Below are 72,089 nucleotides of genomic sequence, written 5' to 3'. Positions count from 1 at the left end.
AAAGCACAGACTCTGAGTGGAGTCACTACTTTTGTACTCAACATACTTTGTGCCACTTGTATTCATTTCCGATGCAGTTTATGTGTTTCATCGTCAATGAGAAGGTTCAAGGAATACAGAAAACCTGCAGTGGTGCATCGGAATCTTATACTGGTCTCCCAGGAGAAGATCAAAGCACAGGCTCTGAGATGACTCATTCCTCTTGTACTTAAGATGCTTTGTGCATTTTCTATTCATTTCCGATGCAATTTCTGTGTTTCATCGTCAATTTTAGGGTCCAAGGAATACAGAGGACCTGCAGTGGTGCATCGGAATCTAGTACTGGTCTCCCAGGAGAACCTCAAAGCACATACTCTGAGTGGGGTCACTCCTTTTCTACTTAAGATACTTTGTGCCTTTTGTATTCACTCCCGATGCAGTTTCTGCGTTTCATCGGCAATGAGAAGGTTCAAGGAATACAGAAAACCTGCAGTGGTGCATCAGAATCTTATACTGGTCTCCCAGGGGTAGCTCAAAGCACAGACTCTGAGAAGACCCACTCCTCTTGTACTTAAGATGCTTTGTGCCTTTTGTATTCACTTCCGATGCAGTTTCTGCGTTTCATCGGCAATGAGAAGGTTCAAGGAATACAGAAAACCTGCAGTGGTGCATCAGAATCTTATACTGGTCTCCCAGGGGTAGCTCAAAGCACAGACTCTGAGAAGACTCACTCCTCTTGTACTTAATATGCTTTGTGCATTTTGTATTCATTTCCAATGCAATTTCTGTGTTTCATCGACAATGAGAAGGTTCAAGGGATACAGTAAACCTGCAGTGTTGCATCGGAATCTTATACTGGTCTCCCAGGTGAAGCTCAAAGCACAGACTCCGAGTAGAGTCACTCCTTTTGTACTTAAGACGCTTTCTGCCTTTTGTATTCATTTCCGATGCAATTTCTGTGTTTCATCGGCAATGAGAAGGTTCAAGGGATACAGTAAAACGGCAGTGGTGCATCGGAATCTTATACTGGTCTCCCAGGAGAAGATCAAAGCACAGGCTCTGAGATGACTCACTCCTCTTGTACTTAAGATGCTTTGTGCATTTTGTATTCATTTCCGATGCAATTTCTGTGTTTCATCGGCAATGAGAAGGTTCAAGGGATACAGTAAACCTGCAGTGGTGCATCGGAATCTTATACTGGTCTCCCAGGCGAAGATCAAATCACAGGCTCTGAGTGGAGTCACTCCTTTTCTACTTAAGATACTTTGTGCCTTTGGTATTCATTTCCGATGCAATTTCTGTGTTTCATCGGCAATGAGGAGGTTCAAGGAATACAGAAAAACTGCAGTGGTGCATCGGAATCTTATACTCGTCTCCCAGGGGTAGCTCAAAACACAGACTCTGAGAAGACTCACTCCTCTTGTACTTAAGATGCTTTGTGCATTTTGTATTCATTTCCGATGCAATTTCTGTGTTTCATCGTCAATGTTAGGGTCCAAGGAATGCAGAAGACCTGCAGTGGTGCATCGGAATCTAATATTAGTCTCCCTGGAGTACCTCAAAGCACAGACTCTGAGTGGAGTCACTCCTTTTATACTTAAGATACTTTGTGCCTTTTGTATTCATTTCCGATGCAGTTTCTGTGTTTCATCGGCAATGAGAAAATTCAAGGAATACAGAAAACCTGCAGTGGTGCATCGGAATCTTGTACTGGTCTCCCAGGAGTAGCTCAAAGCACAGACTCTGAGAAGACTCACTCCTCTTGTACTTAAGATGCTTTGTGCATTTTATACTCATTTCCGATGCAATTTCTGTGTTTCATCGGCAATGAGAAGTTTCAAGGAATACAGAAAACCTGCAGTGGTTCATTGGAATCTTATACTGGCCTCCCGGGAGAAGCTCAAACCACAGACTCTGAGATGACTCACTCCTCTAGTACTTAAGATGCTTTGTGCATTTTGTATTCATTTCCGATGCAATTTCTGTGTTTCATCGTCACTGTTAGGGTCCAAAGAATACAGAAAACCTGCAGTGGTGCATTGGAATCTAATACTGGTCTCCCAGGAGAACCTCAAAGCACAGTCTCTGAGTGGAGTCACTCCCTTTGTATTTTCGATGCTTTGTGCCTTTTGTATTCATTTCCGATGCAATTTCTGTGTTTCATCGGCAATGAGAAGTTTCAAGGAATACAGAAAGCCTGCAGTGGTGCATCGGAATCTTATACTGGTCTCCCACGAGAACCTCAAATCACAGACTCTGAGTGGAGTCACTGCCTTTGTATTTAAGATGCTTTGTGCCTTTTTTTTCATTTCCGATGCAATTTCTGTGTTTCATCGGCAATGAGAAGGTCAAGGAATGCAGAAAACCTGCAGTGGTGCATCGGAATCTTATACTGGTACCCCAGGAGAAGCTCAATGCACAGACTCTGAGTGGAGTCACTCCTTTTGTACTTAAGATGTTTTGTGCCTTTTGTATTCATTTCCGATAAAATTTCTGTGTTTCATCGGCAATGAGAAGGTTCAAGGAATACAGAAAGCCTGCAGTGGTGCATCGGAATCTTATACTGGTCTCCCAGGAGAAGCTCAAAGCACAGACTCTGAGAAGACTCACTTCTTTTGTACTTAAGATGCTTTGTGCATTTTGTTTCATTTCCGATGCAATTTCTGTGTTTCATCGGCAATGTTGGCGTCCAAGGAATACAGAAAACCTGCAGTGGTGCATCGGAATCTAATACTGGTCTCCAACGAGAACCTCAAAGCACAGATTCTGAGTGGAGTCACTGCCTTTGTATTTAAGATGCTTTGTGCCTTTTTTTTTCATTTCCGATGCAATTTCTGTGTTTCATCGGCAATGAGAAGGTCAAGGAATGCAGAAAACCTGCAGTGGTGCATCAGAATCTTATACAGGTCTCCCAGGAGAACCTCAAAGCACAGACTCTGAGTGGAGTCACTCCTTTTCTACTTAAGATACTTTGCGCCTCTTGTATTCATTTCCGATGCAGTATCTGTGTTTCATCGGCAATGAGAAGGTTCAAGGACTACAGAAAACATGCAGTGGTGCATCGGAATCTTATACTGCTCTCCCAGGAGAGGCTCAAAGCACAGACTCTGCGAAGACTCATTCCTCTTGTACTTAAGCAGCTTTGTGCATTCTGTATTCATTTCCGATGCAATTTCTGTGTTTCATCGTCAATGTTAGGGTCCAAGGAATACAGAAAACCTGCAGTGGTGCGTTGGAATCTAATACTGGTCTCCCAGGAGAACCCCAAAGCACAGTCTCTGAGTGGAGTCACTCCCTTTGAACTTTAGATGCTTAGTGCCTTTTGTATTCATTTCCGATGCAATTTCTGTGTTTCATCGGCAATGAGAAGGTCAAGGAATGCAGAAAACCTGCAGTGGTGCATCGGAATCTTATACTGGTCTCCCAGGAGAACCTCAAAGCACAGACTCTGAGTGGAGTCACTCCTTTTCTACTTAAGATACTTTGCGCCTCTTGTATTCATTTCCGATGCATTTTCTGTGTCTCATCAGCAATGTGAAGGTCCAAGGAATACAGAAAACCTGCAGTGGAGCATCGGAATCTAATACTGGGTCCGAGGAGAAGCTCAAAGCACAGACTCTGAGATGACTCACTCCTCTTGTACTTAAGATGCTTTGTGCCTTTTGTATTCATTTCCGATGCAATTTCAGTGTTTCATCGTCAATGTTAGGGTCCAAGGAATACAGAAAACCTGCAGTGGTGCATCGGAATCTAATACTGGTCTCCCGGGAGAACATCAAAGCACAGAATCTGAGTGGAGTCATTCCTTTTGTACTTAAGATATTTTGTGCCTTTTGTATTCACTTCCAATGCAAATTCTGTGTTCCATCGTCAATGTTAGTGTCCAAGGCATACAGAAAACCTTCAGTGGTGCATCGCAATCTAATACTGGTCTCCCAGGAGAAGCTCAAAGCACAGACTCTGAGTGGTGTCACTCCTATAGTACTTAAGAAGTTTTGTGCCTTTTGTATTCATTTCCGATGCAATTTCTGTGTTTCAACGTCAATGTGAAGGTCCAAGGAATACAGAAATCTTGCAGTGGGGCATCGGAATCTAATACTTGTCTCCCAGGAGAACCTCAAAGCACAGACTCTGAGTGGAGTCACTCATTTTCTACTTAAGATACTTTGTGCCACTTGTATTCATTTCAGATGCAGTTTCTGTGTTTCATCGTCAATGAGAAGGTTCAAGGAATACAGAAAACCTGCAGTGGTGCATCGGAATCTTATACTGGTCTCCCAGGAGAAGATCAAAGCACAGGCTCTGAGATGACTCATTCCTCTTGTACTTCTGATGCTTTGTGCATTTTCTATTCATTTCCGATGCAATTTCTGTGTTTCATCGTCAATTTTAGGGTCCAAGGAGTACAGAGGACCTGCAGTGGTGCATCGGAATCTAGTACTGGTCTCCCAGGAGAACCTCAAAGCACATACTCTGAGTGGGGTCACTCCTTTTCTACTTAAGATACTTTGTGCCTTTTGTATTCACTCCCGATGCAGTTTCTGCGTTTCATCGGCAATGAGAAGGTTCAATGAATACAGAAAACCTGCAGTGGTGCATCAGAATCTTATACTGGTCTCCCAGGGGTAGCTCAAAGCACAGACTCTGAGAAGACTCACTCCTCTTGTACTTAAGATGCTTTGTGCATTTTGTATTAATTTCCAATGCAATTTCTGTGTTTCATCGACAATGAGAAGGTTCAAGGAATACAGAAAACCTGCAGTGGTTCATTGGAATCTTATACTGGCCTCCCGGGAGAAGCTCAAACCACAGGCTCTGAGATGACTCACTCCTCTAGTACTTAAGATGCTTTGTGCATTTTGTATTCATTTCCGATGCAATTTCTGTGTTTCATCGTCAATGTTAGGGTCCAAAGAATACAGAAAACCTGCAGTGGTGCATTGGAATCTAATACTGGTCTCCCAGGAGAACCTCAAAGCACAGTCTCTGAGTGGAGTCACTCCCTTTGTATTTTCGATGCTTTGTGCCTTTTGTATTCATTTCCGATGCAATTTCTGTGTTTCATCGGCAATGAGAAGTTTCAAGGAATACAGAAAGCCTGCAGTGGTGCATCGGAATCTTATACTGGTCTCCCACGAGAACCTCAAATCACAGACTCTGAGTGGAGTCACTGCCTTTGTATTTAAGATGCTTTGTGCCTTTGTTTTCATTTCCGATGCAATTTCTGTGTTTCATCGGCAATGAGAAGGTCAAGGAATGCAGAAAACCTGCAGTGGTGCATCGGAATCTTATACTGGTACCCCAGGAGAAGCTCAATGCACAGACTCTGAGTGGAGTCACTCCTTTTGTACTTAAGATGTTTTGTGCCTTTTGTATTCATTTCCGATAAAATTTCTGTGTTTCATCGGCAATGAGAAGGTTCAAGGAATACAGAAAGCCTGCAGTGGTGCATCGGAATCTTATACTGGTCTCCCAGGAGAAGCTCAAAGCACAGACTCTGAGAAGACTCACTTCTTTTGTACTTAAGATGCTTTGTGCATTTTGTATTCATTTCCGATGCAATTTCTGTGTTTCATCGGCAATGTTGGCGTCCAAGGAATACAGAAAACCTGCAGTGGTGCATCGGAATCTAATACTGGTCTCCAACGAGAACCTCAAAGCACAGATTCTGAGTGGAGTCACTGCCTTTGTATTTAAGATGCTTTGTGCCTTTTTTTTTCATTTCCGATGCAATTTCTGTGTTTCATCGGCAATGAGAAGGTCAAGGAATGCAGAAAACCTGCAGTGGTGCATCGGAATCTTATACAGGTCTCCCAGGAGAACCTCAAAGCACAGACTCTGAGTGGAGTCACTCCTTTTCTACTTAAGATACTTTGCGCCTCTTGTATTCATTTCCGATGCAGTATCTGTGTTTCATCGGCAATGAGAAGGTTCAAGGACTACAGAAAACATGCAGTGGTGCATCGGAATCTTATACTGCTCTCCCAGGAGAGGCTCAAAGCACAGACTCTGAGAAGACTCATTCCTCTTGTACTTAAGCAGCTTTGTGCATTCTGTATTCATTTCCGATGCAATTTCTGTGTTTCATCGTCAATGTTAGGGTCCAAGGAATACAGAAAACCTGCAGTGGTGCGTTGGAATCTAATACTGGTCTCCCAGGAGAACCCCAAAGCACAGTCTCTGAGTGGAGTCACTCCCTTTGAACTTTAGATGCTTAGTGCCTTTTGTATTCATTTCCGATGCAATTTCTGTGTTTCATCGGCAATGAGAAGGTCAAGGAATGCAGAAAACCTGCAGTGGTGCATCGGAATCTTATACTGGTCTCCCAGGAGAACCTCAAAGCACAGACTCTGAGTGGAGTCACTCCTTTTCTACTTAAGATACTTTGCGCCTCTTGTATTCATTTCCGATGCATTTTCTGTGTCTCATCAGCAATGTGAAGGTCCAAGGAATACAGAAAACCTGCAGTGGAGCATCGGAATCTAATACTGGGTCCGAGGAGAAGCTCAAAGCACAGACTCTGAGATGACTCACTCCTCTTGTACTTAAGATGCTTTGTGCCTTTTGTATTCATTTCCGATGCAATTTCAGTGTTTCATCGTCAATGTTAGGGTCCAAGGAATACAGAAAACCTGCAGTGGTGCATCGGAATCTAATACTGGTCTCCCGGGAGAACATCAAAGCACAGAATCTGAGTGGAGTCATTCCTTTTGTACTTAAGATATTTTGTGCCTTTTGTATTCACTTCCAATGCAAATTCTGTGTTCCATCGTCAATGTTAGTGTCCAAGGCATACAGAAAACCTTCAGTGGTGCATCGCAATCTAATACTGGTCTCCCAGGAGAAGCTCAAAGCACAGACTCTGAGTGGTGTCACTCCTATAGTACTTAAGAAGTTTTGTGCCTTTTGTATTCATTTCCGATGCAATTTCTGTGTTTCAACGTCAATGTGAAGGTCCAAGGAATACAGAAATCTTGCAGTGGTGCATCGGAATCTAATACTTGTCTCCCAGGAGAACCTCAAAGCACAGACTCTGAGTGGAGTCACTCATTTTCTACTTAAGATACTTTGTGCCACTTGTATTCATTTCAGATGCAGTTTCTGTGTTTCATCGTCAATGAGAAGGTTCAAGGAATACAGAAAACCTGCAGTGGTGCATCGGAATCTTATACTGGTCTCCCAGGAGAAGATCAAAGCACAGGCTCTGAGATGACTCATTCCTCTTGTACTTCTGATGCTTTGTGCATTTTCTATTCATTTCCGATGCAATTTCTGTGTTTCATCGTCAATTTTAGGGTCCAAGGAGTACAGAGGACCTGCAGTGGTGCATCGGAATCTAGTACTGGTCTCCCAGGAGAACCTCAAAGCACATACTCTGAGTGGGGTCACTCCTTTTCTACTTAAGATACTTTGTGCCTTTTGTATTCACTCCCGATGCAGTTTCTGCGTTTCATCGGCAATGAGAAGGTTCAAGGAATACAGAAAACCTGCAGTGGTGCATCAGAATCTTATACTGGTCTCCCAGGGGTAGCTCAAAGCACAGACTCTGAGAAGACTCACTCCTCTTGTACTTAAGATGCTTTGTGCATTTTGTATTAATTTCCAATGCAATTTCTGTGTTTCATCGACAATGAGAAGGTTCAAGGGATACAGTAAACCTGCAGTGGTGCATCGGAATCTTATACTGGTCTCCCAGGTGAAGCTCAAAGCACAGACTCCGAGTAGAGTCACTCCTTTTGTACTTAACACGCTTTCTGCCTTTTGTATTCATTTCCGATGCAATTTCTGTGTTTCATCGGCAATGAGAAGGTTCAAGGGATACAGTAAAACGGCAGTGGTGCATCGGAATCTTATACTGGTCTCCCAGGAGAAGATCAAAGCACAGGCTCTGAGATGACTCACTCCTCTTGTACTTAAGATGCTTTGTGCATTTTGTATTCATTTCCGATGCAATTTCTGTGTTTCATCGGCAATGAGAAGGATCAAGGGATACAGTAAACCTGCAGTGGTGCATCGGAATCTTATACTGGTCTCCCAGGCGAAGATCAAACACAGGCTCTGAGTGGAGTCACTCCTTTTCTACTTAAGATACTTTGTGCCTTTGGTATTCATTTCCGATGCAATTTCTGTGTTTCATCGGCAATGAGAAGGTTCAAGGTATACAGAAAAACTGCAGTGGTGCATCGGAATCTTATACTCGTCTCCCAGGGGTAGCTCAAAACACAGACTCTGAGAAGACTCACTCCTCTTGTACTTAAGATGCTTTGTGCATTTTGTATTCATTTCCGATGCAATTTCTGTGTTGCATCGTCAATGTTAGGGTCCAAGGAATACAGAAGACCTGCAGTGGTGCATCGGAATCTAATATTAGTCTCCCAGGAGAACCTCAAAGCACATACTCTGAGTGGGGTCACTCCTTTTCTACTTAAGATACTTTGTGCCTTTTGTATTCACTTCCGATGCAGTTTCTGCGTTTCATCGGCAATGAGAAGGTTCAAGGAATACAGAAAACCTGCAGTGGTGCATCAGAACCTTATACTGGTCTCCCAGGGGTAGCTCAAAGCACAGACTCTGAGAAGACTCACTCCTCTTGTACTTAAGATGCTTTGTGCATTTTGTATTCATTTCCAATGCAATTTCTGTGTTTCATCGACAATGAGAAGGTTCAAGGGATACAGTAAACCTGCAGTGGTGCATCGGAATCTTATACTGGTCTCCCAGGTGAAGCTCAAAGCACAGACTCCGAGTAGAGTCACTCCTTTTGTACTTAAGACGCTTTCTGCCTTTTGTATTCATTTCCGATGCAATTTCTATGTTTCATCGGCAATGAGAAGGTTCAAGGGATACAGTAAAACGGCAGTGGTGCATCGGAATCTTATACTGGACTCCCAGGAGAAGATCAAAGCACAGGCTCTGAGATGACTCACTCCTCTTGTACTTAAGATGCTTTGTGCATTTTGTATTCATTTCCGATGCAGTTTCTGTGTTTCATCGGCAATGAGAAAATTCAAGGAATACAGAAAACCTGCAGTGGTGCATCGGAATCTTGTACTGGTCTACCAGGAGTAGCTCAAAGCACAGACTCTGAGAAGACTCACTCCTCTTGTACTCAAGATGCTTTGTGCCTTTTGTGTTCATTTCCGATACAATGTCTGTGTTTCAACGGCAATGAGAAGGTTCAAGGAATGCAGAAAACCTGCAGTGGTGCATTGGAATCTAATACTGGTCTCCCAGGAGAACCTCAAAGCACAGTCTCTGAGTGGAGTCACTCCCTTTGTACTTTAGATGCTTTGTGCCTTTTGTATTCGTTTCCGATGCAATTTCTGTGTTTCATCGGCAATGAGAAGGTTCAAGGAATGCAGAAAACCTGCAGTGGTGCATCGGAATCTTATACTGGTCTCCCTGGAGAACCTCAAAGCACAGACTCTGAGTGGAGTCACTCCTTTTATACTTAAGATAATTAGTGCCTCTTGTATTCATTTCCGATGCAGTTTCTGTGTTTCATCGGCAATGAGAAGGTCCAAGGACTACAGAAAACCTGCAGTGGTGCATCGGAATCTTATACTGGTCTCCCAGGAGAAGCTCAAAGCACAGACTCTGAGAAGACTCACTCCTCTTGTACTTAAGAAGCTTTGTGCATTTTGTACTCATTTCCGATGCAATTTCTGTGTTTCATCGGCAATGAGAAGTTTCAAGGAATACAGAAAACCTGCAGTGGTGCATTGGAATCTTATACTGGTCTCCCGGGAGAAGCTCAAACCACAGACTCTGAGATGACTCACTCCTCTTGTACTTAAGATGCTTTGTGCATTTTGTATTCATTTCCGATGCAATTTCTGTGTTTCATCGTCAATGTTAGGGTCCAAAGAATACAGAAAACCTGCAGTGGTGCATTGGAATCTAATACTGGTCTCCCAGGAGAACCTCAAAGCACAGTCTCTGAGTGGAGTCACTCCCTTTGTATTTTCGATGCTTTGTCCCTTTTGTATTCATTTCCGATGCAATTTCTGTGTTTCATCGGCAATGAGAAGTTTCAAGGAATACAGAAAACCTGCAGTGGTGCATCGGAATCTTATACTGGTCTCCCAGGAGAACCTCAAACCACAGACTCTGAGTGGACTCACTCCCTTTGTACTTTAGATGCTTTGTGCCTTTTGTATTCACTTCCGATGCAGTTTCTGTGTTTCATCGTCAATGAGAAGGTCCAAGGAATACAGAAAACCTGCAGTGGTGCATCGGAATCTAATACTGGTCCCCAGGAGAAGCTCAAATCGCAGACTCTGAGTGGATTCACTCCTTCTGTGCTTAAGATGCTTTGTGCCTTTGGTATTCATTTCCATTGCAATTTCTGTGTTTCATTGTTAATGTGAAGGTCCAAGGAATACAGGAAACCTGCAGTGGTGCATCGGAATCTAATACTGGTCTCCCAAGAGAAGCTCAAAGTACAGACTCTGAGTGGAGTCACTCCTTTTGTACTAAAGACGCCTTGTGTCTTTTGTATTCATTTCCGATGCAATTTCTGTGTTTCATCGTCAATGTGAACGTCCAAGAAATACAGAAAACCATCAGTGGTGCATCGGAATCTAATACAGGTCTCCCAGGAGAAGCTCAAAGCACAGACTGTGAGTGGAGTCACTCCTTTTGTACTTAAGATGCTTTGTGCCTTTTGTATTCATTTCCAATGCAATTTCTTTGTTTCATCGTCAATGTGAAGGTCCAAGGAATACAGAAAACCTGCAGTGGTGCATCGGAATGTAATACTGGTCTCCCAGGAGAAGCTCAAAGCACAGACTCTGAGTGGAGTCACTCCTTTTGTACTAAAGACGCCTTGTGCCTTTCGTATTCATTTCCGATGCAATTTCTGTGTTTCATCGTCAATGTGAACGTCCAAGAAATACAGAAAACCAGCAGTGGTGCATCGGAATCTAATACAGGTCTCCCAGGAGAAGCTCAAAGCACAGACTGCGAGTGGAGTCACTCCTTTTGTACTCTAGATGCTTTGTGCCTTTTGTATTCATTTCCGATGCAATTTCTGTGTTTCATTGTCACTGTGAAGGTTCAAGGGATACAGTAAAACTGCAGTGGTGCATCGGAATTTTATACTGGTCTCCCAGGAGAAGATCAAAGCACAGGCTCTGAGATGACTCACTCCTCTTGTACTTAAGATGCTTTGTGCATTTTGTATTCATTTCCGAAGTAATTTATGTGTTTCATCGGCAATGAGAAGGTTCAAGGGATACAGTAAACCTGCAGTGGTCCATCGGAATCTTATACTGGTCTCCCAGGAGAAGATCAAAGCACAGGCTCTGAGTGGAGTCACTCCTTTCCTACTTAAGATACTTTGTGCCTTTGGTATTCGTTTCCGATGCAGTTTCTGTGTTTCATCGGCAATGAGAAGGTTCAAGGAATACAGAAAACCTGCAGTGGTGCATCGGAATCTTATACTGTTCTCCCAGGGGTAGCTCAAAAGCACAGACACTGAGAAGACTCACTCCTCTTGTACTTAAGACGCTTTCTGCCTTTTGTATTCATTTCCGATGCAATTTCTGTGTTTCATCGTCAATGGTAGGGTCCAAGGAATACAGAAAACCTGCAGTGGTGCATCGAAATCTAATACTGATCTCCCAGGAGAACCTCAAAGCACAGACTCTGAGTGGAGTCACTCCTTTTCTACTTAAGATACTTTGTGCCTTTTGTATTCATTTCCGATGCAGTTTCTGTGTTTCATCGGCAATGAGAAGGTTCAAGGAATACGGAAAAAAAGCAGTGGTGCATCGGAATCTAATATTAGTCTCCCAGGAGAACCTCAAAGCACAGTCTCTGAGTGGAGTCACTCCCTTTGTACATAAGATACTTTGAACCTTTTGTATTCATTTCCGATGCAATTCCTGTGTTTCATCGGCAATGAGAAGGTTCAAGGAATACAGAAAGCCTGCAGTGGTGCATCGGAATCTTATACTGGTCTCCCAGGAGAATCCTAAAGCACAGACTCTGAGAAGACTCACTCCTGTTGTACTTAAGATGCTTTGTGCATTTTGTATTCATTTCCGATGCAATTTCTGTGTTTCATCGGCAATGAGAAGGTTCAAGGAATACAGAAAACCTGCAGTGGTGCATCGGAATCTTATACTGGTCTCCCAGGAGAAGCTCAAAGCACAGACTCTGAGAAGACTCACTCCTCATGTACTTAAGATGCTTTGTGCATTTTGTATTCATTTCCGATGCAATTTCTGTGTTTCATCGGCAATGTTAGGGTCCAAGGAATACAGAAAACCTGCAGTGGTGCATCGGAATCTAATACTGGTCTCCCACGAGACCCTCAAAGCACAGACTCTGAGTGGAGTCACTCCCTTTGTATTTAAGATGCTTTGTGCCTTTTGTATTCATTTCCGATGCAATTTCTGTGTTTCATCGGCAATGAGAAGGTTCAAGGAATGCAGAAAACCTGCAGTGGTGCGTCGGAATCTTATACTGGTCTCCCTGGAGAACCTCAAAGCACAGACTCTGAGTGGAGTCACTCCTTTTATACTTAAGATAATTAGTGCCTCTTGTATTCATTTCCGATGCAGTTTCTGTGTTTCATCGGCAATGAGAAGGTTCAAGGACTACAGAAAACCTGCAGTGGTGCATCGGAATCTTATACTGGTCTCCCAGGAGAAGCTCAAAGCACAGACTCTGAGAAGACTCACTCCTCTTGTACTTAAGAAGCTTTGTGCATTTTGTACTCATTTCCGATGCAATTTCTGTGTTTCATCGGCAATGAGAAGTTTCAAGGAATACAGAAAACCTGCAGTGGTGCATTGGAATCTAATACTGGTCTCCCAGGAGAACCTCAAAGCACAGTGTCTGAGTGGAGTCACTCCCTTTGTATTTTCGATGCTTTGTGCCTTTTGTATTCATTTCCGATGCAATTTCTGTGTTTCATCGGCAATGAGAAGTTTCAAGGAATACAGAAAACCTGCAGTGGTGCATCGGAATCTTATACTGGTCTCCCAGGAGAACCTCAAACCACAGACTCTGAGTGGACTCACTCCCTTTGTACTTTAGATGCTTTGTGCCTTTTGTATTCACTTCCGATGCAGTTTCTGTGTTTCATCGGCAATGAGAAGTTTCAAGGAATACAGAAAACCTGCAGTGGTGCATTGGAATCTAATACTGGTCTCCCAGGAGAACCTCAAAGCACAGTGTCTGAGTGGAGTCACTCCCTTTGTATTTTCGATGCTTTGTGCCTTTTGTATTCATTTCCGATGCAATTTCTGTGTTTCATCGTCAATGAGAAGGTCCAAGGAATACAGAAAACCTGCAGTGGTGCATCGGAATCTAATACTGGTCCCCAGGAGAAGCTCAAATCGCAGACTCTGAGTGGATTCACTCCTTCTGTGCTTAAGATGCTTTGTGCCTTTGGTATTCATTTCCATTGCAATTTCTGTGTTTCATTGTTAATGTGAAGATCCAAGGAATACAGGAAACCTGCAGTGGTGCATCAGAATCTAATACTGGTCTCCCAGGAGAAGCTCAAAATACAGACTCTGAGTGGAGTCACTCCTTTTGTACTAAAGACGCCTTGTGTCTTTTGTATTCATTTCCGATGCAATTTCTGTGTTTCATCGTCAATGTGAACGTCCAAGAAATACAGAAAACCAGCAGTGGTGCATCGGAATCTAATACAGGTCTCCCAGGAGAAGCTCAAAGCACAGACTGTGAGTGGAGTCACTCCTTTTGTACTCAAGATGCTTTGTGCCTTTTGTATTCATTTCCAATGCAATTTCTTTGTTTCATCGTCAATGTGAAGGTCCAAGGAATACAGAAAACCTGCAGTGGTGCATCGGAATGTAATACTGGTCTCCCAGGAGAAGCTCAAAGCACAGACTCTGAGTGGAGTCACTCCTTTTGTACTAAAGACGCCTTGTGCCTTTTGTATTCATTTCCGATGCAATTTCTGTGTTTCATCGTCAATGTGAAAGTCCAAGAAATACAGAAAACCAGCAGTGGTGCATCGGAATCTAATACAGGTCTCCCAGGAGAAGCTCAAAGCACAGACTGTGAGTGGAGTCACTCCTTTTGTACTCTAGATGCTTTGTGCCTTTTGTATTCATTTCCGATGCAATTTCTGTGTTTCATTGTCACTGTGAAGGTTCAAGGGATACAGTAAAACTGCAGTGGTGCATCGGAATTTTATACTGGTCTCCCAGGAGAAGATCAAAGCACAGGCTCTGAGATGACTCACTCCTCTTGTACTTAAGATGCTTTGTGCATTTTGTATTCATTTCCGAAGTAATTTATGTGTTTCATCGGCAATGAGAAGGTTCAAGGGATACAGTAAACCTGCAGTGGTGCATCGGAATCTTATACTGGTCTCCCAGGAGAAGATCAAAGCACAGGCTCTGAGTGGAGTCACTCCTTTTCTACTTAAGATACTTTGTGCCTTTGGTATTCATTTCCGATGCAGTTTCTGTGTTTCATCGGCAATGAGAAGGTTCAAGGAATACAGAAAACCTGCAGTGGTGCATCGGAATCTTATACTGTTCTCCCAGGGGTAGCTCAAAAGCACAGACACTGAGAAGACTCACTCCTCTTGTACTTAAGACGCTTTGTGCCTTTTGTATTCATTTCCGATGCAATTTCTGTGTTTCATCGTCAATGGTAGGGTCCAAGGAATACAGAAAACCTGCAGTGGTTCATCGAAATCTAATACTGATCTCCCAGGAGAACCTCAAAGCACAGACTCTGAGTGGAGTCACTCCTTTTCTACTTAAGATACTTTGTGCCTTTTGTATTCATTTCCGATGCAGTTTCTGTGTTTCATCGGCAATGAGAAGGTTCAAGGAATACAGAAAACCAGCAGTGGTGCATCGGAATCTAATATTAGTCTCCCAGGAGAACCTCAAAGCACAGTCTCTGAGTGGAGTCACTCCCTTTGTACATAAGATGCTTTGAATCTTTTGTATTAATTTCCGATGCAATTCCTGTGTTTCATCGGCAATGAGAAGGTTCAAGGAATACAGAAAGCCTGCAGTGGTGCATCGGAATCTAATACTGGTCTCCCAGGAGAAGCTCAAAGCACAGACTCTGAGAAGACTCACTCCTCTTTTACTTAAGATGCTTTGGCATTTTGTATTCATTTCCGATGCAATTTCTGTGTTTCATCGGCTATGTTAGGGTCCAAGGAATACAGAAAACCTGCAGTGGTGCATCGGAATCTAATACTGGTCTCCCACGAGAACCTCGAAGCACAGACTCTGAGTGGAGTCACTCCCTTTGTATTCAAGATGCTTTGTGCCTTTTTTATTCATTTCCGATGCAGTTTCTGTGTTTCATCGGCAATGAGAAGGTTCAAGGACTACAGAAAACCTGCAGTGGTGCATCGGAATCTGGTCTCCCACGAGAAGCTCAAAGCACAGACTCTGAGAAGACTCACTCCTCTTGTACTTAAGATGCTTTGTGCCTTTTGTATTCATTTCCGATACAATTTCTGTGTTTCATCGGCAATGAGAAGGTTCAAGGAATACAGAAAGCCTGCAGTGGTGCATTGGAATCTAATACTAGTCTCCTAGGAGAACCTCAAAGCACAGACTCTGAGTGGAGTCATTCCCTTTGTATTCAAGATGCTTTGTGCCTTTTGTATTCATTTCCGATGCAGTTTCTGTGTTTCATCGGCAATGAGAAGGTTCAAGGACTACAGAAAACCTGCAGTGGTGCATCGGAATCTGGTCTCCCAGGAGAAGCTCAAAGCACAGACTCTGAGAAGACTCACTCCTCATGTACTTAAGATGCTTTGTGCATTTTGTATTCATTTCCGATACAATTTCTGTGTTTCATCGGCAATGAGAAGGTTCAAGGACTACAGAAAACCTGCAGTGGTGCATCGGAATCTGGTCTCCCGGGAGAACCTCAAAGCACAGACTCTGAGATGACTCTCCCCTCTTGTACTTAAGATGCTTTGAGCATTTTGTATTCATTTCCGATGCAATTTCTGTGTTTCATCCTCAATGCTAGGGTCCAAGGAATACAGAAGACCTGCAGTGGTGCATCGGAATCTAATACTAGTCTCCCAGGAGAAGCCTAAAGCACAGACTCTGAGAAGACTCACTCCTGTTGTACTTAAGATGCTTTGTGCATTTTGTATTCATTTCCGATGCAATTTCTGTGTTTCATCGGCAATGTTAGGGTCCAAGGAATACAGAAAACCTGCAGTGGTGCATCGGAATCTAATACTGGTCTCCCACGAGACCCTCAAAGCACAGACTCTGAGTGGAGTCACTCCCTTTGTATTTAAGATGCATTGTGCCTTTTGTATTCATTTCCGATGCAATTTCTGTGTTTCATCGGCAATGAGAAGGTTCAAGGAATGCAGAAAACCTGCAGTGGTGCATCGGAATCTTATACTGGTCTCCCTGGAGAACCTCAAAGCACAGACTCTGAGATGACTCTCCCCTCTTGTACTTAAGATGCTTTGAGCATTTTGTATTCATTTCCGATGCAATTTCTGTGTTTCATCCTCAATGCTAGGGTCCAAGGAATACAGAAGACCTGCAGTGGTGCATCGGAATCTAATACTAGTCTCCCAGGAGAAGCCTAAAGCACAGACTCTGAGAAGACTCACTCCTGTTGTACTTAAGATGCTTTGTGCATTTTGTATTCATTTCCGATGCAATTTCTGTGTTTCATCGGCAATGTTAGGGTCCAAGGAATACAGAAAACCTGCAGTGGTGCATCGGAATCTAATACTGGTCTCCCACGAGACCCTCAAAGCACAGACTCTGAGTGGAGTCACTCCCTTTGTATTTAAGATGCATTGTGCCTTTTGTATTCATTTCCGATGCAATTTCTGTGTTTCATCGGCAATGAGAAGGTTCAAGGAATGCAGAAAACCTGCAGTGGTGCATCGGAATCTTATACTGGTCTCCCTGGAGAACCTCAAAGCACAGACTCTGAGTGGAGTCACTCCTTTTATACTTAAGATAATTAGTGCCTCTTGTATTCATTTCCGATGCAGTTTCTGTGTTTCATCGGCAATGAGAAGGTTCAAGGACTACAGAAAACCTGCAGTGGTGCATCGGAATCTTATACTGGTCTCCCAGGAGAAGCTCAAAGCACAGACTCTGAGAAGACTCACTCCTCTTGTACTTAAGAAGCTTTGTGCATTTTGTACTCATTTCCGATGCAATTTCTGTGTTTCATCGGCAATGAGAAGTTTCAAGGAATACAGAAAACCTGCAGTGGTGCATTGGAATCTTATACTGGTCTCCCGGGTGAAGCTCAAACCACAGACTCTGAGATGACTCACTCCTCTTGTACTTAAGATGCTTTGTGCATTTTGTATTCATTTCCGATGCAATTTCTGTGTTTCATCGTCAATGTTAGGGTCCAAAGAATACAGAAAACCTGCAGTGGTGCATTGGAATCTAATACTGGTCTCCCAGGAGAACCTCAAAGCACAGTCTCTGAGTGGAGTCACTCCCTTTGTATTTTCGATGCTTTGTGCCTTTTGTATTCATTTCCGATGCAATTTCTGTGTTTCATCGGCAATGAGAAGTTTCAAGGAATACAGAAAACCTGCAGTGGTGCATCGGAATCTTATACTGGTCTCCCAGGAGAAGCTCAAAACACAGACTCTGAGTGGAGTCACTCCTTTTGTACTCAAGACGCTTTGTGCTTTTTGTATTGATTTCCGATGCAATTTCTGTGTTTCATCGTCAATGAGAAGGTCCAAGGAATACAGAAAACCTGCAGTGGTGCATCGGAATCTAATACTGGTCCCCAGGAGAAGCTCAAATCGCAGACTCTGAGTGGATTCACTCCTTCTGTGCTTAAGATGCTTTGTGCCTTTTGTATTCATTTCCAATGCAATTTCTGTGTTTCATTGTCACTGTGAAGGTTCAAGGGATACAGTAAAACTGCAGTGGTGCATCGGAATTTTATACTGGTCTCCCAGGAGAAGATCAAAGCACAGGCTCTGAGATGACTCACTCCTCTTGTACTTAAGATGCTTTGTGCATTTTGTATTCATTTCCGAAGTAATTTATGTGTTTCATCGGCAATGAGAAGGTTCAAGGGATACAGTAAACCTGCAGTGGTGCATCGGAATCTTATACTGGTCTCCCAGGAGAAGATCAAAGCACAGGCTCTGAGTGGAGTCACTCCTTTTCTACTTAAGTTACTTTGTGCCTTTGGTATTCATTTCCGATGCAGTTTCTGTGTTTCATCGGCAATGAGAAGGTTCAAGGAATACAGAAAACCTGCAGTGGTGCATCGGAATCTTATACTGTTCTCCCAGGGGTAGCTCAAAAGCACAGACACTGAGAAGACTCACTCCTCTTGTACTTAAGACGCTTTCTGCCTTTTGTATTCATTTCCGATGCAATTTCTGTGTTTCATCGTCAATGGTAGGGTCCAAGGAATACAGAAAACCTGCAGTGGTGCATCGAAATCTAATACTGATCTCCCAGGAGAACCTCAAAGCACAGACTCTGAGTGGAGTCACTCTTTTTCTACTTAAGATACTTTGTGCCTTTTGTATTCATTTCCGATGCAGTTTCTGTGTTTCATCGGCAATGAGAAGGTTCAAGGAATACAGAAAACCAGCAGTGGTGCATCGGAATCTAATATTAGTCTCCCAGGAGAACCTCAAAGCACAGTCTCTGAGTGGAGTCACTCCCTTTGTACATAAGATGCTTTGAACCTTTTGTATTCATTTCCGATGCAATTCCTGTGTTTCATCGGCAATGAGAAGGTTCAAGGAATACAGAAAGCCTGCAGTGGTGCATCGGAATCTAATACTGGTCTCCCAGGAGAAGCTCAAAGCACAGACTCTGAGAAGACTCACTCCTCTTGTACTTAAGATGCTTTGGCATTTTGTATTCATTTCCGATGCAATTTCTGTGTTTCATCGGCTATGTTAGGGTCCAAGGAATACAGAAAACCTGCAGTGGTGCATCGGAATCTAATACTGGTCTCCCACGAGAACCTCGAAGCACAGACTCTGAGTGGAGTCACTCCCTTTGTATTCAAGGTGCTTTGTGCCTTTTGTATTCATTTCCGATGCAGTTTCTGTGTTTCATCGGCAATGAGAAGGTTCAAGGACTACAGAAAACCTGCAGTGGTGCATCGGAATCTGGTCTCCCAGGAGAAGCTCAAAGCACAGACTCTGAGAAGACTCACTCCTCTTGTACTTAAGATGCTTTGTGCCTTTTGTATTCATTTCCGATACAATTTCTGTGTTTCATCGGCAATGAGAAGGTTCAAGGAATACAGAAAGCCTGCAGTGGTGCATCGGAATCTAATACTAGTCTCCTAGGAGAACCTCAAAGCACAGACTCTGAGTGGAGTCACTCCCTTTGTATTCAAGATGCTTTGTGCCTTTTGTATTCATTTCCGATGCAGTTTCTGTGTTTCATCGGCAACGAGAAGGTTCAAGGACTACAGAAAACCTGCAGTGGTGCATCGGAATCTGGTCTCCCAGGAGAAGCTCAAAGCACAGACTCTGAGAAGACTCACTCCTCTTGTACTTAAGATGCTTTGTGCCTTTTGTATTCATTTCCGATACAATTTCTGTGTTTCATCGGCAATGAGAAGGTTCAAGGACTACAGAAAACCTGCAGTGGTGCATCGGAATCTGGTCTCCCAGGAGAAGCTCAAAGCACAGACTCTGAGATGACTCTCCCCTCTTGTACTTAAGATGCTTTGAGCATTTTGTATTCATTTCCGATGCAATTTCTGTGTTTCATCCTCAATGCTAGGGTCCAAGGAATACAGAAGACCTGCAGTGGTGCATCGGAATCTAATACTAGTCTCCTAGGAGAACCTCAAAGCACAGACTCTGAGTGGAGTCACTACTTTTCTACTTAAGATACTTTGTGCCTTTTGTATTCATTTCCGATGCAGTTTCTGTGTTTCATCGGCAATGAGAAGGTTCAAGGAATACACAAAACCTGCAGTGGTGCATCGGAATCTGGTCTCCCAGGAGAAGCTCAAAGCACAGACTCTGAGAAGACTCACTCCTCTTGTACTTAAGATGCTTTGTGCCTTTTGTATTCATTTCCGAAGTAATTTCTGTGTTTCATCGGCAATGAGAAGGTTCAAGGAATACAGAAAACCTGCAGTGGTGTATCGGAATCTAATAGTGGTCTCCCACGAGAACCTCGAAGCACAGACTCTGAGTGGAGTCACTCCCTTTGCATCCAAGATGCTTTGTGCCTTTTGTATTCATTTCCGATGCAGTTTCTGTGTTTCATCGGCAATGAGAAGGTTCAAGGACTACAGAAAACCTGCAGTGGTGCATCGGAATCTGGTCTCCCAGGAGAAGCTCAAAGCACAGACTCTGAGAAGACTCACTCCTCTTGTACTTAAGATGCTTTGTGCCTTTTGTATTCATTTCCGATACAATTTCTGTGTTTCATCGGCAATGAGAAGGTTCAAGGACTACAGAAAACCTGCAGTGGTGCATCGGAATCTGGTCTCCCAGGAGAAGCTCAAAGCACAGACTCTGAGATGACTCTCCCCTCTTGTACTTAAGATGCTTTGAGCATTTCGTATTCATTTCCGATGCAATTTCTGTGTTTCATCCTCAATGCTAGGGTCCAAGGAATACAGAAGACCTGCAGTGGTGCATCGGAATCTAATACTAGTCTCCTAGGAGAACCTCAAAGCACAGACTCTGAGTGGAGTCACTACTTTTCTACTTAAGATACTTTGTGCCTTTTGTATTCATTTCCGATGCAGTTTCTGTGTTTCATCGGCAATGAGAAGGTTCAAGGAATACACAAAACCTGCAGTGGTGCATCGGAATCTTATACTGGTCTCCCAGGAGTAGCTCAAAGTACAGACTCTGAGAAGACTCACTCCTCTTGTACTTAAGATGCTTTGTGCCTTTTGTATTCATTTCCGATGCAATTTCTGTGTTTCATCGGCAATGAGAAGGTTCAAGGAATACAAAAAACCTGCAGTGGTGCATCGGAATCTGGTCTCCCAGGAGAAGCTCAAAGCACAGACTCTGAGATGACTCTCCCCTCTTGTACTTAAGATGCTTTGAGTATTTTGTATTCATTTCCGATGCAATTTCTGTGTTTCATCCTCAATGCTAGGGTCCAAGGAATACAGAAAACCTGCAGTGGTGCATCGGAATCTAATACTGGTCTCCCAGGAGAACTTCAAAGCACAGTCTCTGAGTGGAGTCACTCCCTTTGTACTTTAGATGCTTTGTGCCTTTTGTATTCATTTCCGATGCAATTTCTGTGTTTCATCGGCAATGAGAAGGTTCAAGGAATACAAAAAACCTGCAGTGGTGCATCGGAATCTTATACTGGTCTCCCAGGAGAAGCTCAAAGCACAGCCTCTGAGAAGACTCACTCCTCTTGTACTTAAGATGCTTTGTGCATTTTGTATTCATTTCCGATGCAATTTCTGTGTTTCATCGGCAATGTTAGCGTCCAAGGAATACAGAAAACCTGCAGTGGTGCATCGGAATCTAATACTGGTCTCCCACGAGAACCTCAAAGCACAGACGCTGAGTGGAGTCACTCCCTTTGTATTTAAGGTGCTTTGTGCCTTTTTTTTATTTCCGATGCAATTTCTGTGTTTCATCGGCAATGAGAAGGTTCAAGGAATCCAGAAAACCTGCAGTGGTGCATCGGAATCTTATACTGGTCTCCCAGGAGAACCTCAAAGCACAGTCTCTGAGTGGAGTCACTCCCTTTGTACTTTAGATGCTTTGTGCCTTTTGTATTCATTTCCGATGCAATTTCTGTGTTTCATCGGCAATGAGAAGGTTCAAGGACTACAGAAAACCTGCAGTGGTGCATCGGAATCTTATACTGGTCTCCCAGTAGAAGCTCAAAGCACAGACTCTGAGAAGACTCACTCCTCTTGTACTTAAGAAGCTTTGTGCATTTTGTGTTCATTTCCGATAAAATTTCTGTGTTTCATCGGCAATGAGAAGGTTCAAGGAATACAGAAAACCTGCAGTGGTGCATCGGAATCTTATACCGGTCTCCCAGGAGAAGCTCAAAGCACAGACTCTGAGATGACTCACTCCTCTTGTACTTAAGATGCTTTGTGCATTTTGTATTCATTTCCGATGCAATTTCTGTGTTTCGTCGTCAATGTTAGGGTCCAAGGAATACAGAAAATCTGCAGTGGTGCATTGGAATCTAATACTGGTCTCCCAGGAGAACCTCAAAGCACAGTCTCTGAGTGGAGTCACTCCCTTTGTACTTTAGTTTCTGTGTGCCTTTTGTATTCATTTCCGATGCAATTTCAGTGTTTCATCGGCAATGAGAAGGTTCAAGGAGTACAGAAAACCTGCAGTGGTGCATCGGAAACATATACTGGTCTCCCAGGAGAAGCTCAAAGCACAGACTCTGAGAAGACTCACTCCTCTTGTACTTAAGATGCTTTGTGCATTTTGTATTCATTTCCGATGCAATTTCTGTGTTTCATCGTCAATGTTAGGGTCCAAGGAATACAAAAAACCTGCAGTGGTGCATCGGAATCTAATACTGGTCTCCCAGGAGAACCTCAAAGCACGGTCTCTGAGTGGAGTCACTCCCTTTGTATTTAAGATGCTTTACGCCTTTTGTATTCATTTCCGATGCAATTTCTGTGTTTCATCGGCAATGAGAAGTTTCAAGGAATACAGAAACCCTGCAGTGGTGCATCGGAATCTAATACTGGTCTTCCAGGAGAAGCTCAAAGCACAGACTCTGAGTGGAGTCACTCCTTTTGTACTCAAGATGCTTTGTGCCTTTTGTATTCATTTCCAATGCAATTTCTTTGTTTCATCGTCAATGTGAAGGTCCAAGGAATACAGAAAACCTGCAGTGGTGCATCGGAATCTAATACTGGTCTCCCAGGAGAAGCTCAAAGCACAGACACTGAGTGGAGTCACTCCTTTTGTACTCAAGACGCTTTGTGCTTTTTGTATTCATTTCCGATGCAATATCTGTGTTTCATCGTCAATGTGAACGTCTAAGAAATACAGAAAACCTGCAGTGGTGCATCGGAATCTGTTACTGGTCTCCAAGTAGAAGCTCAAAACACAGACTCTGAGTGGAGTCATTCCTTTTGTACTCAAGATGCTTTGTGCCTTTTGTATTCATTTCCGATGCAATTTCTGTGTTTGATCGTCAATGTGAAGGTCCAAGGAATACAGAAAACCTGCAGTGGTGCATCGGAATCAAATACTGGTCTCCCAGGAGAAGCTCAAAGCACAGACTCTGAGTGGAGTCACTCCTTTTGTACTCAAGCTGCTTTGTGCCTTTTGTATTCATTTCCAATGCAATTTCTGTGTTTCATCGTCAATGTGAAGGTCCAAGGAATACAGAAAAACTGCAGTGGTGCATCGGAATCAAATACTGCTCTCCCAGGAGAAGTTCAAAGCACAGACTCTGAGTGGAGTCACTCCTTTTGTACTCAAGCTGTTTTGTGCGTTTTGTATTCATTTCCAATGCAATTTCTGTGTTTCATCGTCAATGTGAAGGTCCAAGGAATACAGAAAAACTGCAGTGGTGCATCGGAATCAAATACTGCTCTCCCAGGAGAAGCTCAAAGCACAGACTCTGAGTGGAGTCACTCCTTTTGTACTCAAGCTGTTTTGTGCGTTTTGTATTCATTTCCAATGCAATTTCTGTGTCTCATCGTCAATGTGAAGGTCCAAGGGATACAGAAAACCTGCAGTGGTGCAACGGATTCTGATACTGGTCTCCCAGGACAAGCTGAAAAGAACAGACCATGACAAGAGACAATCCTCTTGAAATTATGTTGCATTTTGCCTTTTGTGTTCATTCCCGATGTAATTTTAGTGTTTCATCGTCAATTTGAAGGTCCAAGGGATACAGAAAATCTCCAGTGGAGCATCGGAATTTAATACTGGTCTCCCAGGGGAAGCTCAAATCACAGACATGAGAAGAGACACTCCTCTTGTACTTAAGTTGCATTGTGCGTTTTGTATTCTTTCCCGATGCAATTTCTGTGTTTATTCGTCAATTTGAAGGTCCAAGGGATCCAGAAAACCTGCAGTGGTGCATCGGAATCTAATAATGGTCTCCCAGGGGAAGCTCAAAGCACAGACTATGAGAAGAGACACTCCTCTTGTATTAAGTTGCATTTTGCCTTTTGTGTTCATTCCTGATGCAATTTCTGTGTTTCATCGTCAATGTGAAGGTACAAGGGATACAGAAAGCTTGCAGTGGTGCATCGGAACTTTATACTGGTCTCCCAGGAGAACCTCAAAGAATAGACTATGAGAAGAGACACTCCGCTTGTACTTAAGTTGCATTTTGTGTTTTGTTTCGACTCCCGATACAATTTCAGTGTTTCATAGTCAATTTGAAGGTCCAAGGGATACAGTAAACCTGCAGTGGTGCAGCGGAATCTAATACCGGTCTCACAGGAGAAGCTCAAATCACAGACTATGATATGACACACTCCTCTTGTACTTAAATTGCATTTTGCCTTTTGTGTTCACTACCGATGCAATTTCTGTGTTTCATCGTCAATTTGAAGGTCCAAGAGATACAAAAACCTGTAGTGGTGCATCGGAATCTAATACTGGTCTCACCGGAGAAGCTCAAATCACCGACTATGATATGACACACTCCTCTTGTACTTAAGTTGCATTGTGCGTTTTGTATTCTTTCCCGATGCAATTTCTGTGTTTCATCGTCAATTTGAAGGTCCAAGGGATACAGAAAACCTGCAGTGCTGCAGCGGAAATTAATACTGGTCTCCCAGGAGAAGCTCAAAGAACAGACTATGAGAAGAGACACTCCTCTTGTACTTAAGTTGCATTTCGCCATTCGTGTTCATTCCCGATGCAATTTCTGTGTTTCATCGTCAATTCGAAGGTGCAAGGGTTACAGAAAACCTGAAGTGTTGCATCGGAATTTAATACTGGTCTCCCAGGAGAAGCTCAAAGAACAGTCTATGAGAAGAGACACTCTTCTAGTACTTAAGTTGCACTTTGCCTTTTTTGTTCATTCCCGATTTAATTTCTGAGTTTCATCGTTAATTTGGTGGTCCATGGGATACAGTAAACCTGCAGTGGTGCATCGGAATCTAATACTGCTCTCCCAGGACAAGCTCAAAGCACAGACTATGATAAGACACACACCTCTAGTACTTAAGTTGCATTTTGCCTTTTGTATTGATTCCCTATGCAATTTCTGTGTTTCATCGTCAATTTGAAGGTCCAACGGATACAGAAAACCAGCAGTGGTGCATCAGAATCTAATACTGGTCTCCCAGGTGATGCTCAAAGGACAGACTATGAGGAGAGTCACTCCTCTTGTTCTTAAGTTGCATTTTGCATTTTGTGTTCAGTCCCGATGCAATTTCTGTGTTTCATCGTCAATTTGAAGGTCCAAGGGATACAGAAAACCTGCAGTGGTGCAGTGGATTCTAATACTGGTCTCCCAGGAGAAGCTCAAAACACAGACCAAGAGAAGAGTCACTCCACTTATACTTATGTTGCATTGTTTATTTTGTATTCATTCAAAATGCAATTTGCGTGTTCCATCATCAATTTATAGGTCCAAGGGATACAGTAAACCTGCAGTGGTGCATCGGAATCTAATACTGGTCTCTTAGGAGAAGCTCAAGGAACATACAATGAAAAGAGTCACTCCTCTTGTACTTAAGGTGCGTTGTGCATTTTGTATTCATTCCCGATGCAATTTCTGTGTTTCATCGTCAATGTGAAGGCCCAACGGATACAGAAAACCTGCAGTGGTGCATCGGAATCTAATACTGGTCTCCCAGGTGAAGCTCAAAGAACACACAATGAGAAGAGTCACTCCTCTTGTTCTTAAGTTGCATTTTTCCTTTTCTGTTCACTCCCGATGCAATTTCTGTGTTTCATCGCTAATTTGAAGGTCAAAGGGATACAGAAATCCTGCAGTGGTGCATCTGAATCTAATACTGGTCTCCCAGGAGCAGCTCAAAGCACAGACCAAGAGAAGAGACACTCCTCTTGTACTTAAGTTGCATTTTGCCATTTGTGTTCATCCCCAATGCAATTTCTGTGTTTCATTTTCAATGTGAAGGTCCAAGGTATACAGATAACTTGCAGTGGTACAAAAGAATCAAATACTGGTCTCCCTGGAGAAGCTAAATGCACAGACCATGAGAAGAGACACTCCTCTTGTACTCAAGTTCCATTTTGTTTTTGTGTTCATTCCCGATGCAACTTCTGTGTTTCATCGTCAATGTGAAGGCCCAAGGGATACAGAAAACCTGCAGTGGTGCAACGGATTCTGATACTGGTCTCCCAGGAGAAGCTCAAAAAACAGACTATGAGAAGACTCACTCCACTTCTACTTAAGTTGCATTGTGCATTTTGTATTCATGCCCGATGCAATTTCTGTGTTTCATCGCCAATTTGAAGGTCCCAGGGATACAGAAAAACCGCAGTGGTGAATCTAAATATAATACTGGTCTTTCAGGAGAAGCTCAAACAAAAGACCATGAGAAGACTCACTCCACTTCTACTTAAGTTGCATTGTACATTTTGTATTCATGCCCGATGCAATTTCTGTGTTTCATCGTCAATTTGAAGGTCCAAGGGATACAGAAAACCTGCAGTGGTGCATCGGAAATTAATAATGGTCTCCCAGGAGAAGCTCAAGGAACAGACTATGGGAAGAGACCATCCTCTTGTACTTAAGTTGCATTTTGCCTTTTGTGTTCATTCCCGATGTAATTTTAGTGTTTCATCGTCAATTTGAAGGTCCAAGGGATACAGAGAACCTGCAGAGGTGCATCGGAATTTAATACTGGTCTCCCAGGAGAAGCTCAAAGAACAGACCATGAGAAGAGGCACTCCGCTTCTACTTAAGTTGCAATTTGCATTTTGTGTTCATTCCCGATGCAATTTCTGTGTTTCATCGTCAATTTGAAGGTCCAAGGGATACAGAAAACCTGCAGTGGTGCATCGGAATGTAATACTGGTCTCCCAGGAGAAGCTTAAAGAACAGACTATGAGAAGAGACGCTCCACTTGTACTAAGTTGCTTTTTGCCCTTTGTGTTCATTCCCGAAGCAATTTCTGTGTTTCATCGTCAATGTGAAGGTCCAAGGGATACAGAAAACCTGCAGTGGTGCAACGGATTCTGATACTGGTCTCCCAGGACAAGCTAAAAGAACAGACCATGACAAGAGACAATCCTCTTTTACTTAAGTTGCATTTTGCCTTTTGTGTTCATTCCCGATGTAATTTCCGTGTTTCATCGTCAATTTGGAGGTCCAAGGGGTACAGAAAACCTGCAGAGGTGCATCGGAATTTAATACTGGTCTCTCAGGAGAAGCTCAAAGAACAGACCATGGGAAGAGACAATCCTCTTGTACTTAAGTTGCATTTTGCCTTTTGTGTTCGTCCCGATATAATTTCTATGTTTCATCGTCAATTTGAAGGTCCAAGAGATACATAAAACCTGCAGTGGTGCATCGGAATGTAATACTGGTCTCCCAGGAGAAGCTCAAAGAACAGACTATGAGAAGAGACACTCCTCTTGTCCTTAAGTTGCATTTTGTGTCCATTCCCGATGAAATTTCTGTGTTTCATCGTCAATGTGAAAGTGCAAGGGATACAGAAAACCTGCAGTGGTGCATCGGAATCTAATACTTGTCTCCCAGGAGAAGCTCAAATCACAGACTATAAGAAGAGTCTCTCCTCTTGTACTTAATTTGCATTGTGCATTTTGTAATCATTCCCTATGCAATTTCTGTGTTTCTTCGTCAATTTGAAGTTCCAACGAATACAGAAAACCTGCAGTGGTGCTTCGAAATCTAATAATGGTCACCCACGTGATGCTCAAAGAACAGACTATGAGAAGAGTCACTCCTCTTGTTCTTAAGTTGCATTTTGCCTTTTCTGTTCACTCCCGATGCAATTTCTGTGTTTCATCGTCAATTTGAAGGTCAAAGGGATACCGAAATCCTGCAGAGGTGCATCTGAATCTAATACTGGTCTCCCAGGAGCAGCTCAAAGAACAGACTATGAGATGAGACACTCCTCTTGTACTTAAGTTGCATTTCGCCATTCGTGTTCATTCCCGATGCAATTTCTGTGTTTCATCGTCAATTCAAAGGTCCAAGGGTTACAGAAAACCTGCGGTGTTGCATCGGAATCTAATACTGGTCTCCCAGGAGAAGCTAAAAAAACAGACTATGAGAAGAGACACTCCTCTTGTACTTAAGATGCTTTGTGCCTTTTGTATTCATCCCCGATGCAATTTCTGTGTTTCATTTTCAATGTGAAGGTCCAAGGTATACAGATAACCTGCAGTGGTACGACAGAATCTAATACTGGTCTCCCTGGAGCAGCTAAATGCACAGACCATGAGAAGAGACACTCCTCTTGTACCTAAGTTCCATTTTGCTTTTGTGTTCATTCCCGATGCAATTTCTGTGTTTCATCGTCAATTTGAAGTTCCAAGGGATACAGAAAACCTGAAGTGTTGCATCGGAATTTAATACTGGTCTCCCAGGAGAAGCTCAAAGAACAGGCTATGAGAAGAGACACTCTTCTTGTACTTAAGTTGCCTTTTGCCTTTTTTGTTCATTCCCGATGGAATTTCTGAGTTTCATCGTTAATTTGGTGGTCCATGGGATAGAGTAAACCTGCAGTGGTGCATCGGAATCTAATACTGCTCTCCCAGGACCAGCTCAAAGCACAGACTATGATAAGACACACACCTCTAGTACTTAAGTTGCATTTTGCCTTTTGTGTTGATTCCCTATGCAATTTCTGTGTTTCATCGTCAATTTGAAGGTCCAACGGATACAGAGAACCTGCAGTGGTGCATCAGAATCTAATACTGGTCTCCCAGGTGAAGCTCAAAGCACAGACCAAGAGAAGAGTCACTCCACTTATACTTATGTTGCATTGTTTATTTTGTATTCATTCAAAATGCAATTTGCGTGTTCCATCATCAATTTCAAGGTCCAAGGGATACAGTAAACCTGCAGTGGTGCATCGGAATCTAATACTGGTCTCTTAGGAGAAGCTCAAAGAACAAACAATGAAAAGAGTCACTCCTCTTGTACTTAAGGTGCGTTGTGCATTTTGTATTCATTCCCGATGCAATTTCTGTGTTTCATCGTCAATGTGAAGGCCCAACGGATACAGAAAACCTGCAGTGGTGCATCGGAATCTAATACTGGTCTCCCAGTAGAAGCTCAAAGAACACACAATGAGAAGAGTCACTCCTCTTGTTCTTAAGTTACATTTTTCCTTTTCTGTTCACTCCCGATGCAATTTCTGTGTTTCATCGCCAACTTCAAGGTCAAAGGGATACAGAAATCCTGCAGTGGTGCATCTGAATCTAATACTGGTCTCCCAGGAGCAGCTCAAAGCACAGACTATGCGAAGAGACACTCCACTTGTACTAAGTTGCATTTTGCCCTTTGTGTTCATTCCCGAAGCAATTTCTGTGTTTCATCGTCAATTTGGAGGTCCAAGGGATACAGAAAACCTGCAGAGGTGCATCGGAATTTAATACTGGTCTCCCAGGAGAAGCTCAAATCACAGACTATGAGAAGAGTCTCTCTTCTTGTACTTAAGTTGCATTGTGCATTTTGTAATCATTCCCTATGCAATTTCTGTGTTTCTTCGTCAATTTGAAGGTCCTACGGATACAGAAAACCTGCAGTGGTGCTTCGGAATCTAATACTGGTCTCCCAGGAAAAGCTCAGAGAGCAGACTATGAGAAGAGACACTTCTCTCGTACTTAAGTACCATTTTGCGTTTTGTGTCCATTCCCGATACAATTTCTGTGTTTCATCGTCAATGTGAAGGTCCAAGGGATACAGTAAACCTGCAGTGGTGCAGCGGAATCTAATACTGGTCTCACAGGAGAAGCTCAAATCACAGACTATGATATGACACACTCCTCTTGTACTTAAGTTGCATTTTGCCTTATGTGTTCATCCCCGATGCAATTTCTGTGTTTCATTTTCAATGTGAACTTCCAAGGTATACAGATAACCTGCAGTGGTACAACAGAATCTAATACTGGTCTCCCTGGAGCAGCTAAATGCACAGACCATGAGAAGAGACACTCCTCTTGTACTTAAGTTCCATTTTGCTTTTGTGTTCATTCCCGATGCAATTTCTGTGTTTCATCGTCAATTTGAAGTTCCAAGGGATACAGAAAACCTGAAGTGTTGCATCGGAATTTAATACTGGTCTCTCAGGAGAAGCGCAAAGAACAGGCTATGAGAAGAGACACTCATCTTGTACTTAAGTTGCATTTTGCCTTTTTTGTTCATTCCCGATTTAATTTCTGAGTTTCATCGTTAATTTGGTGGTCCATGGGATACAGTAAACCTGCAGTGGTGCATCGGAATCTAATACTGCTCTCCCAGGACAAGCTCAAAGCACAGACTATGATAAGACACACACCTCTAGTACTTAAGTTGCATTTTGCCTTTTGTATTGATTCCCTATGCAATTTCTGTGTTTCATCGTCAATTTGAAGGTCCAACGGATACAGAAAACCAGCAGTGGTGCATCAGAATCTAATACTGGTCTCCCAGGTGAAGCTCAAAGAACAGACTATGAGAAGAGACGCTCCACTTGTACTAAGTTGCATTTTGCCCTTTGTTTTCATTCCCGAAGCAATTTCTGTGTTTCATCGTCAATGTGAAGGTCCAAGGGATACAGAAAACCTGCAGTGGTGCAACGGATTCTGATACTGGTCTCCCAGGACAAGCTAAAAGAACAGACCATGACAAGAGACAATCCTCTTTTACTTAAGTTGCATTTTGCCTTTTGTGTTCATTCCCGATGTAATTTCAGTGTTTCATCGTCAATTTGGAGGTCCAAGGGATACAGAAAACCTGCAGAGGTGCATCGGAATTTAATACTGGTCTCTCAGGAGAAGCTCAAAGAACAGACCATGGGAAGAGACAATCCTCTTGTACTTAAGTTGCATTTTGCCTTTTGTGTTCGTCCCGATATAATTTCTATGTTTCATCGTCAATTTGAAGGTCCAAGGGATACAGAAAACCTGCAGTGGTGCATCGGAATGTAATACTGGTCTCCCAGGAGAAGCTCAAAGAACAGACTATGAGAAGAGACACTCCTCTTGTCCTTAAGTTGCATTTTGTGTCCATTCCCGATGAAATTTCTGTGTTTCATCGTCAATTTGGAGGTCCAAGGGATACAGAAAACCTGCAGTGGTGCATCGGAATGTAATACTGGTCTCCCAGGAGAAGCTCAAAGAACAGACTATGTGAAGAGTCACTCCACTTGTACTTAAGTTGCATTTTGCCTTTTGTGTTCATTCCCGATGTAATTTTAGTGTTTCATCGTCAATTTGAAGGTCCAAGGGATACAGAGAACCTGCAGAGGTGCATCGGAATTTAATACTGGTCTCCCAGGAGAAGATCAAAGAACAGACTATGGGAAGAGACACTCCTCTTGTACTTAAGTTGCATTGTGCATTTTGTAATCATTCCCGATGCAATTTCTGTGTTTCATTTTCAATGTGAAGGTCCAAGGTATACAGATAACCTGCAGTGGTACAACAGAATCTAATACTGGTCTCCTGGAGCAGCTAAATGCACAGACCATGAGAAGAGACACTCCTCTTGTACTTAAGTTCCATTTTGCTTTTGTGTTCATTCCCGATGCAATTTCTGTGTTTCATCGTCAATTTGATATTCCAAGGGATACAGAAAACCTGAAGTGTTGCATCGGAATTTAATACTGGTCTCCCAGGAGAAGCTCAAAGAACAGGCTATGAGAAGAGACACTCTTCTTGTACTTAAGTTGTCTTTTGCCTTTTTTGTTCATTCCCGATGCAATTTCTGAGTTTCATCGTTAATTTGGTGGTCCATGGGATAGAGTAAACCTGCAGTGGTGCATCGGAATCTAATACTGCTCTCCCAGGACCAGCTCAAAGCACAGACTATGATAAGACACACACCTCTAGTACTTAAGTTGCATTTTGCCTTTTGTGTTGATTCCCTATGCAATTTCTGTGTTTCATCGTCAATTTGAAGGTGCAATGGATACAGAAAACCTGCAGTGGTGCATCGGAATCTAATACTGGTCTTCCAGGAGAAGCTCAAAGAACAGACTATGGGAAGAGTCACTCCTCTTGTACTTAAGTTGCTTTTTGCCTTTTGTGTTCATTCCTGATGCAATTTCTGTGTTTCATCGTCAATTTGAAGGTCAAAGGGATACAGTAAACCTGCAGTGGTGCAACGGATTCTAATACTGGTGCACCTTGGACTGCAGCAACCTCAGGTGATGGAGGATACTGTGGAGGGTAAAACTTGTGGAGAAAGATCAAGCGAGGAAGACTGTAAGCGCGCTAAAATTGATGTGGGCTGTAGTAGTTCTGCAGAGATGAAGAGGCTTGCATGGGACAGAGCAGTACGGAGACCTACATCCAACCAGTCAGTGGGCGGAAGACGACAACAACAGTTTTAAAATTTTGTACTCAGCTGAATCAGCAATCATGGGATTAAATCTTCATTAAGAAACAATAAACAGCTATAGGTCTATTGAAACCCTGTGACCACTATTTCAACATTTATAAAAGGTCTTCTTTAATAGGAAAATAGTGATAACCAAACCAGGTTACCTGTGGATACATGTTACAACAAAAATGTGAAGTCAGTCATTAGCTGCACAAGAAAACCTTTATTTGGTTCACTTTACCAGTTTAAACTGTCATCTTCAGGAGTGAAATAGGATCAAATCATTGGTAAGCCAATGTCTAAATAACATAAACCACCTGCTTCTTATTTTGACATTGGCTTACCAATGATTTGAGACTATTTCACTACTGATGATGACAGTTTAAAGTGTTGACCAGTAAAGTGAAGCAAATAAAGATTTTCATGTGCAACTGACAACTTACTTCTTCTCTTTGTTGAAATCTTCTGCAGCTGCTGAATTACATTTATTAACAAACTGCAGACTACATAGCGAATAGAGGATGAAAGGCTTTTTGAAAATATGTCGTAATTAAGGCAATTTTGAAGCTAGAACTACGAAAACTGGCATGTGTTTTCCCAGTCAGAAATAAAAAGTATATGTTTTGTGTTTTTAGGAATCCAACCACTAAGGGGGGTAAAATAGTGGTCTAAGATTTTTAGAAATTAAGTAATCATTAAAAAACTACTACAACATTTTTAAAGTACATCTATGAAAACTGGTGTTTGACTTCTTGGTTAAAAATAATAGAATATGTTTTATTGTTTTTGGAAATTCAACCCACTATAGGAATAAAGTAGGGGATGAAAAGTTTCATAAAATTATTGCATTATGAAATTGTTTTCAAAGATAAATCTATGAAAATTTGTATTTGGCTTCTCTGTTAGAAATAGAAAAATACCTGTTTTGCTATTTTTTTAAAATTAGATCCCTCATAGCGTGTACTACTGAATGAAAATTTTTAAAGGAATATTTTGTTATATTAAAAAAAATTTTAAGCTAAACCTATGAAAACTGGCATTTCACTTCTCAGTTAGATATAAAGATATCTGTGTTATGGGATGAAAGTTTCTATGGAAGTACCTCCACAAGAATGCAAAAGGCACAATTAACAAAAACCTTGGACTCGAGCGACCAGAATTGTTTTTTGTTCAAAAGTACTTTTGGGAAAGACCATGCTTCTCTGGACTTAATTAGTATGAAAAGTTTAGTTGCAACTTGTGAACAACTTACAATTTGTTTCAAACAAACAGAAGGGGGAGGGGGAATGCAGACCATACAACCACACGAATGAAGCCTCGGGCACTATAACCTTGTGTGTATATACACACAGTGAATCAGTTAAAACTTGCACTGCAAATATTGCGGGAATCTAAAGTGTTATCGATGTGCAGTTTCCACAGAATGGATTGGTTGTCAGGAGCTTATGCTGCTAGCCAACGGAAAGACTGTAAAAATACTTAGAAAGTGTATTTTTTGGCAAACACTCTTTTTTTTCCAAATGACCAGTGCCTGTTGACACAAACAGACTAAAAGTAGGTTAAATTAAAATGTCAGTGGTGTTAACTGCAGCATTCCAGTGTGAGTCTTTTACAAGATTTCATATTTTGAAAGGTTCCCACACCGACTCTTGATTTTTGTGCCATTCAACCTGCACAGAAGGAAGTCATTTCTGAAAGTATTTGTATGGAGTGTAGCCATGTATGGAAGTGAAACGTGGACGATAAATAGAAGAGAATAGAAGCTTTCGAAATGCTGAAGATTAGATGGGTAGATCATGTAACTAATGAGGAGGTATTGAATAGAATTGGGGAGAAGAGAAATTTGTGGCACAACTTGACAAGAAGAGGGGATCGCTTGGTAGGACATATTCTGAGGCGTCAAGGGATCAGCTATTTAGTATTGGAGGGCAGCGTGGAGGGTAAAAATCGCAGAGGGAGACCAAGAGATGAATACTCTAAACGGATTCAGAAGGATGTAGGTTGCAATAGACACTGGGAGATGAAAAAGCTGGCACAGGATAGAGTAGCATGGAGAGCTGCATCAAACCAGTCTCAGGACTGAAGACCACAACAACAACAACAGTGTGTTTCTTGACATTTTGATGCTCAGTTTACACACTAAGCTGTTCTTTATGTTAACCTACCAATTTTTGCTATTTTGTAAATTCCATGGAAGTATGTAGCCAAATTTAATCTGGTTTTTAATGCCACAATTTTAATTTTAGTTCAAATGGCTCTGAGCACTATGGGACTTAACTGCTGTGGTCATCAGTCCACTACAACATAGAACTACTTAAACCTAACTAGCCTAAGGACATCACAAACACCCATGCCCGAGGCAGGATTTGAACCTGCGACCGCAGCAGTCGTGCGGTTCCACACTGTAGCGCCTAGAACAGCTTGGCCACTCTGGCCAGCCTAATTTTAGTGTTTTGAGCTAGATTAGCATGTGAATGTTCATTCAGTATTGCACACTCTTCTCCTGCATATTACCAGTGCTCTCTTTCACCTGCAAATTTCTTTAGTCCAAGTGTCACGTACACAAGGCAAATGCTTTATCTGTACATCAGTGAAGTACTGCTCAATGACCATGTTGTGTATGTTAATATTATGGAAGTGAAATTTTATATTTTACTGACACTGTTCGGTTACATTTCAATGTATCTCCTTTACAACACACAATCCAGGAAGCCCGAATAATTTTTGTATCCCTAACAAGATGTAACTGTTTCTCTGTTTAGGTCATAATCATTTTCCTTCTGAAGAAGGCAATCATAACACTGAAACCATGATCAAGAGGTTTAAGAAGACCTTCCATTTTGAAAATGATCCACTGTTTATTATTTCCTTCACAAAAGCAACAGCAAAAGACAAAATTTTTGGTTATCTGCATTTGTGATTGCCAATATTATTTTAGGCAGTGGTGTAATAAAAGAATTTTCAAAAATAGCATTTGCCATTTTGAAAAAGTAAAAATCTATTTTTTAAATCTTTGTCACCTGCCAATATGCCAATTTACATGCAGATTCCAGATAGATTATCAGCTTTTTGCATATCTTAACAAAATGATTCACTATTTATTTAATATTAATGAAATTTTATGTGACACAAAATGTACAATAACAAAATACATATAAACCAAACCCCTTACACTTTTGCTTACTTAACCATAAAATATGAGATTCTCTGAGTAGCTCTTAATTGCTGTGGTCTCTGTATCCCACATCTTGAGCTACACACACTCTTGAGAACTGTGGAATGTGTGTCCATTCAGCTTTTAAACAGCTGTCACAATATTCAAATTACTCTGTAAAAAGATTCAAATGTACAAACTTAAATTGTGTCCTATCTTTGGTTAGATTCCAAGCTTAATACACAATACAGTGTGGAATCATAAAAACTAATATAAAAAAGAAAAAAAAAACTTGAAGTTCTGAGTTTTTGAAGATCGATGTTCACTGCTCCAATAGCTCGACAAACTTTCATCCACTTGCTGCTACGGCATTTATAATTCATCTGATGATTTTTTACTCTCCTTGTTTGCTTCTGCTTTCCCCTGTAAATAACAAACAAATACAGGATTATTTATTATGATAAGGCACGCATATTACTCAGCCTGTGATGATGCAAGCTGGGATATTTTTACTTCCCCTCTTGTTTTGCCGCCTACCTCCTTAAATTCGTTTTTTTAACTTATTACTATTAACATACATGAATATAATCTGCATTTTCATGAAAGGAAAAGGCTGGCCCTCAGTTTGAAGGAATATAACACCAGATGTAATTTCGTGCTAAGTTTAATGTATGTATGTGATTTTTTAATTTATTTTGACTATTCCTAGTTAGTATCTTTTGTTATAGGGTGAAATCAGTAAGTGTCTCATAATTTAAATTCTATTGGTGACATATAAATAGATATAAATTCTGTACTAATTGTAAACATTTGAAAGATGAAATGCTAGTAATCTTAAAGTATCTATTTGGCTCTATTCGAAAACATGTTAGCAAAGCCAGCCCTTTATTAGTTCCAAAGTAATTAACAGTTTTGTCAGAAGCACTGTTCGCATAACTATATTTGTTAATTTCATGTTTTAAAGAAATAATTTGGCCTAACCCTTGTAGTAGAAGAAACTGTTAAAAGGAATGAATTTTTTGATGTATTCACTTAATTTAATGAGTTAAGTTTCAATTGTTATTTTTGTAAATTAAACATCGAACAATGTGAAGTTTCAGTACCTATTATTGTGATGACATATAAGGGCCCAAATTTTATAGTCACAAAACAGTCAGTGTACGGCTTAGTTTCAGATGAGGAACCTGTGTCAACATGACAACAATGTATCAACTTAACAGTGAAATAAGTGTTACACCAATAGGCTGTGTGTTAAACCAATGACAGTGTCTGCTCCATATGTACCCGATTATTCTTCAAGAACTGTGAACTTTGTGGTTAGGTTTTACTGTTTATAGATGTTCAACACGAAACTATTGTAGCAGTATGTGGATGTTCGCCTGCAACCTACTGTAGCAGGACTTTGAATTTCGCCGTGCTACATTCGTTCACTCAGACATAAATTATACCATCGCAGTGGTACGAGCGCTCGACGGCAGAGAAAATACTAAAATTGTAACTTTTTTTTTTCTATCCGTTTCTTTTTTGTCTCTCGAGAGCAGAAGCTTAATGCAGACGTGATCTGACGAGGATGAAAAAAACTTGTTAATGTGTAGACATATTGTGGAAGTTATGACATTTGGAGGAGAGAAGTAACGTAAAATAAATTGTATTTAATATCAAGACGGTTTTGTATACATTAGAAATTCCTGGACAATGAAACTTATTGCAAGATTTCAGAGCAGACTTTTCACACAGAAATTAAGTAGGAGATTTTTGAAGACCTGGACGCCGCACGAAAGAAGACATGTTAACATGGTAAAGAATGAACTCTTATCTACGCCATTTCCCCCTGTTAGTCACATTTGTTATTCTCCGTCTTTTTTCAAATAATTTTTGTGGTGGAAATTGGTTTGACTTTTGCTCAGAAACGCCACAAGAACCACCCCAACAATAGCTTTTCCAAATCACGAAGTCCGATAACTTTTATGTAATACGAAGTCCGATTTGCATTTCTTTCTTTCCCTTTTTTCACGGTCATTAACGATTTTTAAAACCCACTTTTTATTCACCACTTCTTCCCATATTTTCAACCTTTTCTTTTCTTTTCTTCTCTTTTTCTCTTTTATTAACCACAAGAACTGGCTCTCGCAACAGGACGCAATTTTCGGATGTGTTGTTTTTGAGCAAATTTGAAACTTTAATTTGTATTTTTTCCCAACAGAGAATAACCTAAAATTCTGAAGTTTAAATGTTAACTAATAGACCAACTTTATTGTACCTAAGCAAATGATAATTCAACAATATTGTGAAGAATTTTTGTAACTAATTCAATCTGTATTTCTTTGCATGGCATATATTGATGCAAAACTGTTATTTTGAGACCTTTTGGTGATTATCCGATGGAAATGTATTAAGAAAATCCATATTTTGACGAATACGATTTACGCAAAAGTGATTGACCAGCCGCTGCACAACTGCAGTATCCATTTTTCTCTTTCCACACATCCTGTAGTTTTCTTCTAGATTTTTCCAAAATTATCTATCTCTATTGTAGTTTGTGGTAATTATAGTATTGTTGAAGCATATGAAGATCATGAATGTGACTGCCAAACAGTCATTTCTTACGAAACATTTTGTCTGCCCTGTGGCGTCTTTCTCAACCATTTTTTTCCGAAAGTGAAATTTAGTGCCATGTTAGCCTTTATTATACTTACACACAACAGAAAACCCTGAGGAAGCAAAAGATAGGAGAATCATTAAGGCCGTTTTTGCGACTTGTACAGCACCTCCTCTTAAGCGAACAAATGACAAAATTACATTTACATTGAAGACAACATTTGACTTTTCAGGCTATGCAAGGTAAGTGCAAAGGAGCAGTGACCACCTGTGCAGCCGACGTCGAGCAACGGACACTGAGAAAAAGACATTTTACTGTCAATTATAATACTATGTTTTTTATTTATGTTTTAAAGAAAGAAATGATATATATATACACACACACACAACATACATGATGTTTAACTTTCATTAAAGTAGAAGAAAGTTCATGGTCGAACTCTTGAGAGGAAATTTGATATGTTGTTATATAATACACATTATGAGAGAGACCATCTCTGTGAGATACATTTTCCATTTGTATAGACGGTATCCGCAAGAAGAGGAGATATCGAGTAAGTACTGAGCAGCTATGTGATTTGCTCATGCAACGATTTGTTAATGTATAATACACTTAGCCATATGAACAGTCAGAACACAAACAGAGAATCTGTCATGATGTTACACTACACAGACTTGACGTAAGGACACTTACATTACCCATGATTTTGTAAATTGTAAGCACCTCCTTTCACACACCCCTTGAAAGTGATGCAAACGTTATAATGCATTATGTTCTCTTTTCATGTATGAGCTGTAGGATTTGGCAGTTTAGAGGTAGTGAATAGTTTCTTCCAGTCTATCTTTCTTTCTTTCTTTCTCCATTATCCTACCACCTCCTGCAGCTGGGTATTGTTTGTTTATGGAATGTAAGAATATATTGTGTGACAGTAAACTTTCAGGTATGAATAAAAAGACATGAATATTGATGGCATTACAAGCTTGGTCAACCACTAGCCAAAATATGGAATCAAAAGAAAGAAATGATAAATGAAGGAAAGCCCGTGCTTTAAATATTAAGTCTGACATCCCTTGGTACGCCCAAACCTGAATAAAAAAAAATAAAAATTAATACCCCAATAAAAGAAAGCCGATGGGACTTAGTACAATTTTTTAGTGTAAATATTTCACATGCATATTCTTGTAAATTTATATGTATTTGTATATGTGTTAAAACTTTGCATATTGTCAACATATTTTGAAATGTGACCAGAAATGTAAGCTTTCATAATTAACTATGTAAAGATGCTGGGACACAGTGAACTTTGATAAAATGTAAGTATGGCAAAAAAGTGTTGCAAACTGTGTTAAAATGTGCACGTTATAAACGACAAAATTTGTGAAACTTATGGTGCATAAACCAAATAACTGTTTGTAAACCGATACAAACTGCAATTTACTTCGACGATAATGAGGATTTTCACACTGCAAATGAACGTTTGTTGGCAAGTGTAAACAACGTGATGAAACACCTACCTTTGCGAGCATCGACGCCGTTGTTCCTGGCCAGCCTCCAGACGCTTGGGGACAAAAAAACTCAGCACCTGTCATAGGCGATGTGGAGGCTAAACACTACATCGACCATATATGCCCCGGGAACAATAGTCACGAAAACGCACAAGGACGTGGAGTGTTGTGTCGTAACAGAAGACATGGACATTGCTTCAGATCGCGCACACGCTCAATCTTATGGTGTCACCGGACTTAACATGCCATTTCTGCTGGAATAACAACTTGTAATGAACACTATGTGAAAGTGAATACTGTGCAAGACTATAGCGATTTTGAAACTGCCGCACGTGAAATTCAATGATGTTATTGCGCATGCGCAAAGACTACATGCTGCCAGAGATGCACTGGGAAACCAACGCTGGAAGCGCACAACATTAACTGCGCTGGCGAGCAGCTGGCTCAAACAAACTCTATGTAAATATATGTAAATTAACTTTGCAAAAAGGATCAAAACTGTAACAATTGTATTTAGTATATAGGTTTAGAAAGTAAGTATTGACAAAGATTATCCCCTATGAATGCACGTGGCCTTTCCTATGAAAATATGTATATATTGACATTTAGGTATATCTATTATATCGTTTGCTAGCCTGCCATGCTAAATGTTTTAGCGTGACAGTCGAGGGGGCGATGTAGCGGGACTTTGAATTTCACCGCACTACACTCGTTCCCTCAGACATACATCATACCGTCGCAGTGGTATGAGCGCTCGACGGCAGAGAAAATACTAAAATTGTAACTCTTTTTTTTTTCTATCCGTTTCTTTTTTGTCTCTCGAGAGCAGAAGCTTAATGCAGACGTGATCTGGTGAAGACAAACAAAAACTTATTAATGTGTAGACATATTGTGGAAGTTGTTACGACATAAAGGAGGAGGGAAGTAACGTAAAATAAATTGTATTTAATATCAAGGCGGTTTTGTATACATTAGAAATTCCTGGACACTGAAACTTATTGCATGATTTCGGAGTAGGCTTTTCACGCAGAAATGAAGTAGGACATTTTTGAAGACCTGGACGCCGCAGAAAAGAAGACATGTTAACATGTCTGTGTGTTAAACTTATCTACGCCATTTCCCCCTGCTAGTCACATTTGTTATTCTCTGTCTTTTTTCAAATAATTTTTGTAGTGGAAATTGGTTTGACTTTTGCTCAGAAACGCCACAAGGACTACCCCAACAATAAATTTTCCAAATCACAAAGTCCGATAACTTTTCTGCAATACGAAGTCCGATTTGCATTTCTTTCTTTCCCTTTTTTCACCGTCAAACGATTTTTAAAACCCACTTTTTATTCACCATTTCTTCCCATATTTTCAACCTTTTCTTTTCGTTTCTTCACTTTTTCTTTTTTATTAACCACTACAACTTTTAGTCACGAAACAGTCAGTCTACAGCTTAGTTTCAGATGAGGAACCTGTGTCGGTTAGAACGACAACAATGTATCAACTTAACAGTGAAATAAGTGTTACACCAATAGGCTGTGTGTTAAACCAATGACAGTGTCTGCTCCATATGTACCTGATTATTCTTCAAGAACTGTGAACTTTGTGGTTAGGTTTTACTGTTTATAGATGTTCAACACGAAACTATTGTAGCAGTACGTGGATGTTCGCCTGCAACCTACTACTGAGGCTTATTGAAAGTTTAACTGCACTGGCCATATAAATGTGTATATGGAGGGTTGTGAAAAGTGAAAGTAAAAGACTGTGAAACGCTATTGTGCATTTGTTGCTACATCATTTACAGTCTACAGTAGTTGTACTTCCACAACCCATTTTTCAGCCAGTGTGTCGACACCAAGGACAACAAACAAAGAAATTAACAAAGCAGGCAGAACCGCTACACAGGCCAGCTGAACTGGTTACCCAGTTTTAACGGGAACTGAATTGTTCATGCGACTACGTACAGTCATGTTCAAATCCACCAAATCGACGTGTGGAAAATTCCTTTGTGGGAAATGGAGACAACTTCCTGTTCATGTCATTAGTTTTACTAAAAATGATAATGAGAAAACTGTGATAGTGTTGATAAAGAAGGTGAGGGAATGTGCAAATAAATGCTGGCAGCCAGCCAGTGTGGCCGAGCGGTTCTGGGCGGTTCAGTCTGGAACTGCACAACCGCTACGGTCGCAGGTTCGAATCCTGCCTCAGGCATGGATGTGTGTGATGTCCTTAGGTTAGTTAGGTTTAAGTAGTCCTAAGTTCTAGGGGACTGATGACTTCCGACGTTAAGTCCCTTTTTTTAGTGCTCAGAGCCATTTTGAGCCAAGCCGAAATCAAGCAGGTCCATAGTGTGCAAATTATGGAAGGAGAGAGAGAATGCTAAGTGGATCACAATTCAAGTAGTAAGTAAAATACACACAATCAATATTCAATTGATGATATAGGTAACTATGTTATTAGACACCAATTTCTGTGATAACTTCACAGCTATTGCCATGCAGAATTTTACTTCCAGGCTAGCAAAGAAGCTCTGTGTAAAACTGTTCCACCTAAGGAATTTGATTTTAAAAGGTGCTGGAATGAACAAGTAGCTTTTTTTTCTAATTTTTTTTTTTTTTTTTTTTTTTTTGTTTTACGGCGCACAACTTCAATGGTCATTAGCGCCCTGACTACTCTAAGAATGCACTGCGAAGCACAAGTTTAAAACAACAACTAAAAGGGAAAACACGATAAAAGACAGACTGACAGGCATAGGATTAAAAAACAGCATCATCAAATGTCCTTATAGAGGTTTGTCAAATTGATAAAACGAAGAACACGAGCAGCTGCTCGTGGGTCATCCGCTAAAATGGCATCGGAAGTACTTGGCAGGTTAAGATCTAGGCGCAGTATGTTAAAATCTGGACAGGACATTAAAATGTGTCGAACCGCCAGCAAGTGCCCACATGGGCAGAACGGCGCAGCCGTCAGCAGATGGCGATGGCTGAACCGGCAGTGTCCAATTCTTAACCGGGCCAAAACTACCTCCTCCCGCCGAGAAGGGCGTGAGGAGGACGTCCAAGCCACGGGAAGAGGTTTTAAGGCCCGAAGCTTGTTGTCTGTAAGTGCAGCCCAATCGGCATGCCACAGCGATAAAATGCGCCGACAAATGACCCTGCTAAAATCGGACGAAGGGACACAACAAGAAGCTGTCCGAGGCTGGAGGACCGCAGCCTTGGCCGCGGCATCTGCAGCTTCGTTCCCAGGGATACCGATATGGCCAGGAACCCACATAAAGCTAACCGGAGAACCGACGTCCACCAGCTGCTGAAGAGAGCGTTGGATCCGGTGTACGAAAGGGTGAACAGGGTACGGATCACTGAGGCTCTGGATGGCGCTCAGGGAATCTGAGCAGATGACATAAGCAGAATGTCGGTGGCGGCAGATGTAAAGAACAGCCTGGTAGAGGGCAAAGAGCTCAGCTGTGAAGACCGAACAATGGCCACGGAGCCGGTATTTGAAACTTTGTGCCCCGACAATAAAGGAACACCCGACCCCGTCATTGGTCTTAGAGCCATCTGTATAAATGAAAGTCATGTTGATGAACTTCGAACGAAGTTCCAAAAAACGGGAGTGGTAGACCGAACCGGGGGTAACCTCTTTTGGGAGCGAGCTGAGGTCAAGGTGAACGCGGACCTGAGCCTGGAGCCAAGGTGGCGTGTGGCTCTCGCCCACTCGAAAGGTTGCAGGGAGTGAAAAATTAAGGTGTTGAAGGAGGCGACGAAAGCGAACTCCAGGGGGTAGCAGGGCAGAGACATACAACCCGTATTGACGGTCGAGAGAGTCGTCAAAAAAGGAACGATAAGACGGATGGTCGGGCATTGACAGTAGCCGACAGGCATACCGACAAAGCAGTATATCGCGCCGGTAGGTGAGTGGCAATTCGCCAGCATCAGCATGAAGACTCTCTACGGGACTAGTATAAAATGCTCCGATCGCAAGTCGTAAACCCCGATGTTGTATGGAGTTGAGGCGGCGTAAGATGGATGGCCGTGCAGAGGTGTATACGAAGCTCCCATAATCCAGCTTGGAGCGAACGATCGACCGATATAGACGAAGTAGGACGGTTCGATCCGCTCCCCACGACATACCACTGAGAACACGGAGGACATTTAAGGAACGGGTACAACGGGCGGCCAAATATGACACATGTGGAGACCAGCTAAGTTTCCTGTCAAATGTAAGGCCTAAAAATTTGGTTGTCTCCACGATTGGGAGAGCAACGGGGCCGAGTCGTAAGGACGGTGGGAGAAACTCTTTGTAGCGCCAGAAGTTAATACAGACCGTCTTCTCGGCAGAAAAACAGAAGCCATTGGCGACACTCCAGGAGTAAAGACGGTAAAGAGAACGCTGAAGACAGTGCTCCAGGACACGTGTACACTGCGCGCTGCAATAGATGGTAAAATCGTCCACAAAAAGGGAGCCTGATACATCAGCTGGGAGGCAATCCATTATTGGATTGATCGCGATGGCGAAGAGAGCGACGCTCAAAACTGAGCCCTGTGGCACCCCATTTTCCTGGCGAAAGGTGTCGGACAGGACAGAACCCACACGTACCCTGAACTGTCGATCCATTAAAAAGGAACGAATAAAAAGAGGGAGGAGACCGCGAAGGCCCCATGTATGCATGGTGCGGAGAATGCCCGCCCTCCAACAGGTGTCATAAGCCTTCTCCAAATCAAAGAACACAGCCGCGGTCGGGCGCTTCCGCAAGACGTTATTCATAATGAAGGTCGACAAGGTAACCAGATGGTCAACAGCAGAGCGGCGCCTACGAAATCCACATTGTACATTGGTAAGTAGGCGTCGAGACTCGAGCAGCCAAACCAATCGAGAGTTAACCATTCGCTCCATCACTTTACAGACACAGCTGGTAAGCGAGATAGGTCGATAACTGGAAGGCAAGTGCTTGTCCTTCCCCGGCTTAGGAATCGGGACAACAAGAGACTCGCGCCAGCATGCGGGAACATGTCCCTCAATCCAGATGCGATTGTATGTACGAAGAAGAAAACCTTTACCCGCAGGAGAAAGGTTCTTCAGCATCTGAATATGAATAGAATCAGGCCCTGGAGTGGAGGACCGTGATCGGCCAAGTGCGTTTTCGAGTTCCCGCATGGTGAATGGGGCATTATAACTTTCACAATTCGAGGAGCGGAAGTTAGGTGGCCTAGCCTCCTCTGCCTGTTTGCGGGCGAGGAAGGCAGGGTGGTAATGAGCGGAGCTCGAAACCTCTGCGAAAAAGCGGCCGAAGGCATTGGAGACAGCCTCAGGGGCCACAAGGACGTCATTCGCGACCTTCAAGCCAGAAACTGGGGAGTGGACCTTAGTGCCAGATAGCCGGCGCAGGCTACCCCAGACAACAGAAGAAGGAGTAAAACTGTTGAAGGTGCTTGTGAAAGCAGCCCAGCTGGCTTTCTTGCTTTCTTTGATAATACGACGACACTGAGCACGTAATCGTTTATAATTGATACAATTCGCCACTGTAGGGTGGCGTTTAAATGTGCGTAAAGCACGTCGACGAGCACGTAAAGCGTCCCTACATGCTGCGGTCCACCAGGGGACCGGTACGCGACGTGGAGAAGAAGTAGGGTGAGGGATGGAATATTCAGCAGCAGCGAGAATGACTTCCGTGAGGTGTGCGACCTGACGATCGCAGCTTGTGAAGGTTTGATCCTGAAAGGTCGCCCTGGAAGAGAAGAGCCCCCAGTCTGCCTTGGAGATGGTCCAACTAGAGGAGCACGGAGAGGGGGTACGTTGCAGGAGATGGATAACACACGGGAAGTGGTCGCTCGAATATGTATCAGAAAGTGCATACCACTCAAACCGGCGTGCAAGTTGGGGAGTACATATAGAGAGGTCTAAATGGGAATAGGTGTGTGATGTGTCCGAAAGAAAAGTAGGGGCGCCAGTATTGAGGCAGACAAGATTGAGCTGGTTGAAAAGGTCTGCTAACAAGGAGCCCCTCGGGCAGGATGCTGGAGAGCCCCAAAGGGGATGGTGGGCATTGAAGTCTCCAGTTAACAAAAATGGTGCAGGTAGCTGAGCAATAAGTTGCATCATGTGTGCCCTGGTAACGGCAGATGACGATGGAGTGTAAACGGTACAAAAGGAAAACGTAAAAGTGGGGAGAGTAATGCGGATGGCAACTGCCTGCAGGCCGGTGTGCAACGTGATGGGATCGTAGTAAATATCATCCCGGACCAGCAACATAACCCCTCCATGAGCTGGGATACCTACCACAGGGGGTAGGTCAAAACGCACAGAGGTGTAGTGTGCCAAGGCAATTTGATCGCATGGGCGTAGCTTCGTTTCCTGGAGGGCTACGACGAGCGGACAGTGCAAGCGGAGCAGCAACTTCAAGTCCTCTCGGTTGGAGCGAATGCTGCGAATATTCCAATGAATAAGTGCCATCGTAAGAAAAGGAAGATGAAAGAAGGGGTCACCTCGAAGGCCGCTGAGGGCCTGGCTTCGAGCGAGCACTGCCGCCGCTATCAGTAGGCGGACAGTCATCGTCCATTGGGTCTATAGGTTCATCGGCCATCTCGGGAGGATGGCCGGGAGGGGGAGCTTCCTCCGCCGGTGAACGGCCAGATGGACGGCTACCAGCGGTGCGGCCAGGCGAAACGGATGACGGCCTGGGGCGGCAACCGCTGGGTGGCGCAGGAGAAGAAATGCGCCGTGTCGGAGAAGGAGAACTGTGCTTCCTATGAGAATTTTTGGAAGGACGTTTGCTGGAAGTACCGGTCGAAGGCTGGGAGGTCGAGGTACGTAGGAAGTCTGCACGGGATGGTTCCTTCTTGAAGGCCCGTGCATCTGACTTCGGGGTCTTTGCCTTAGCAGAAGCTGATGAAGGGGCTGGTGTCTGTGGGGTGATGGGAGGAAGAGGAGACGTCGACCGCGCGATCTTAGCACTGGCCGAACGGACGACCGTGGTGCTGAAGGTCGGATCGCATGTCTGGGTTGCTACCTCCCTGGTAGTCCGAGGAGAGGCGAGGACAGTACTGTATTTCCCCGCTGGGAGCAGCGCGGGCTTCCTACTAGCCAATAGCTTGCGAGCAGCCGAGGTGGACACTTTCTCTTTGACCCGAATTTCTTGGATACAGCGTTCTTCCTTATAGACAGGACAGTCGCGGGAGGATGCGGCATGGTCACCCTGACAGTTCACACAACGAGGAGACGGAGGTGGACAGTCACCCTCATGGGCATCCCTGCCACAAGTGACACATTTAGCCGCATTGGAACAAGACTGTCGAGTGTGATTGAAATGCTGACACTGGTAGCAGCGCGTAGGTGTCGGGACATAGGGGCGAACAGAAATAACCTCGTAGCCCGCCTTGATGCGCGATGGCAGCTTAACACTATCGAAGGTCAAGAAAAGTGTCCGGGTCGGTACAAGGTCATTGTTGACCTTTTTCATGACCCTATGGACAGCCGTCACGCCCTGCTCAGCGAGGAAAGATTGAATCTCCTCATCAGTCAATCCGTCGAGGGAGCTAGTATAGACTACACCACGAGACGAATTCAAAGTTCGGTGGGCCTCCACCCGGACAGGGAACATGTACAGGAGTGTGGCCCGAAGCAGTTTTTGTGCCTGAAAGGCGCTCTCAGTTTCTAGTAATAAGGTACCGTTACGCAACCTGGTACAAGATTTGACAGATCTGGCTATGGCATCTACGCCCTTCTGGATAACGAAAGGATTGACAGAGGAAAAATCCTTTCCGTCCTCAGATCGAGAAACGACGAGGAACTGTGGGGCAGGCGGTAGTACTTTTGTCACTGGTGGCTGGTCACGTTTCCGTTTTTGGGCAGAAGTCGAAAGAGATGGAGTAGAATCCATTGCGGAGGAATCCCCCATGATTGCCAGCGTCTCCGATGGCGCGCTCCTTCCTTATGGGGACCCTCTCAGAGGGCGCTCCCGCCTTAGGTGAATGTTTACACCTCAGGTCACACCTCCCGAGAAACAGACGGAGGGACCAATCGGCATGGTCAGAAGGTATCAGCTCAGGCAATCACCCCTCCCCGGGCCTGGCCTTTACCAGGGGGTACGCGCGTGCCTTACATGTCTACCCAGGGCGGGGAATTACGCGTTACCCCGTCACCGGCTACGCGTGCGAACGCGTGGGTCGGCCTTCAGGCACGCACAGGGAGGAAGGAAGAAGAGGAAAAAGAAGAGAGAGAGGGAGAAAGAGGACAGACTGTCTCAAACACCGAGGCGGAGACCAGAGAAGGCAAGGAGAAGAAGGCAATGAGAAACCAAGGAGAAGAAGGCAATGAGAAGGCAAGGAGAAGAAGGCAAGGAGAAGAAGGCAATGAGAAGGCAAGGAGAAGTCAAGGGAAAGAGTAAGGAAGACAGTGAGGTGGAGAAGAGCAAAGAAAGGAACCAACAAAAGGAAGGAAGAAACGAGAAGTGAAAAACCAAAAACACCACAATTATAGGTCGTGGAACCGTCCGTCTCCGGACGCAGGCGCTAACTACCCCCGTGAGGGGGATGGACTCCTTTTAGTCGCCTCCTACGACAGGCAGGAATACCTCGGGCCTATTCTAATCCCCGGACCCGCAGGGGGGCTGCTGTGTGTATAGAGGCTGCTGTTGCAACATCGCTATTACAGTATAGCCAACCTAACTAAACAAAAAGCGAACTGTCGAGTGCAATGTTTCGCCGGCGTGGGTATAGTACCTTATCCAACTACCACTTCAAGAAATATAAAGGAAACTTTTGGTCACCTGGCTAAAGCTGTTTCTGGAGCGTTACGGAATATTGTATTTTCAGATATGTAACAGAGGCAGTAACAGTCGATCTGTGGAGTGACTCATATCATAAAATAGCCTACACTGTGTGACTGTATATTACATTAACAGTGAAGACAGAATACTTGACAACTGAGTGTTATGCACCAGAGATTTTGTAGGTGGGATTACAAAAAACTGGAGAAGATCAAGCCTCAACTGAAAAAGATATTACAGGCATTCGGGGAATCTATTCGGCACTGTGTAAAATGTCACGTTTGTTGCTGATGGAGCTCCAAATGTTGTAGCAGCCCTTTATCAATGTTAGAGACTTTTGTGCTCAGTGCACATCGTCATTACTGTGACGGAACACACACACACACACACACACACACACACACACACACACACACACACACACACACACACCTCGATGAGGTGATAGACAATAGGAAGAGTGACGTACAGCAATAAGAAATTCCTGGCAAACTACCACAACCTTTCTCGAAAAGTCTGGCCTTCACAGCTGCCTCGGAAGTCACTCAAAGAATATGTGGACACAGAATGGGACAGTAAACTAGACATGCTTGTGTCACTATCAGTACAATATTCTTATATATTTCAATAAACTAGCTTGCAATGGTTTGAAATTCTATCATATTTGTCATACACAAGTTTAGGTAGTCGAATTGACTCTCTGACAAAAATATGTTGAAAGATGTAATACACTTTGACACAAATAAAGAATGCCTTCCCAGAGACAAGTTTAGTACTTTTATTATTCCAAACGAGAACGTTTAACTACAAATTAAGATTTATGATGTATTAAAAACTACATAATGGTGATCTGTTAAATGCATAGTGTTAAATGCAGTGTTTTTCACCTCGGCTGCTCTCTACACTTTGATGCCAGTATCTGTAAAACTACCTTCTTGTAGAACAGGCTGTTCCCTTTTGTGGACCACTGTCATACTGTTAACAATCAAACGGACAGGCACACAGTAGAGCACTGGGCCAGTAAAGTGGAGCCTCACGATCCGTCGGCAACACTTTACGAGACTGCCGACCTCGCACTCGTAGCACCCATACTGTTTCGAGAAATTCATTTCCGCACACAAATTTAAAAGTTAAAATTACATTACTGACAAAACTTATGGTTCTACTGTGATGGCTACCTTCAAATATCAGTGGATCCAGATACTGGTAAGAGTCATGCAGATGCAGATGGCATTTTTTGTACCTGCACAAACCTCTACTGATGACTACTGGAAGAAAGTTACTGTGACGGTTGAAGAAACTGAAAATATTACAAAAAGCAGGCAGCAGAGACTGACAAAAAGTACGGATTGCAATCCGCGAATGAAATAGCAGATGACAAATCGACACACACAGCTGTTCGAGATACCGTCACCAGGGGAAGTTAGCAGTGAACTGTCGTGAGCAGCTGAAGTGAGAAATACTGTACATTCTGTTTCTGTTCTTGTTCCAGGTGGGCACCTCTTTCAGTGCCATTTAAAGATTTGTGGCAGCGCTACCGTTGTGAAGGTAGTGAGTGTACACCGTCACTGCCTCCGCTCCCTACTTCTTGAGCGTAAACACGACTGTGCTGCCATCTCCGCCAGGTAACCTCTTTGCTTTCCCAGGTAACACACATTCGAGTAATTAGAAGCAGTGGAACAAATGTCAATATATACGAACTGGGAAATATATGCTAACACTGAGTCGTCGTTTAAATATAGCTTACCGTCCAGAATCTCTACCTACTTCTCTAGTACGAGGCCATGAAAGTGCATGGCAGAAGGTACTTTTCATTGTACCATAAATCAATATTTCTGCCCATTCCCCAAATGCCAGACCGAGATAGTTTGGAAGAATCCGACAAAAGAATGATTCCCACACCAAAGATGTTGCTACGAAAACTCTTGCTCAACTCTCCATACTGCTTGTCAGTCCCGAACCTTACTCGAATTGGATTAACGGAATACAGAGCTGCAAAAGTCCGTCACAGGTAGCTTGCGAGTGCCACCGATGACCTAACCTATTGGAATGACTCTCTTCAGTTTTCAATACGTAACATTTACAGCCAACCAGTTGTACAAGTTTAATGTAAAAACCTTAAGTCACCTACAATGTTTATAAACATATTATAAAAGAAGCATCTACAATACTTAATACTTGAACATATGAAAAGGAGAACACTTAATAAAATTGGTACTTACATAAATTACACGATGTTAAAATTGTTGACATAAATGATGAGCTAAGAAGCTCAAGTCAAACATCAGAAAATATGCAATAAAATCCTCCATGGAAACACTAAAAATTGTTACAACAGGTACAGCAAGTTGAAAGAGAAAGGTTGGCAACTAGTTACAATGCCAAGTAAACACAGTGTAGAGTGCACCACTTACTGGGTGCTACTAGCGTGATAAATGCTCACTGTATGAAATACGTAACTGTTACAGAAATATATCAGTATGAGACAGATTTAGACGTTTTGAACAAAATAATTGTGTGTGGTATAAAAACAGGATTTATAGAAGAAGCAAAAGGAACAAAATAATTTTTATAAAAATGACTATGATAAAAAGTAGTAAAATGATTAATTACACATACAAGCTGAGAATAAGGAACATACCGTAGCAGGATGTTTTTATCAAGATGTTACAACAAGCAGAAAGGGGGAAATATGCTTTACATAAACTTTACAAAACAGAATGTGGTATGCAGTGCCTTGTGGCATACAAACAGTAAGCATGTACAGAGTCAATAAAGGAAAGGGGAAAAAAAAACAGTTACATTTAATTTATGCAACAGTTGGCTGTAAACTTTACATATTGAAAATTTATTTACAGTTGCTGCTGTCAGCCATGTTTAAAATAGCCCCTTCAATTTCCTTCACACTGGATTTGAAGATCAGTGCCTTGACATCAATATCCTAAGGCAGTAGCACCCATTTCTCAAACTATATTTAAGTTTGAAATAGGGCAGCTTATTGATCATTTTTCAGACTTGTGGCAAGAACTCTTGGTACCCTATGCTATTATGCTCAAGGAATACAGTGAGCATATGTTTCACATTTGACTGCATCTGTCAAGTTTCCTCGACACCGACAATCCAAAATCACTTCAACTGGAGAAATTGAACCTTAGTTTCGATTTCATATCAACAAACCCACATTTCAACATTTATTATGGCACATTTCACTAGTTAAGCATTGTTGTTCATCTAGCGACTCCTGAGGACCTGGAACTTGAAATTTGACCTTTTTTTAGAAAATTTTGCTATCACAGTTTTTATATAAAAAAAAAAAAAAAAAAAAATAAAGAAAGAAAGTTCCCAGCACGGATCAATTAATATGCCAAGACCATCAGCAACTTCTCTGTAACTCAGCAATTGTTCATAATTGTTTGTTTCAGTATGATTTCAACGGTTGATGACGTGCTCGGGTGCCCAGGTCGCTTGTCATTGTAAATGTCTTCACAGCCTTCTTTAAAATGCTTGTAATACTCAGGAACCTTTTTTATTTGTGGCACACTCACCAAAACCAATATTTAGTGTTTTGCAATTAAATATAATACAAATTCTCTCATCCAAAGTTATACAAAATAAACAATTGTCAATACTGCCGAAACAGGTGTAGCCTTTTGATAGCTGACAACAGAATAGATATCCAATATAGCTAACACTGAACAGATACTGTTCACACACACATTCACCAACACAATAAAAACAAAATCAGACTAAGAGGACTAACGAGATATGCTAAATTACAAAATAATTATTACTTTTTGAACGCATCTTGCACATTCACTATCCCATATAATTTCTATTTGGTATGGGCCTTACACAACAGAGCACTCATCTAGAATGGGTTGCACAAGTGATTTGTAAGCAATCTCCTTTGTAAATCTATTGCATTTTCCCAGTACCCTACTAAAGAACAAAGTGTGGCACCTGCCTTACCCATATGTTATCACTCCATTTCATATCCTTACCAATTGTTAATCCCATGTACTTTTTTTTCAGTTTGTCAATCCACTGATAAGATAGTTGGATAAAGATGAAAATTCGATACGAGTCATCGGCTTTGACCAGTGATGTGTGATGAATGTGACCCAGATAGGCATAGAATACAACATTTCGTTTTGTGAAGTACAAAATTTTATGTTTCTGATTAAAACCCACTGTCAGTCTTTGCACCATCTTAAAATCTTAACAAGATTGACATAACATTTCTGCAGCGTTTTTCAAACAGTATTTCATTACAGATAATTGCATCAACTGCTAAGAGCCCAATTTATTTGCAATATTATTTGTCAGGTCACGAACCAGAAGAGTCACAGTTCCAGAGCGGGCACATCTATCTAACAGCTCTCCTGTCAAGATAACACGTGTGCCCCCCCTACCAAGAAATCCTCAATACAGTCACAAATTTTGCTCGACACCCCCTTACAATCATACTTTTGTTAGTAAATGCAGGTAATATGGACACAGCTGTTTCCGAAACAAGCTCAAGACACACTCACCTCAGCCGAATGCTTTCCGTAGTAAGTCTTACTCTCAATTACAACTGATTTACATCGTTCTTGATCTGTTAGGAATTCCTTTGCATCCCACGCTTGAGATCCATCTTTGAACATGAAGATTGCTCTGTCATCATCCACAATATACCTGTGCGACAAATAAAATTACTGACAAAAAATAACAATATGTGGCAGGCACTAGTGTTTCTACATAACAGCCAGTTTAAGCAGTACTGCAGATTACAATATGTGAAACTAATGTACGACCAGACACACACATACCAGGTGTTTCTCAATTACTATTAACCCTTCCACTGCTACAGGCATACTCTTTGCATTCCTTGCCGAGGGCTGCTTTGTCATTGCTGTACTGCTTACCAAATGCCAGTGCCTATGCTGAGAGATGGCATTATGGCCAATATTTAATACTTATCGTCCATTTTTAAGGAAACTATCGTGTGAAAAAATTTGATTTTTGCGCATCTTACAGTCCAACATCATCTCTCAAGGAAGGACCGAATTTCTTCTTGCTATATGCCACAGTTACTGTGCTGCATCAAATTAAGTAAAACAGTGCAAGATGTTATAAAGATTTTGCAGAGATAAAACGGACTGCATAAACTTTTTGTACGGTCGATTTACGTTCGTACATTGCAGTGAATGAAATGTAGATAAGATACCAAAATTTAAAACTGAGACCAGAAGAACATCTCATTTCATTCTCAAGTTATCGGGTCTTATATCGGAAGGACAGTTCCGCGGGATGTGCTCATTCGTATCCTAGTGCATCGCGAATCGTGTAGTCGTAAAAATTGTCACATCTCAAATGATTCTAGTGGTTTCCTGCAAATGATGTCACACAATGAGGCACATACGTTGTACGACAAACACTGTAAACATTTTTATTCACCGAGATAAGGAAGTAGCTCATCTGGAGTTGTGAGAGGTCGGTGCTTTTGGGCACTTCCCGAACACTCACAGCAATCTAGGAAAACCCGAGCAGTGTGCGTATACACATCCACAACCCCTGAGAAAAGGCATAACGGGGCTTATACACTTGTGCGTAGCAGCAAAAGGGTTAAAGGTTTATAGGGGTTGTAGAGGGAACTTATAACTTTCGAATCTCCCACTTCACAGTATGTTGCACAGTAGAGGTGCACATTGGTAAGTTCACAAGGAGGGTACAACGCGGTGCGCGATGGACGAGCGCCAGTATTCACGGTCAGAGCGTAGGAAAGACTGCGCTGCAGGTATGCCTTGTGCAATGAACAGCAGGGTCACCACACCGAGCAGCTCCTGCAAAGCATACGGGTCACAGCTCACCACCTCTGCTGTGTGCGCATCGTGAAGCGGGAGTTCTGATACTGACTCAATCTTCAAATTTATTCTACATCCAAACGATATATTATCAGATACAGAATCCTTATCAAAATTATACATGTATCTACTAATAAAGGAATGGTCCAATAAGACGTGTCAGAACCTACCCTGAAATTTTTTACACAGGAAGAAGATCAAAAAAATTAAAAAAATTAAAAAAATTGCAGTCTCAAAATTTTAGCTGCTATGAAGCACTGCAAGTATTAAAAAAACAGCTGAAAATTGCCAAATTTTTATAAGGTAAAATTACAGTAATAATAAGCCCTCGGTCACAAAAAAAAAAGCCTTTTGACATAGGTTTCGGCACTGCTACGAGTGCCTTCATCAGAAGTAAAACACTCACACAGGCCTATAACATAAGTACAAAAATTTTAGGAAGTGTACGACTGGCGAACAGTATAAGAAAGAAGCAGTACTTACTTACATGTCACGTATAGAATAAGTACTGAGCGATACAGCTTTAGCCACAAAATTTTGAAAAAGGATACATGGAAGGAAAGCCACTATGGGCTGCTCACACATGTCGAGCCACTTTTGCTTTACCTAAAAATTTGCTCAATAGCCTAATTTCATAAATGGCTGCTATTACGTACCCTTCCATATCCTTACTCCAGGTCGGACTACAGTTTATCAAACACTGTGACTGAGAGCTGTTATTGCTTTAATTTTACTTTGTAAATGGTCACTGCCAACACAGCCATGTTTAAAACTTTATTATTATAAGGAATAATGGCCTACAGGAATTGTTATAAAATGTAGTACTACAAGACATTTCATTTCAACAAATCACAAGTCCTCATTGATGGAAGTTGTCTGTGGCATCAAACACTGCCATGATTTTATTTTCTCTGCTAGCCACTTTTATCAGAATTACATGTGCAAGAATTGAACTGTCGATATGAAGTTATTAAAAAAAAAATGTTTGTATAGTTTTCACCAGAGCAAACAAGCTAACACACACAAGCAAAAGAGAATTCTGTCTGGTGTACCCGGTAGGCCTCTTGCAGGTCTACCAACTGGATGCCACTGCAGCTACTTACGTGTCCCTAACCTTCCCTGCAGTTTAATGTGGAATCCGAACTACATGTCTTTCATAGCCACTCCAACATCAGCAAGAACGAATGACGAGTTAAAAATCATAGTGAAAAAATTGTGGTCTGAACGGGATTTGATCCCGCGCTCTCTGGATCATGAAGCGCGCGCACTTTACCCGTATACCATTTTTGTTTGGAGGGGGGAGGGGGACTAACTAGATGTGTCACGTGTTGAGATTACGCTCTACATCGGCGATTGGTGTTCTGTTTATAAATTTCCCCCTCAACGGTAATGAGAAAGCCAGGGAAAAATGGCAGCCGACATACAAGGAAAACTTTGGACCAGTGCTAAGGAGAGATGGAGACGCAATTTCGTGTAAAACGCACGACCTCAATGCACGTCACGCTTCCATACAAATTGAGACACTTTAATTCTTCCTTCCCCGTGCCATTTTGCATACTCCGTCAAGAACAGTGCGCTTGCCTCGCAGAATAATCCTCACTGAACAGCAAAGTTGTGCACTGTGGCTCTAACAAGATAAGTGTTGTACCCTGTATGCCCAATATTAGCTCCATAAACTAAAATCTAATAAAACAGCATTCATACGCAATGTTCACTACCTCGTGTTCTCTTCCGCTCTCTAATATAAATGATTCTACCCATATACAAGCAAACGGTAGTGAATTTTATGCAAATGCTCATGCACTGTGTTTGCTTCCATTCGCTCCACTGTAAACCGGGCTTTAAGTGCTTAAAACTTGTGTCTGTGAAATCTGGATAATTCCGTTGAGTGAGTGATTTGCCGAGTCACGTGCTAGGCAGGCAGAGCTGTACAAACTGCTGTTAAAAGCTGTTCTTAGTACAGCAAAAGTGTGTAACTTCAAAATTTTTTATAAAATACTTGAAGTGCCCCTTAGCAACTAAAATTCTGGCAGTGCATTTCTTTCGTCGTCTTCTTCTTCCTTCATAAAAAATTTCAGGGTAGGTTTCAACCTTGTAATTCCTCTCTACAACCCACAGAAGCCTGCAACAGAAATTGTGAAACACCTCATATTTCATATTCGCAATTCTTCTCTACAATCTTTGGTTTTTCTTTTAGTTTTGCACTGGTAATTCTCAATTTCACCTTAATTTAAAAATTGAACCTAACAACTAGCTAAATTAATGCTATCTCAATATATACAAATATATAGGGCAATCCACTGTTTAATCCCCGAGCAGGCACACCCGTGTACAAAGTGCACTGACAGCAAATAAAATGGTTCTGGACGATTCCACTGTTGTTTCACAATTGCAAGCCCATACCTATTTCTCCATTAGTGCTTCAGCTAACACAGTGAAACTGTGTTGTGATATGTCAAACTGAGCAGCAGTAATACAAAACATACAATGAGCTAGGCAGGAAAAAAATCTGCACATCATGTAAGAAAATGACCCAGATTTTGAACTAGCAGCACAATCCCACAATGAGGCAGCTGTCTACGAAATAACTGGTAATCAAATAAGCTTCTGGCCGAGACCTGATGCAACTGCACTGTTTAATATTTTGAGAGGGCTATTACCTTGCAATAACACTAGTATGCAGGTTATTTTGTTACTGTTAAACAAAACAGGGTTTACTTCATATTATGTAAGTTTATTTTATCACTGCTTAATTAAACTAAGATTATACACTTTTACCAGGGTAACATAAAGACCCCCCCCCCCCATGAACCATGGACCTTGCCGTTGGTGGGGAGGCTTGCGTGCCTCAGCGATACAGATGGCCGTACCGTAGGTGCAACCACAACGGAGGGGTATCTGTTGAGAGGCCAGACAAACATGTGGTTCCTTAAGAGGGGCAGCAGCCTTTTCAGTAGTTGCAGGGGCAACAGTCTGGATGATTGACTGATCTGGCCTTGTAACATTAACCAAAACGGCCTTGCTGTGCTGGTACTGCAAACGGCTGAAAGCAAGGGGAAACTACAGCCGTAATTTTTCCCGAGGACATGCAGCTCTACTGTATGATTAAATGATGATGGCGTCCTCTTGGGTAAAATATTCCGGAGGTAAAATAGTCCCCCATTCGGATCTCCGGGCGGGGACTACTCAAGAGGACGTCGTTATCAGGAGAAAGAAAACTGGCGTTCTGCGGATCGGAGCGTGGAATGTCAGATCACTTAATCGGGCAGGTAGGTTAGAAAATTTAAAAAGGGAGATGGATAGGTTAAAGTTAGATATAGTGGGAATTAGTGAAGTTCGGTGGCAGGAGGAACAAGACTTTTGGTCAGGTGATTACAGGGTTATAAATACAAAATCAAATAGGGGTAATGCAGGAGTAGGTTTAATAATGAATAAAAAAATAGGAGTGCGGGTTAGCTACTACAAACAGCATAGTGAACGCATTATTGTGGCCAAGATAGACACGAAGCCCATGCCTACTACAGTAGTACAAGTTTATATGCCAACTAGCTCTGCAGATGATGAAGAAATAGATGAAATGTATGACGAGATAAAAGAAATTATTCAGGTAGTGAAGGGAGACGAAAATTTAATAGTGATGGGTGACTGGAATTCGTCAGTAGGAAAAGGGAGAGAAGGAAACATAGTAGGTGAATATGGATTGGGGCTAAGAAATGAAAGAGGAAGCCGCCTGGTAGAATTTTGCACAGAGCACAACATAATCATAGCTAACACTTGGTTTAAGAATCTTGAAAGAAGGTTGTATACATGGAAGAACCCTGGAGATACTAAAAGGTATCAGATAGATTATATAATGGTAAGACAGTGATTTAGGAACCAGGTTTTAAATTGTAAGACATTTCCAGGGGCAGATGTGGACTCTGATCACAATCTATTGGTTATGAACTGTAGATTAAAACTGAAGAAACTGCAAAAAGGTGGGAATTTAAGTAGATGGGACCTGGATAAACTGAAAGTACCAGAGATTGTACAGAGTTTCAGGGAGAGCATAAGGGAACAATTGACAGGAATGTGGGAAAGAAATACAGTAGAAGAAGAATGGGTAGCTTTGAGGGATGAGAAATAGTGAAGGCAGCAGAGGATCAAATAGGTAAAAAGACGATGGCCAGTAGAAACCCTTGGGTAACAGAAGAAATATTGAATTTAATTGATGAAAGGAGAAAATATAAAAACGCAGTAAATGAAGCAGGCAAAAAGGAATACAAACGTCTCAAAAATGAAATCGACAGGAAGTGCAAAATGGCTAAGCAGGGATGGCTAGAGGACAAATGTAAGGATGTAGAGGCTTGTCTCACTAGGGGTAAGATAGATACTGCCTACAGGAAAATTAAAGAGACCTTTGGAGAGAAGAGAACCACTTGTATGAACATCAAGAGCTCAGATGGCAACCCAGTTCTAAGCAAAGAAGGGAAAGCAGAAAAGTGGAAGGAGTATATAGAGGGTTTATACAAGGGCGATGTACTTGAGGACAATATTATGGAAATGGAAGAGGACGTAGATGAAGATGAAATGGGAGATACGATACTGCGTGAAGAGTTTGACAGAGCACTGAAAGACCCGAGTCAAAACAAGGCCCCGGGAGTAGACAACATTCCATTAGAACTACTGATGGCCTCAGGAGAGCCAGTCATGACAAAACTCTACCATCTGGTGAGCACGATGTATGAGACAGGCGAAATACCCTCAGACTTTAAGAAGAATATAATAATTCCAATCCCAAAGAAAGCAGGTGTTGACAGATGTGAAAATTACCGAACTATCAGTTTAATAAGTCACAGCTGCAAAATACTAACGCGAATTCTTTACAGACGAATGGAAAAACTGGTAGAAGCCGACCTTGGGGAAGATCAGTTTGGATTCCGTAGAAATGTTGGAACACGTGAGGCAATACTGACCTTACGACTAATCTTGGAAGAAAGATTAAGAAAAGGCAAACCTACGTTTCTAGCATTTGTAGACTTAGAGAAAGCTTTTGACAATGTTGACTGGAATACTCTCTTTCAAATTCTGAAGGTGGCAGGGGTAAAATACAGGGAGCGAAAGGCTATTTACAATTTGTACAGAAACCAGATGGCAGTTATAAGAGTCGAGGGGCTTGAAAGGGAAGCAGTGATTGGGAAAGGAGTGAGACAGGGTTGTAGCCTCTCCCCGATGTTATTCAATCTGTATATTGAGCAAGCAGTAAAGGAAACAAAAGAAAAATTCAGAGTAGGTATTAAAATTCATGGAGAAGAAGTAAAAACTTTGAGGTTCGCCGATGACATTGTAATTCTGTCAGAGACAGCAAAGGACTTGGAAGAGCAGTTGAACGGAATGGACAGTGTCTTGAAAGGAGGATATAAGATGAACATCAACAAAAGCAAAACGAGGATAATGGAATGTAGTCAAATTATGTCGGGTGATGCTGAGGGAATTAGATTAGGAAATGAGACACTTAAAGTAGTAAAGGAGTTTTGCTATTTAGGGAGTAAAATAACCGATGATGGTCGAAGTAGAGAGGATATAAAATGTAGACTGGGAATGGCAAGGAAAGCGTTTCTCAAGAAGAGAAATTTGTTAACATCGAATATAGATTTAGGTGTCTGGAAGTCGTTTCTGAAAGTATTTGTATGGAGTGTAGCCATGTATGGAAGTGAGACATGGACGATAACTAGTTTGGACAAGAAGAGAATAGAAGCTTTCGAAATGTGGTGCTACAGAAGAATGCTGAAGATAAGGTGGATAGATCACGTAACTAATGAGGAGGTATTGAATAGGATTGGGGAGAAGAGAAGTTTGTGGCACAACTTGACTAGAAGAAGGGATCGGTTGGTAGGACATGTTCAGAAGCATCGAGGGATCACAAATTTAGCATTGGAGGGCAGCGTGGAGGGTAAAAACCGTAGAGGGAGACCAAGAGATCAATACACTAAGCAGATTCAGAAGGATGTAGGTTACAGTAGGTACTGGGAGATGATGAAGCTTGCACAGGATAGAGTAGCATGGAGAGCTGCATCAAACCAGTCTCAGGACTGAAGACCACAACAACAACAACAACAACAACAACATAAAGACTACTATTCTTTATATGTGTACAAAGTGCACTGCACACCCGCCCACGTTACGAGAAACTGTGTGCCCACTCAAGGATTAAGTGAATTATATTTCAAATTCAACATTAATTTAGAAGCAAACTATTTCATATTCCAATCAATGTTAATCATTGGAAACACATGAACAACTCCTACATTCCGAAAATGAAAACTGACGTAATTTAAAATTTAGCAATGTGTACACTGAACCTTCCTGGCAGATTAAAACTGTGTGCCGGACCGAGAATCTGAACTCGGGACCTTTGCCTAGTACACTGTTATGTCACGGAAAAACATTAATAGTAAAACATAAGCATGAAGCTAGATGTCCCGTGGCAGAGTAAACACTGTAAACTAGAAAAAGTGCACTGTAAACTAGAAAAAGTGACTGTATTTAATCTAAAATCAGAGTAACTGCTGAGTAGGAGTAGCACAATAGTAGTAGTAGTAGTAGTAGTAGTAGTAGTAGTAGTGGTGACTGCCAGTAGTCCGAGGCTGTTCGCACTGTAACAATGGCTGTATTGATGTTTGTAACTATCTTTGTAATTAACTATTGAGACCGAAGTGTGTACAAAATAAGAACCACGATCTCGCTCATCTTGTATTATTTATCTAATTGTGTCCACTTCATCGCTCGGATGTGGTGAAGTGTTTCAGTAATTTTGGCAAGTTAATCACCAGCTGAACTAAATTTATGAGAATACTAAAATATTGTAATATTTTGACAGCATTGCTACTATGGATCAGTTCACCTCTCAGCCTGAATGTGGCTGTTCCACAGCCCCGTCTGCCACAGTTTCGTCAGCTCCTCAGTTTCCTCCCGAGTGGGATTTCCGTCGACACTCACGAAGGACATGAGAGTCTTTCCCTTCTTTGACACCTTTAGCAAGTTCTCCGGATCACTAGTATCAATCTGAAATCATAATGAAACAATGTAACTGTCACTGGATCCCCTTACAGCCATTATTTATTTACAAAGCACTGGCAAATTGTGTGGAAATACAGGACATTTCAGAAAAATTGGGTTCACTGGAAAACACACAAATTTGAGAGACTATTGGGGGAGATGAACTGTGTGACAAAAGTAAATATTCAGAGTAATTTTGTTACAGATCATTCACTTTTCCAATAGCATACACACACCAAGCATAGTGATGCATCTTTTCAACATGACAAACAGGTTACATTATCAAACTGTATCAACCATACCATACAATAGCTTTAATAGCAGAGAAAATTTGTGGTAAGTTCCTATGGGAGCAAACTGCTTAAGTCAGCAGTCCCTATGCTTACACACTACTTAAACTAATTTACGCTAAGGACAACGCACAGATGTGCCCGAGGGAGGACTCTAACCTCCTAAGGGAGGAGCCACGTGAACCTTGGCAAGGCACCTCAGACTGCGTGGCTAATAGTGGAGAAATCCACTCCCTGGAGAGATTACAGTTTCACTGACAGCCTGTGTGCAAGTGCTGATTTAAAGTGCATTGTGGACTGATTTTACTGTTCCGTTCCATCCTATGCCGTTCCATCAAGTATGAACCAAACTTAACAGTTGCTAACCAAAAGTTAATTATAGGCTGACTGTCTTAAGGATTGCCAGAAGTTTCCCCAAGTGAAATTCCCTGATATTCCAGACAAGTTTGAGCATTTTCTCCTGATAAATTTTGAGCTCTCAAGGGTAAATTAAGCTGTAAGCTGACACTGTCTTTGCATCTAAGGTATGTGCAAGAACAGTGCAAAAGAGGAAATGTCTAAAAAAGAACTTGCAAGCAGGTGGTGTTTCCTAAGGAATTAAGTACTAATATCAACATAATGAACTGTTTATAGAGGGAGAAAACAAGCCAAACGGTATATCTGTTTCATTAAGACCACTGATGTTATTTTATTTCAATAAAACAAAACACATTTGGTGACAAAAAAATGGATTTAAAATATCTTAATTGATTTCAGAAATAACCACAAAAAAAGCAGGCCTCTCGAAAGAAGTTTATAAAGTGAGGAAGAATTGTGTAAACCAACACTGTAGGTGACCGCCAATAAAATGTTGGTTCCACTATGTTCATTACTGGTGGTCATTACCAACTGTGTTATATCTATTATTTTACAGGTACTGTGAGAGATTTCTTTAGAGAAACACGAGTACATAGCATACAAACTGCTACAATTTTCTTCTTCGTATCATCCATATTTTCTAACATATAAACTACATTTGACATGCTAAAGTGAACTAGAACAAATAAAACATCTATAAAATGCCACACTGTATAATGTACTTGCAGCAAGACAGTCAAGTCCTGAAATCTATCACCTATCGTCTCTGGTCTGCTGAGGAGAACCGCAGTCCTGGGTCCACGGATAAATCGTGAAAATCCACTGCATTATGCCACACACAAACAGACCTGTACCTGCGGGCAGATCAGTGAGACAGGGCCCGCACATTAGTGGGAACTGAATGGCTTCAGATCAGCAGGCCCGATCCATTATCGATACCCACAGAAATGGCCTCCGCTTTTGGCCCATTGTGGAAATCCACTCGTGCGGCCAGCAATTCACGAGCCAAAGACAGCATTTTGATGAAGTGAGACCACAGTGATCAATCCATGCAACAAATAACTTGTTCAAATACTCTGAGAATCAAGAATAAAAATTAGGATAGGTAGCTACTCACCGTTAAGATTATTGCTGAACCACAGACCGGCCCGTAGAAAAGAATCACACACTCACAACTAAATTTTCAGCCATAGCTTTGGTCAGAAAACAAGAGAGAGAACACAAACACACACACACACACACACACACACACACACACACGACCGGCATCTCCGGCCGCTGTATCTACAGTCTGAGAATCAAATCCAAACAAAACGCTCCTCATGCCTCTCTGCTTCTTGTCGGTAGCTGTAAAAAGTGGTGGCAGCAGTGACTGCAAGATGAGGGGAGTGATAGGAAGGGGAGAAGCAGTGGGAATGAGAGGTTAGGGAACTGCCACACGTACTCAGCTGCACCCAGCCAATGACTATGAAATACTTAAACCCCTTACCTATCTTATCAACTGTAGTATTCATCAAAACATATACCCAAATGTGTTAAAAATAAGTGTAATTCAGCCAATCCGTAAGAAGGGAAGTAAAGAAGAAGTTTCAAATTACAAGCTGATATCACTAATCCCTACCTTCAGTAAAAGATTTGAAACAGTTATACTATCTTAGAAAATAGATTAAGGAAAGGCAAACCTACATTTCTAGCATTTGTAGACTTAGAGAAAGCTTTTGACAATGTTGGCTGGAATACTCTCTTTCAAGTTCTAAAGGTGGCAGGCGTAAAATACAGGGAGCAAAAGTCTATTTACAATTTGTACAGAAACCAGATGGTAGTTATAAGAGTCGAGGGGTATGAAAGGGAAGCAGTGGTTGGGAAACGAGTGAGACAGGATTGTAGCCTCTCCCCGATGTTATTCAATCTGTATATTGAGCAAGCAATAAAGGAAACAAAAGAAAAGTTTGGAGTAGGTATTAAAATCCAAGGAGAAGAAATAAAAACTTTGAGGTTCACCGATGACATTGAAATTCTGTCAGAAACAGCAAACGACTTTGAAGAGCAGCTGAACGGTATGGGCAGTGTCTTGAAAGGAAGATATAAGATGAACATCAACAAAAGCAAAATGAGGATAATGGAATGTAGTTGAATTAAGTCTGATGATGCTGATGAAATTAGATTAGGAAATGAGACACTTAAAGTAGTAAAGGAGTTTTGCTATTTGGGGAGCAAAATAATTGATGATGGTCGAAGTAGAGAGGATATAAAATGTAGACTGGCAGTGGCAAGGAAAGCGTTTCTGAAGAAGAGAAATTTGTTAACATCGAGTATAGATGTAAGTGTCAGGAAGTCGTTTCTGAAAGTATTTGTATGGAGTGTAGACATGTATGAAAGTGAAACATGGACGATAAATAGTTTAGACAAGAAAAGAATAGAAGCTTTCGAAATATGGTGCTACAGAAGAATGCTGAAGATTAGATGGGTAGATCACATAACTAATGAGGAGGTATTGAATAGAATTGGGTAGAAGAGGAATCTGTGGTACAACTTGACAAGAAGAAGGGACCGGTTGGTAGGAAATGTTCTGAGGCATCAAGGGATCACAAATTTAGCATTGGAGGGCAGTGTGGAGGGTAAAAATCACAGAGGGAGGCCAAGAGATGAATACACTAAGCAGATTCAGAAGGATGTAGGTTGCAGTAAGTACTGCACAGCTTGCACAGTATAGAGTAGCACGGAGAGCTGCATCAAACCAGTCTCAGGACTGAAGACAGCAACAACAACATGCTATCACAACTCACAACATTTTTCTCGAGACACAAAATGCTTACCGGATCACAGCATGGGTTTAGGAAAGACCTAAGCAGGCCACTGCTGTTACCAGTTTCTTACATGAAGTATATAGCAATATAAAACAGGGTATGCACACAGCCAGAATATTCCTTGACCTGAGCAAAGCTTTCAACTCAGTATATCATGAGCTTCACTTAAGAAACTGCTGTCGCACAATATCGGCGATGTATCGCTGAAACTTCTATCCACGTATCTGGTGAATTGGAAATAGTGTACCAACCTTACACATCAAATTGACAATAAGATCTTAACCTTTAAAGCTCTAAGTGAAACAGTGACACAGGGAGTGCCTCAAGGCTCAATTCTTGGACCTTTCCTCTTTTTAGCAAATATTAATGACGTTGTACACCCCTTTAACTCACACATTGTAAGCTATGCTGACGACACCTCAGTTTTATTTCATGGTAAAGTTTGTGAGGAACTGAAATTTTCAGCAAGTAATGAAATACTAGAATTTAGTCGATACTTTCATGCACATGAATTAAAGGTCAATGCAAATAAATTCCATATGCTAATATTTACAACTGGCAGCTCACACCACTCGTGCGTAAATGAGGTACGTGGCATAATAGTGGCAGAGGAAGCAAACGGGTGTAAATTTCTAGGGGCCATCTGGACTCAAACCTCCAGTGGATTAGCCACATTAATGCTGTATGTAAAAAAGTCAGCAATGGGCTGTATCTTCTTAGCCAACTTTCCAAAATGGTGCTCACCCACACGCTTAAAATTGTATATTATGGGACAATCCATCCCCATCTTAGCTACTGTATAGTAATATGGGGTTGTGCCCAGTCACCTTAACACAATACTGTTGCTACATAAAAGAGGGTTAAGGATTATCTACATCTACATGGATACTCTGCAAATCACATTTAAGTGCCTGGCAGTAGGTTCATCAAACCACCTCCATAACTCTAAATTCCAGTCTCGTATAGCACGCGGAAAGAACAAACACCTATATCTTTCCATAAGAGCTCTGATTTCCCTTATTTTATTGTGGTGATCGTTTCTCCCTATGTAGGTCAGTGTCAACAAAATATTTTTGTGCTCTGAGAAGAAAGTTGGTAATTGGAATTTCGTGAGAAGATTCCATTGCAACAAAAAACGTTATTCTTTTAATGATGTCCAGCCCAAATGCTGCATCATTTCAGAGACACTCTCCCCCATATTTCGCGATAATACAAAATGTGCTGCCCTTCTTTGAACTTTTTCGATGTACTCTGTCAATCCTATCTGGTAAGGATCGCACACTGCACAGCAGTATTCTAAAAGAGGACTGACAAGCTTAGTGTAGGTAGTCTCCTTAGCAGATCCGTTCCATTTTCTAAGTGTCCTACCAATGAAACGCTGTCTTTGGTTAGCCTTCCCCCCTACATTTTCTGTGTGTTCCTTCGAATTTAAGTTGTTCGTAATTGTAATTCCTAGGTATTTAGTCACATTTATGGCCTTTAGATTCGACTGATTTATCATGTAATCGAAATTTAACTAATTCCTTTTAGCACTCATGTGGATGACCTAACACTTTTTGTTATTTAGGGTCAACTGCCAATTTTCGCACCATTCAGATATCTTTTCTAAAGCGTTTTGCAATTTGTTTTGATCTTCTGATGACTTTATTAGTTGATAAACGACAGCGTCATCTGCAAACATACCTAAGAGGGCTGCTCAGACTGTCTCCCAAATCATTTTAACACCAAAGGGCCTATAACACCACCTTGGGGAACGACAGAAATCACTTCTGTTTTACTCTATCACTTTCCATCAATTACTACGAACTGTGACCTCTCCGACAGGGAACACAAATCCAGTCACATAACTGAGATGACAGCCCATAAGCACACAATTTCACTACAAACCGCTTGTGTGGTACAGTGTCAAAAGCCTTCCAGAAATTGAGAAATATGGAATCGATTTGAAATCCCTTGTCAATAGCACTCAACACTTCATGAGAATGAAGAGCTAGTTGTGTTTCACAAGAACGATGTTTTCTAAACGCAGGTTGACTGTGTGTCAATAGACTGTTTTCTTTCATAACGTTCAAACACAATACATGTTCCAAAATCCTGCTGTATATCAATGTTAATGATATGGGCCTGTAATTAAGTGGATTACTCTTACTACCTTTCCCTCATCGAGTGAATGGTTGTTTATGATTGTTAAGTATTGGGCTAATGCATCAGCATTCTCTGAAAGGAACCTAATTGGTATACAGTCTGGACCAGAAAACTTGCTTTTATGAAGTGATATAAGTTGCTTCACTACTCCAAGAATATTTACTACTACGTTACTAATGTTGGCAGCTGTTCTGGACTTGAGTTCTGGAATATTTACTTAGTCTTCTTTTGTGAAGGCATTTCGGAAGGTCATGTTTAGTAGCTCTGCTTTGGCAGCACTGTCTTCGATAGTATCTCCATTGTTATGACGCTGGAAAGGCATTGTTTCTTGCCGCTAACATACTTCATATATGACCAGAATCTCTTAGGATTTTCTGCCATGTTTCGAGACAGAGTTTCATCGTGGAAACTGTTATAAGCATCTCACATTGAAGTCTGCACTAAATTTTGAGCTTATGTAAAAGATCCCCAATCTTGCAGATTTTGAGTCTTTTTAAATTTCACATGTTTGTTTCACTGTTTCTGCAACAGTGTTCTGAACCGTTTGTGTACCGAAGAGGATCAGCTCCGTCATTTGTTAATCAGGTATAAAAATCTAAAATGCTCCTGATACAATTATTTTGAATTCAAGCCACATCTGGTCTACACTTATATTATTAATTTGGAAGGAGTGGAGATCATCTCTCAGGAAGGCATCAAGTGAATTTTTATCTGCTTTTGTGAATAAGTATAATTTTCGTTTAGCTTTGGAGAATCTGGGGGGTTACAATATTCAATCTCATTATGACAACCCTGTTCACTAATCCTGTATCAGTTTTGATGCTCATTATTAACTCAGGATTATTTGTTGCTAAGAGGTCAAGTGTGTTTTCACATCCGTTTATTATTCGCGTGGGCTCATGAACTAACTGCTCAAAATAATTTTCAGGGAATGCATTTAGCACAATTCGGGTGATGTTTTGTGTGTACCTCCAGAATTAAACATGTATTTTCGCAAACATATCGAGGGTAAATTAAAGTAACCACCAACTATAATCGTGTAAGTCAGGTAAGTGTTTGAAATCAAACTCAAGTTTTCTTTGAACCTTTCAGCAAATGTATCATCTGAATTGGGATCATTATTTTATTCGGGTTGCCAACAATGACCTCTACCCATACTAACTCACAGGAAATATCTACTTCAATTTCGCAACAAGATCAACTACCTCTGACAGCAACAAACACGCCACCGCCAACCGTGTTTAGCCCAAACTTTTGGAACACCGTTAGATTCTATATATGACGGTAGTATTTGTTCCCGAAAGAGCAGTTACCGTTAATGACCATGCAGCTTTGCCCCAGTCGGGGCACACATTTTCAACATGTCCCTAATGAAGTATATAAACGCCTGGTTGCAGCAAGTGTGTCTATTTAATTATCATATCATTAGATTCTTCGCAAAAATTTCGGCTCAGCTTATCTCTGGTTTTAACCAGCTTTCAGTGCTTATAACGATTTGAGCATCAGTGCTTTCTATTAGTGCTTGGAGCTCTGGTATTTTACCAACACAGCTACGATAATTTACAACTACTATACTGACGGTTCCTGTATCTACGTTCTTTTTTTTTAAAAAAAAAAACATTCCCTGCATATAGTGGACACCTGACCTATTCAGCGGAACCTGAAACCCAACCACTCTTTGGCGAAAGTCTAGCAATCTGCAGCCTACACGGTTGCAGAACTGTCTGAGCCTCTTATCCAGACCCTCCACTCTGTACCAGAAGTCTGCAATCGGTCCCGTCGACAATGCTGCAAATGGTCAGCTCTGCTTTCATCTTGCAAGTATGACTGGCAGCCTTTACCACTTCTGTTAGCCATTCGAAACCAGGAGAATCTCTTGTGATCCAAAGTGACACACATCACTGGTACCGATGTGAGCCACCACCTGCAGTTGGCTGCACCCTGTGCTCTTCGTGGCCTCCGGCAGGATCCGTTCCACATTTGGAATGACTCTACCAGGTATGCACACGCAGTGCACATTGGTTTTCTTTCCCTTCTTGACAGCCATATCCCTAGCGGACCCCATAATTTGCCTAACGTTAGAACTCCCAACTATCAATAATCCCACCATCTGTGATTGTTCGGATCTTGCAGGCTGAGAGATTTCCTCTGAAACAGGAGAGGTGACAGCATCTGGCTCAGCAACAGTGTCAGCCACAGACAGCACCTGGCACCTGTTTGTCAGACAAACTGGGGAGGCCACCTGGGAAGCCTTTCACCACCTGCTACACCCTGGGGCGACCTCCCACTCGGCCGCGGGTGACGTGTCGACCTCGGTGCGAGCAGTAACTGGACTGGCCATCAGTGAGGACCGATCGGAGAACTCTGACGTGCTGGATGTCCATCGAATCCCGATGGCTGGCCAGCAACAGTGGCGCCCACCCACTGCAGCATCAAGACGTGTAACCGAAACCATCACTACCTGAAGCTGAGAGCAAAGTGTCACCAACTCGACCCGCATCCACACACAACAATCGCAGTCTTTGTCCGTACTAAAGACCGTGGAAAACTAAACTGTGCAGATAAACCGACTATCGGCACGTGCTGCGCAACTCTACTGCAGACCCTGATGGAAACACAGGAACTGTGGCTATTAAATTAGATTAATATGCAGAAATTCAAAAACCTAACTACTGAAGCACTCAGGTGAAAATAAATAATTTGCCCCTGATAAGTAACTGGTGATAAGTCACAAAATCAGTTTACTTTCTGACGCAAACGAAAACGCGAGAACTGTGGCTATTGAATATTAAATTAACATGCAGAAGCTAAACTATTAAAGCACACAGATGATATTACAAATTTATCAAATTCGCTCCTGGTTACTAACTCGTAAAAGTCACAATATCGGTTGGCTATAAAGACTCTTGCCGTGATGTTTTCAGACAGCACAAGTATTTCACCATATACTCATATCTTGATAAATCGCTTTTTTTGTCTCACACAAAACTGAAGTAACTGAATGTAGTGATATACATGACCACAATACCAGGTCCAAAGAGAATTACTACTGGATAAGAACAAGATTAAAAATGACGGACCAGAGCCCACATACTAATGGACTGATACGGTATAATAAACTGCCAGAGTCTATGAAAAACAGTAATAAAAAGCAATTTCAATCAAAACTAATCAGAACTCTTAACTGAAAAGCATGTCTATTCACTCAACGATTTTTAAATAGCTAAGCTTAAGAGCTGTAAGAATTAAAATGTGTAAGATGTCATGTATCTGACAAGCATCAATTTACTGTTTAATTACTACCTGTATGACGAAAATCTTTGCAAAAGCCATAATACTGACGACTCCATGGAGAGGGGAAAAAAAAACACATCACATCATTATATTGCAGGACACACACACAGCTATACAGGAGCCCGCAGGCATAATTTGTTCAATGAAGGTGACATTTTTCCACATATGCTGTAATATTTAATAAGGCCTCAGTTTCAGCTTAAAAAGTCTTTCCCACTGTGAACCATCACGAACAGTATCTTACTAAGTAAACAAAACAAACAGGTATTTAATTGTTTACTTCTGCTTGAGCTAGCCAGACTAGCAGTGCTACACATCTACATACACGTTCTCAATTACGGCGCTACGTTGTACGTCTTACTGCTGTCTTTTTTTCCTTTAAATATCAAGCGAGGTTGTAAATTTTGCTACGTCCTTTAACTTTCACAAATACCCATATCACATTATCGTCACTGTTAATTGTCACTACATAGTTTGAATGTTATGAGTTTCGCATTTCTGCTGACGTGTGTAGTGCGTTCACCGAAATAATCCAAGTTTGGAGCTCCTGCCAAAAACAAACGGCCATAAAATGTGCAATTCGGATAGCATAACAAAGTAAGTGGGCATAACCGGTTAATCGGCGTCAAATGTCGAGCTGAAGGTTCAGTAAACGCTTTGAAATGTGGATAGGGATATACAATGACTGTGGTACATTACAGAAGTCTTAGTTACGTAAGTGTACAAAATTCAGTACCTTGCTAAAATCAATGGGCGGTGGTGGTCGAAGATATTCTGGTAGTTCGTCCTCAGGTAAAGGTTCTTCATCCTCCTGCAAAAAGAACATTATGCCAAAAATTGTGTGACTGATGTTGAAGTACTCTTTAATGTAACACACATTATGCTGCAACATATATTACACCACGAATGTGCACTTACTTCCCACTGCTCAAATAGCCTTTCGAGATCAGCGTCATTATAATCACGTATGTCTTTCTGTGCCCATTTTGGCTTATCCTTGCTATCGAATTTTTTCGCAGACGTTTCCCAAAAACATAAAAATACCAAGCAGACAACGATGCGTCTTGTCAACATGACTGAAACAGGTTATGTTATCAAACTGTAAGAACCACATCATATAACATGCAGCGGTATAAGATCAGAGATATTCACTCCTTAAAGATATCACAGTTCGCTACAAGCGTCAGTCAATGTCTATAATCGATCTTTAAAAACAGCTAAGATCGATTTAAGGTGCGACTACGAACGCGGCGACGGCGACCGATCGCAACTGCAGAAGGTGAACAGCAACGCTGTCGTTTGCAGTAGGTGTGTTGTGGACCACAACGACAGACAAGCACTGCTGTCGCTTGTAAGAGCTTCGTGAGGCGTGATGTTTGGTAACTCCACAGCGGTTATTGGAGAAGGAAGATTACAACATTTTATTGTTACATTCCACGAAAAGACAAAAGCTGGTAATACCTTTATATGAAAGCAGAACTACAGAAGGTAGTTACACTACATTGATGACAAATATTTGTTATGTGACGAACATATATTCAGTATCTGCTGTTGTCTAAATAAAAGACAGTACAATTTCACGCTGAGTTTTATTAAAAGATGACATAAAACTACAGTGCCTAAGGAATGTAATAAGTGCAGATGAATAATTATATATGATGTGACGTAAATCCACAGAATTTTATAAGTTATTATGTTGTATTGCAATTCCAAAACTTGGTGAGAGGGGCTTGGAGGTTGAAGGCTGCTCTTATCACTTGGCTGATGTGTATTGCACTGTGAAGCCATTATTTCATAATCGGAAACGATATCACTAATTTTTCTTTTGGATTTTGCCTTATAAACTAAAATTAAAAGCCTTACAACTGCGCTGATGTGACGGAAAGAAAGTCTCTGTGTTC

At 41.8% G+C, this 72,089-nt stretch overlaps 1 protein-coding gene across 1 annotated transcript; it reads right to left on the bottom strand.

The window, feature by feature from the left end:
• Positions 1-35,478: 35,478 nt before the first annotated feature.
• Positions 35,479-71,332, bottom strand: LOC126109779 (LDLR chaperone boca). Its single transcript, XM_049914835.1, has 5 exons — positions 71,107-71,332; positions 70,925-70,999; positions 61,141-61,301; positions 52,944-53,088; positions 35,479-35,979 (listed from the first exon to the last, which is right to left on the bottom strand). The coding sequence occupies exons 1-5, from the start codon at positions 71,260-71,262 to the stop codon at positions 35,929-35,931; spliced, it is 588 nt and encodes a 195-aa protein (XP_049770792.1). The 5' UTR covers positions 71,263-71,332; the 3' UTR covers positions 35,479-35,928.
• Between the last annotated feature and the right edge of the window lie 757 nt (positions 71,333-72,089).

Source organism: Schistocerca cancellata, chromosome 12 (genome assembly GCF_023864275.1).
Source record: "Schistocerca cancellata isolate TAMUIC-IGC-003103 chromosome 12, iqSchCanc2.1, whole genome shotgun sequence".
NCBI classification, from domain to species: Eukaryota; Metazoa; Arthropoda; class Insecta; order Orthoptera; family Acrididae; genus Schistocerca; species Schistocerca cancellata.
Note: the sequence above shows the minus strand (reverse complement) of the source record. Positions and strands in the feature narration are given on the sequence as shown.

What these genes read in the sequence shown, in the direction of transcription:
- LOC126109779 (XM_049914835.1), bottom strand. Translation starts at nt 71,262, where the DNA reads ATGTTGACAAGACGCATCGTTGTCTGCTTGGTATTTTTATGTTTTTGG. An exon ending in CGCCCATTGATTTTAGCAAG is followed by an intron (nt 61,302 to 70,924) that starts GTACTGAATTTT and finishes TTATGATTTCAG; the next exon opens with ATTGATACTAGTGATCCGGA. An exon ending in AGCCACATTCAGGCTGAGAG is followed by an intron (nt 53,089 to 61,140) that starts GTGAACTGATCC and finishes TTTGTCGCACAG; the next exon opens with GTATATTGTGGATGATGACA.